General features: G+C 40.5%; 1 pseudogene; it reads right to left on the reverse strand.

The window, feature by feature from the left end:
- Positions 1-32,622: 32,622 nt before the first annotated feature.
- On the reverse strand, positions 32,623-54,657 carry LOC133225145 (kinesin-like protein KIF2A; annotated as a pseudogene).
- Between the last annotated feature and the right edge of the window lie 11,356 nt (positions 54,658-66,013).

Genomic DNA, 66,013 nt, shown 5'->3' on the forward strand with positions numbered 1-66,013 from the left:
CTATTTTGGCTGCAGCAATCCCCGTTCCCCCCTTTCATTTACTGAGATCCTTTTTAAAAGAAAATGGTTCAAAAAGGACAAACAAGGTGTAAACCAACAGATCCAGGCACGGGTACAGTAATGTTAACCTAGCCTTTACGCATAGCCTATTAGTGTGATCTCAGAGGGGTCTGGGTTAAGGTATCCTGTTCCACCTCTGACAAGGGAAGTTACTTGCATGCTATTCATCTTGGCATCATAGCCTGCAAGAAAGTTCTGTGCAAAGCACACTTGGCTCTTTCTCAGGAAAAGCCATTTGGGTGTGGGAGGGAATGGAAGCCCAGCCTGGGAGTCCATTAAACAGCCCAGAGAAGAGTCTGTCAAGCCACAGAATATCCACAGGACATCAGATCATAAGACCCACTGGGGTATCCTCCAGAAGACTGGCTTTCTCAGACACAGCTAAAAAATGAGAAGAGAGGGAGAGAAATGAGGGAAAGAAGAAAAACAGTGTTATTATTTCAATTTATATTCTTTGAAAAGCACCCCTCCTTCACCACCACCATCCAGTAGCTAAATTTTCCATTAAAATTAAAGTGGAAGAAAGAGAATAGTGCGATTGGTGGGGTTTTATGGTCTAATGAATTTCTGCAAAACACAGTGCCCAAGCCCCTAGATGATAAATCACTTTTGACATATTCTGCCGTTGGAGTTTGTATTCTAACATCTGTGCAGCAGCTGCTTCAAGCCACTAAGTCTTGAAAAACTCATACCTGTAACAAGCGGTTTCATTCACGTAAAGCTCAAAGCCACGTAAGCGCTCAAACTCATTCCTCCTTGCTCAGAAGCTCAGGCAAAGAAGCAGCGATGTCCAACACTGCCTTAGGCTGCACAACAGTCTCTTAGTTTTAAATTAAACCCTTTGGTGGGAGAATAAGAGCTGCAGCTCTGTCAAACAGATCCAGTGAATGCTACGGTTATTTTCAGGGTGAGGCTGATGGATCACGCACTGTGCCTGACCTCGAGAACAGAAGCAGTTCTGTAGTGACTGGTGAGTGGCTTTTGGATACAATACTGAGCAGAACTCCTCCAAGAACAGAATATTCAGTTCCATCAAAAGTAAAAGCCCAGTTTGTAAAAATTACCTAGATTTTTCTTTTAGCAAGAGAAAGCACACAGAACATAAGGGCAAAGCCAAAACAGCTCATGTTTTCAAATGGAAAATTTCAATTGCTTTGTATTTTTTTGAGTTACACAAAATGCAAATGAAAATCAAACTAAAAAGCAAACAAATGTTTGTTTCTGCCAGTAAGAAACAGAACCACTGCCTTAAAAAATGTGTTTCAGGCTTTTCCTTCATGGAAATGCCTGGAATTTGAAGGGAAAAGAGGATTCAAAGGAAGATAAGGTTTTGTAGGTAGAAGTACTCATTCTCCACACAGTGAGTGGTTAGAGCAATCCTCATTAGATCAATCAGAAATACAAAGAATTCATACGCAGAACAGATCAGGAAAAAAGCACTAGATGATATATTCCTGGTTTTCACTTCAAAGCTCCCCTGCACTTCAGAATGAGATAGTATATCGTAACATGTAGGTTTCCATGGCAAACGTGTAATTTCACTATAAACAGCGTATGCTAAAAATGTATCTTTCTGGTGGCAGCTAACACCCAAGGGCTGTAAGAGATCACCTTCCTCTTTTCAAACTACATTCACAGTTGTTTATTATAAACAGATATTAGAATGGATGCAGGATTGTAAACTTCTTAAACGAATATCTCATCTACATTCATTGGTTCACAAAAGCTGAGAAATTTGCTGCATTATGCAAAGATACATGTTTATTCCAGATGTATTCCACCTTCTGAATAATTCCCAAGAATGTTTGCTTAATGTGGCAAACCACATGAGCACGACCAACTTTGTTGTATTATTTTGTACTAATCTTCAACTTTTTAACTCCTGCATTTGCCTTGTTGCCATCACACTATCATCAGTGGAACTGAGCAACATGAAAAATGTGGAGTGCTCCATGGGAGGCGGACAGTCGAGATGGAGCAAGAACGTTCTCTTAACACAGGTTCCTTGATTGAAAGGGAGGAGAAAAACAAAGGGTCACAAGGAAGAGGCACACAGTGCCTTGTCTTCAACTTATTTCAGAAAATACACATGAAGAATCATATGATAAATTCAGCTTCATATAGACCCAAGAAGATTAATTACAGTTCTCATTCCCTATTGTTTTGTATGAGGAAACTACAGTTTAGCCAAACTAACACAGTAGGTTGATTGCAGACCTTCCTACTTTTAGGTCAGCATTCTACCTATTAAATCATGTCCATCCCACAGATAATAATATTGAGTTTGAGCTTTGGTGGATACTAGAGAAATTAGGAGTTGCTCAACTCAAATCTCACAATTGATCTCAAATAGTTTTCCACGTAGAGCTTCAGAAATGCCAGAGATCACTTTTAATTTGCACATTTACACAACAAAAACCCAGCTGATGGAGTGATCAGATGTAGATTAAAAAACAACAAAAAAAGCTTCCCGAACTCTCCTAGACATAGGCTGCAGCTAACTCTACTTAGCTTCATGGATGAATGACTAAATTGGTTTGGGAAGTCAGCAGTTCGAATCCAAATTGAGAAGAGTTTCTAAGCTACTCTTGAAAACTCGTCTCCCTTTTTATTCATCACTACCCTCAAAGACTTATTTTTCCTTGCCATTTTCCTTCACCAACCTAGAAAGTTTTGCCCATTGATAAAAAGCCACATTCTACTTCTCTTCAGGTAAAATACTGACATTTCTGCACAGAGCAGCATCATCACAGAGAGATGAACAAGGAATATTCAAGACAGCACAGGCTAAAAAGATGATTCTTGCTCCACTTCCAGTCCTAGAGCATCACTGCATTCACTGCTGGAAAGAATGGACACCTGTGGAGGAAAACGGCTTAAGGAATCAAGCAGAATATTTAGCAGAGGACCCATTTTCAAGCAACTAATTTATTCCAGCACTCAAGTCTGCAGCATGGAAATAAAATAATGAAGGAAGAAAACACCAGAAGAGATAAGATAGCAAAATTGGTCTGAGAAAAACGGTCTAACCAATGAGATGTGTTGTTATATTGGTGTATTTCATCATCAAAGACAAAAGTAGTTGAATTAGGCTCATTATCACTGTTGGCCTTTATACACAGGAAGATTTAACAAGTATGTAAATGTATCACTGATTACTTTCTTTTCCATCTACTCTAAGTCCTGTCAACGTTTCAGCTCATTTGTGCTCCTGTTTGACAGCAGTACCTAGAGCTGGTCAAATACTGCAAAGCAGTGTTTACCAAACGGTTGTATGAATTCCGAGCAGCTGCTTGGTTCAGCAGTGCTTGTGCCCCTTGTTGTTCATGAATATTCAAAGAAACATGGTTTTGTTTGCACAAATGGTTGGGGAGTGGCTGTTCTTGTATGAATACATTCTCATGCAAACAGGGATATTCCTGTGGGATCAAGAGTGTTCCCTAATTCACTGCTAACTCCTTGTTATTCCCTTGTTAAAAAAGTTTGGGGCATTTACTCAGAAATCAGAAACAATATCACCTGACTCAATTAACCGGCTGGATGCTACCACACACGAGTAGTCAGCAGCAAACAAGAGCCCAAAACTCAGGTATGCCAAGGATGGATTTGAGCAAAACGATTCATGGCTTTTTAGGAACATAATAAAAGAGTTAAACAGTGACTACTAGTCAAAATGAATAACTAGCCAGGTGCTCATAATGCATCTCGCTTTGAAATCAGGATGCTGTTGTTAGCATATTCGGGGGGGTGTGGGGGGGTGGGCAATAACCACCCTGACCAAGCTAGTCTAGCAGATGTTCTCTTTCAGATTGCCTGCATTCACTAAGGCTTCAACTTATCTTTCTCCGGATTAGATATTGTACAATATTCCTTTAATGCCTTTTTCAGCAGAAAAAAAAATCAGATAAATGATGTATCAATGGATCTTGCTTAAAGAAGCATCAGCAGCAACAGTTTTGGGTGGAAATGCCAAATGCAGAGCAGACAGTAAGGGGATTTCTGCAGTGAGGCTCAGATGTTGAGCCTTGCCTATTCTGTATTCACGAACAGCTTTTGACAGTTGTGAGTTAAGCCATTCAAAGATGAACATACTGGGAGCTTATCTGGGGAGGTTCCTGCTCATCTCCAGACAAGATCCTTAGAAATTTGAAAGCAAAGGTTATACAAGTGCCTAAATTTGTATGACTCATCACAAGGGTTTACTATGGGGGGAGCTGAACTTGAGAAAGAGCGAGACAAAACACACATTGAGTCTATTAATTATGTAGATGCATTTCTCATTTGCAAATAAGGAAGCAACATATTTCTGTAAGTACAAAGAAACTGGCACAGCATTATAATGCCAAGTTAAACACCAGTCAGCAGCAGCATCTTTATAGCCAGTGCTGGCTTGGGGGAAGGGATGGCATAGATTACCTCCCCTTTTATTTCCTATGATTTCAGGAACCGCTCATAAACCTGATTTTAGCATGTTACTCTGTTGCTAAGCAGCAAATGAGTGGACAGAGTCATGTCCACAGCTCACTCTGCTTTTTCCACAGTACACAAAGTTCCTGGATTCAGGGTAACAATAAAGAAAGAAGCAAAACTCTCTATTGCATCCCTTTTAGAATAGAATGTGATTATCATAACAGAAAGGTTGTTCCATCAGTGTTGCTCAACCTGAAATGACTTTGAAAGATACTATTTATAAAATACTAATTAAAATACTAATCGAGTTGGTAGGGAGGTAGAATTAACTATATAAAACATAACTGCAATGGTATATTACCGTGAAGCTGTTTCAGCCACACAAAGCCTGTTTCTATTTTCCTTCTCCACGCGAGCAGTGGTACATTGTGATATCTTCCTGGCCAGAGGGAAACTTCAAAGAGCATTTCCCAGCTCCGCAGAAAACCCTCCTGCTAGCACATATCTGACTCTTAATACACCCAATTTGAAGATTATCTGAGAGAATTCAATGAATATTCTAGCTTCTGCAACTAAATATTGTTATTCACTCCTAAGAACTCCAGAGTGCATACATGTTGAGCTGAAGTTAATATTTATGATTATAAGTATAATTATTCTGAATCATGAAAAATAAATTATTTGATTACCAATCCAACAAGATGCAATTCAAACCCTAACTACTTTATGTATTTCAGAGTACGGACTTAATTTGTGAGGAAGATGGGATTTACCAGCTCATATTACAAACCAGACAATTTAGCTCAAGCGTTGTTCAAGATGCCCCAGTCTTTAAAGCACAGACATCATTTCAGCCTCAAAATTGGTAAGTGTTCTTCCTGAGGGTAGACACTGGTATTACTTTATTCTTTCCTAGGCGCTCATCTCAGAAAATTTTACCCATTTATAACAGACTTATTTCCTTTTGGCTCAAGGAATAACTGGACAATGTTTTCCAGCCTTTTTTCCGTCTCTGGCTGGAGGGCTTCAGCCCCTGCAACTTCCATGTGCTTGAGACAAGGGCAAGGCTGTTCAGGGCTTGCTAATCCTCTGCTCCTGCAACAGGCAGCACAGCAGCAGAGACAGAGCACTTTGCTTTTCCTCTTCCCAAGGCTGCCAAGAGCACAATCCTGCCAGGAAGCCCTGAGCAACCCGAAATTCAACCTTGGCTGACCAAAAGCACCCAGGGCTCTAGGTCAGCTGGGATACAACACAGGTCCGGGGGCTCTGTGATACCCCTCCCAGCTCAGAAATACCCTTGACACATTTGCTGCTGTGGCAATTGCTGGCAAACGAACATTAGACTATTGTGAAGAGCTGAGGAAGCCATCTGCAAGCCACAGGAAGCAATCCCTCAGTGTCTCCTCTTTCACACAGCCAAGCCAGCCTCCATCTATCCCACTGTCACAGCCGGATGCTTCATCTGTGACAACATCCTCACTGACAATCCTGCTTTGAATTTCTGTTAGCAACCTGCACAAAACAAGGCTGACAGAAAGGGACAGCAAGAAGCCTTGCTGCAAAACTGTGCAAAACCAAAGTACTTACACATCTATAGCTGCAGAACAAACAGGCTGCTCTGCAAGCAGCAGAAGAGAGGGTGGGAGTGCTCTGGACATGCATCTTGTCAATGGCTGTCCTGAGGTCTGATAAGGCGCCAGATCCAATTGTAGGTTCTCCCTGCATTTGAAGTCTTCCTAACATCTCTGTGCTGATTATTATATATTAGAAAGGGGCCTGAGCTCTCCATATAGCCTTCTCCTCAAAAGAGCACTTGCAGCAAAACTTCCACCCAGTCACCTACTCCTGCAAAATCCATAACAATTAATTGCCTCTGAGCCAGCTCTACCCTTCTGCCAGCCGGGCTGAACTCAGTCAATGGACTCAGATCACTGAGGAGAGAAGTGAGGGATAAAGGAAGAGATGAATATACCTTCAGTATTGGTTCTTTAGGAAACAAGGGTATAAATAGAAACCTTGCCATAACAGGAAAAAAAATAGATCCTCTGCTCTTGTAGTAAATAAAGTCTCGCAGGATGAAGAATAGCAGTATCAATTCCTATTTTAACAAACTCAGCTCCAGGAGATTTTAATTTTTATCCAAAGACACATCAGAGAAAATTAAAAGTCATTGATCTTGTTTATCTACCTCCCTTTCTTCTCCTCCTCCCTCTTCCAGATCTCAAGCACTTACAAAGCAAATTAAACACAGTCCTTAAGGAAGCACTAGAAATCACTGCCTCTTAGCATCTTATTTCCTAAAAGGAAGCCCATCAAAGAAGTCTTGGAAAAACAACAAAACATTCACCTCCCAGTCCCCAAAGCTTTCATTGTTTTGGGAAAGTTGTGGCCAGCTGCATCCTTCAGTGCCCTCTTTAAATACATTATTCACAAGTGTGCTGACCCTAATTGATTCCCCAGGGCCTCCTGTGCCTCACTGTTTAATTTTATCTTGCTACTCACTTATGGCAGACAAGAGGTTTGAGGGTTTCTTCTTAACCTTTCTCACTCAAGTGACTCAGTCCTAAGAAAAACAATGGCTCTGACCCATTTTTTAGGAGCTGATGCTAGGGAGGATGTTTTTCAGTGTTTATAAAGTTAGAAAGTAACAGAAAACAGGAAGAACGCTCCCCTTCTCCAAGCAAAGAATCAAAGACAGATTTAAACACTAATGTAAATTTAAAGAAGTCCAACCCAAACCAGAACTATTTGCAGCTCTATCTCCTGAACTGCAGGAGAATGCAGGTTTAATAGTTTCTCTCTAAAATTAGTTTATCAAAAAGAAATGTCGCTGTCACAGAGTATCTGCTCATTTAGATAACTGCTGTGGGTATGCTTCTTTTTATCCTCTTCCTAACAAAAACCTCAATTATAGCACTGAACATTTGGGGTAGAGCTCAAATTAAATGGAATACATATCCTTAGAGAAATCAGCTGTGCATTATGAAGTCCTTGACAACACTAAAAATCCACTGTCCAGCTGAGGATGCTTTTGCTTTTTGAGGGTGGTTTTCTTCCCTTACTTGTTCATATTAGCATGTCAAGAGCAGTGCCTTTATCAAATAAGGGGGAAAAATAGGCCAGGTTCCTGAGAAACACCTTACACAGCAAGTTGGTAATAAAAATGGAACAAGAGAAGTCTGAGATCAGATTTTCTCTTGGAAATTGAGCTGGATCATATTGGACCCAGATGACTGCATATGAACTGAGAAACTTCTGTAATGCCATGAAATCAAGTTATTCCAGCTTTGGGCAACGACAACTGGGGGAGCCTTCTGTACAATTAAAGTGAAGAAGGGGAAGATGCACAGCTTCTGTTCTGCTTTTTACAGGCAGACTTATTTTGAGGACAGTATACTGGGAGATCTTGTGATACAAAGCAGCAGCATCGTTTTGAACTCTAAGGTAAAAGAGAAGAAATCCAGTTGCACATTTGCCCTAGAAAGCTTTAGGTGTCTTTATAAGCAGCCTAAAATAATTTTATTCTTAGTTACTCTGAATATATTTGACTGCTAAGGTAAAATGTTTCTTTAGTGCACGTGCATTTGGCAGCAGATACTATCAAAGAGTATCATACAATAGTTAGGGTTGGAAAGGATCTTAAGATCATCAAGTTCCAACCCCCCTGCCATGGGCAGGGACACCTCACACTAAACCATCTCACCCAAAGCCTCATCCAACCTGGCCTTGAACACTGCCAGGGACGGAACATTCACAACCTCCTTGGGCAACCTATTCCAGTGCCTCAGCACCCTAACAGGAAAGAATTTCCTCCTTACATCCAATCTAAACTTCCCCTGTTTAAGTTTTAACCCATTACCCCTTGTCCTATCACTACAGTCCCTAATGAAGAGTCTCTCTCCAGCATCCCTACAGGCCCATTTCAATTCATTGTGAAAAATGAAGATAAAATTGTGTTTGGGATTAAAAATGACTTTTTTTCCCTACTAAATTACATTGCTAGACTATGCCTGGAAATGGCTTGCATATTCGGTAGAATTCAATGTAAGATCACAGCTACTCACTGAAACAGCAAAAATACCAGATGAAAATCCACAGAACATGTTAAAAACTTTCAAACTAGTACCAGTTAGCGTGACAATCACTAGTTTGTAACTGAACAGATGATTGAGGTAAAGCAACTTCATTCTTTTGTCTCATTAGCAATGCTGACAAGTGCTTGAAGTCTTTCAGAGGTAGAAATTCCTAACGCTGGGGAAATATCAAGAGCTGTTGCAATCAAAAGAAAGAGGGGAAGTTGTAGCATTTTTTCATCCAAGTTACAAATGCCTACAGCTGATCTGCAAAGGGAAATTAGGGCTCAACTTCTATTAAGCTAAAAATATAAAGGCAGACTATAGTACAGCATCACATAAATCCAGGATGAACGGCCAGGTACAATTAAAGGTCAAACATCAGCAATATGCCCTCGAGGAGATTCAGCAAGAATGAAGGATGTTAACCAGGAAAATTCTCTGTTGTTACAGGGTCACCACGTTTAGAATTAATTAATCACAATATTAAAAGAATAATTTTCGTTTCTAATTAACCACATTACAAGGCAGCATCCTCAGTCTTTTATCTCAGGGACACAGTGTGGTGCAGATGAAGACTCCAAGGATCTTTCAGATACTGAGATTACATTGACTTCAGCAGGAGTTTGGTTCTTAAATTCAGCTGTATCCAGGCTTGACTCACTAAGGACTTCACATACTTTAGGCAGAAGCATGTGCTGGCTTGTTTCACAGAGCAGCCCAGAGTTTACAATCAGGTGAAGTTAAAACTGCTGTTTTGCATGCAGGAACCATCCAGCAGAACCTGGAGAGAAATCCTGTGAAAAATTTATCAAAAGTGTTGAAAAATCACTATCTCAAGTGAGGCTGGGCTGCTGCCTTTCTTTCTTCTTTCCAAGGCTGAACTGGCAGAGAAATGAACAACTATTATCTGTTTTATCTCCAGGTTTGTTTTCCCCCTCCCCCAGAAGTGCAGTGTCTTACTAACAAAAAAGAAACCCCAAAATCAAAGGGAAACGAGTCATCAACACAGCCCTAGCTTGCAGCTAGTTTTGATGGCCCTCAAAGGGATAACAGTCCGTGTGTTTTCTACCAATGAACCCAAGGACAAGTATTCTAAAATCATAGAAAAGTTACATTTTTGCAGCAAAGTTTCTGTTGGGGGCACGACCTCCACCTCTGCTCATCCTTGGTCCCTGCCCCTTGGTCCAGATGCAGGCTGACCCTGGGGCACAGTCAGGACCCTGAACATGGAGAAACCTCCTGAAGCCGGATAGTCCTGCAAACTGCACTGTCAACCCTAATCCAAGGCCTTGATCAGGCTAGAACTGATGGCCAGATGTGTTTCATCTAAAGGAGACTTTTCAGGTTCACTCAGCTGGTTCAGGGTTATCTGCCTAAGGCACCGGTGGGAAGAAGCATTTGACCTACAAGCTCTGCCACTTGCCTTGGCCAAGGACCAGCCCTCAAAAGCCTCCCCAAACCTTTCTGCTGATTCTCTTTGGCAGTGGAAGGAAATGAGAATAGCCCGTATGATGTCTAGTGAGAGCTCCTGTGTGAGCCCTCATACCACCTACCCCAGTTTACATACATGCTGCTCTCAACCATGGCATTAGGAGCATGGACAGCTCAGGCCACACATGGCAACAAGAAGATGCTGCCACCCCAGCAGCTTTCACACAGTTTGTGGATGTGTTACTCAGCACAGCTGCAAGTGCACAGTCCTCACTGTAAAATCCACTCAAGAAACAGCAAAAATACATGTAGAAAAAAATCCACATCTTAATCCCTGCTGCTCTATACACGCAAGTGCAGTGTGGAAAACAATCAGCAAAGCACTGCTGTTCAACAGTGGTTTGTATTCACTTCTAAAATTAGCCCCAATTCCCTTCACTGGGTAACAGAGAATGAGCATGGGAGCAGTACGGTTTTGTTATAATACCTGTATTTTAATAGTACATGTATTCAGAACTATTCCTTTGGAGTAAAAGGGATTCTAACTGTAACTGTTCCGCTGTATTAGAGAACAATTATGTATTAAAACACACTGAAATTGCATTGAAATTTTAACAAACTACAAGGTAATTACAGTCTTTGTAAAGAGTGACTGTAACAGAGTAACAAAGATGAGAAATAAGCATACAGACCAGACATCTCTATAATATTCTGCATGTGGATCCGCCTAACTTTCCTTCACACCTATTGGACTCAGACTGCCACATCTGGGAACCACCAGCGTGCAAACACGCAGCAGAATAAGACTGGTGTTTTGTGCAGCCAAACACGCAGTGTCTGTCCTATTGCTGAGTTTCCCAAGCAGACCTAACAGGTGGAATTGCTCCCTGCTAGGCACTTCCCCCTTGGAAACAGCTTCCTGGATAATTTGTGGCTGGCAGTCTTCCCCACCACAGTGCAAGCATGAATGGAAACTGCTGGTGTAAATTTACTGCTTGTTAGGAAAAAGGTGGCACATTTTACTTTGTAAGTGGAAGAGAGATTATAAAAAAACTTTGGGATTTTTTTCCCCATTTGATACAAATATTCCCGTGTATCCCAGATAATTCTTCAGCTACAAATCCAAACCAAATTACTTTCCCCAAAGTTTTAACTGATTGCGCAAATCTTTACCATCTGTTGCGCTAACTGCAGAGAAAAAAACAGCATAATTTGCCATTGTATCATAATAACATTAGATTGGTGATCTATGGGGCCTCGAATGTTCTTTACTCAGAGCTGTGAGCTTTTGTTGGCCTTTGCACCTATTCTGAATACAAACCCAAACACAAGACTGCTCCCTCCCTCCACTGTGCATGCAACCCCCAGCTTCACTGTACCAAATCCAGGGAAAGGATGCTATTAAACTCTTCCATCTTGGAACACATAAATAATTCACACCTTTCCTATAAATATTTATCCCTTTAACCTCAACTGTCATTACAATAAAGGTTACAGTCTTCATCCATGTCCATTTTTCGGATATGAATCAAATAGTCTGAATTTAGTCTGAATTTGCCAACTACTTTCTCTACTTAATTTATATTTTTCTTAAAATTCAGATGTACAACATGTTTCTCACAGCAGTTAAACAAAATGTCTTGATTTTCTTTGTCTTTTTCTTTTCAACCAGTGCTCGTCCATTGGCTTCAACAGAACTACTGTGGGCTTACAGGAAAATGAGAACCAAGCCTGCAATTACATCTTTTTATTAGTGTCTTATGGTTTTAAATAAAAACATAATGATATTATAGTCATATCTGTATGGTACAAACACATCTGAACTGCAACCCAGGGGATGGAAAGCATCCATGAACTTCCTATACCTCCCTTAAATGCTAAACTGACACAAACTTCTTTTTTCCCCTACATGCAGTCTCCTCTATTATCTCTTGAAAAAGAGAACGTCCCAACAAAATCATCCTGAAATTTGGCAGCTTTATAAGCCCAAATGAGACATTTCTGTCCTATCATCACCTCAGGAGGAAGAGAAGGGAAACAGGGAAGAGAAGCAATAAAAGTTATGAACGCTCATAAGCAGGAACAGAGCAGTCAATCAGTCACAAAATGACTCCCTCCAGGCTGCAGCAGTTTGGTTTTGCCAAAAATTCATCACCAAAAAAAGCATCCTGGGATAAGAAAACTCCTCCGAGTGGCCAGCTTTTTGCTGACAAGAGTATTATGAACCATAAAAATTATGTGCTGCTTCTGTTTCATGAACATTACATAATTACCAGACTAAATAGCCAGAATAAACAGAAAACAGGAATTTTTACTAGGCTTCAAAAGAGTAAAGCCATAAAGAAAATAACTCCATGAAATTTACAGGAGAGACCCATTTCAGACCATATGTTGGGCAGGATCTTCATCCAAATGTATGAGCCAATGTGTTAGCTAAGTGTTGCATGCAGAGTTTGTGAGTTTGAGGTCTGGGTTTCTCAAAGCTTTGATGCTGGCCTGGTTTTATCCTCCAGAACACTACACATCTACTTGACTTCCTTCACCATGAATATTTCCCCACTCTGCACTGTGAATCTAAGCAGAAAAGAGGAAATAGAACACTTGAATTGCTTAAGGTATGGACACTTCAGCACACATATAATTATTTTGACGCTCCAGAGCCTTAATTGCTTGGTTTTGTGATCATGTAAAGACATAGAACAATTATGGCCAGGACACACTTTAACACGAGTCTAGCATGGTACTCTAATATGGATCTCTAGCTTTAATTCCCTTTTGTCTTCTGATTAGGTGCTTGCCTCTATTTATTTTGATGGTGTGATTTTTATACCTTACAATATTATCATTTCAAACCTGCCTGTAAGCAACAGCTGTATGACACATAATTGCCACTACAAGATGGCAATGCTAGAAGATGATCCTCTCATACAAAAAAACCCCACCCTCATCTGGCATAATCACTCATTTATTTGTTTAATAGATGAAATCAGTGAGAGAACAGAACATGGACAATAATGAGGGTGTTACAAGATGAGCTCTGCCAAGTGCTACCCCCAGCTCAGCATCCCTCGACTTGAACAGAAACTGCCAAGTACAGCTGGACCAAAAATGACTGTTCTATTTTACAAAAATCTTCCTAAAGCTTTAAAATTTGTTTTTCTTCCATACCGAATAGTGGAGCTTTCCAACTTTTTTTTTTGTGACACAAACTACGCAGGAATCTTCATTAGGTATGGAAAAAAAGAAATAAAATAACCATCAGGGGGCTGATTTGCGAAATGATTCTTTAAGCACTCACAAGATGTGGCATAGTCCTCAAACCCTCATCATTAATTTAGGAGAGGGAACATGACGTATGAGTTCACTTGGGTTATTTGAGGGTCACGTCTCCATCACTGCCTTGTCACAGAGCCAGACAAGTGTGTATGTGTTTTATAGCTTACGTGAATAAATGCTATGGGTAACAAATATAAGGAGAGTGCCCATCTTGTCTAATTTGGGCATTAGGCCTTTTATCTCAAAACCAAGTATCAAGAGCAAGAAAAAATATTCAGCATAGTTTTCTAAAGGGAAGTAGTTTCACTGACAAGCAATTCCAGCTTTCTCTGCATCTGTGTTTGTTTCAACTCCTTCAAATCCTGACTTCAATCTGGATTTACAGAATTTCATTGCAAAGCTACAAATGCTACTTAAAACAGCCTGAAATATTTCCATCCACATTTAAATGCAGAAAGTATAGTAAAACCTTTCTTACAGTTGACCAAAAGCTTCCCAAAGCCTTTGCATATGAGGTGACCTTGATAACTAACCAATATGGGCTTTTCCAAGTGATTTTAGCTGTTGCAAATATTTGTAGCATCAATGACAAAAACACCCCAAAGTGTTACTTGGAAGCCAAGTTTTTACTGACAGGGTAGAGCCCAGGATCTGGCAAATATGCTTAGGGAAAAAAAAGACATCTGAATCACGTTTCCCTCCTATGTGGTTCCAGGCCTGGCACCCTCCTCGCTCCATCAGTGAGCATCAGCCGGAGTTGTGCTCCAGCCTGTTAATTCCTTCTCTGATTAAGAAGACAGGCACTGAGCTGGAAGAGACAGCATCAGCTCCCAGCACCTGAATTAGAAGTGTTTACCTGTCTGAAACTTATCCAGATAGATATGAAGAAAATTTTTCAGGACTGACACTACATGGAGGCTGGGAGGCTGTCGGGGTATCATCTGCGAAGGGGATGATGGTAAGGGCTGACCAGAGCTGTCCAGACCTTTGGCAAAGCATTCCTGGTCCTGTGAGTTAACTGACAAGTTGCCAGCACTGGATGATATGGAGATTTTTTAATTCTACTATAAGAATAAGGGATTCACTTAAGAAAAAGACCAGTGAGCACAGGAATGGATGATGCACAGGAGTGACAGGAGAAGCAGGTGGTATAAGGCAGGAGGGCCCATGCGAGACATGGAAAATAATGCAGTATCCAAAAGATCAAAAGGTGTAAGAAAGGTGTAAGATGTTGGTCTGAAGATAAGGACAGTTGAAGAAGGAAAGGAAAAGCTGACCTAATGATGAAGAAGGAACATGTAAATGTCCCTTCAGTACCCCACTGGATCTGTGTCTTTCCACAGTGTATTTAATGTGAGCTCCAAACACCAGGAGACCAACCTCAATTTGCAAGCAATAAACTGCACTTCAGTTTGTCTTTAGGTGAGCTTAAAGAACATGAGACCTGGAGTCAGCAGCTGGGCTACAGGATGCTCTTTCATAGCCCAATGGCCTGTACACCAGCACCTATGGGAACCTGTTCTGCCTGGTCTGATGACCACTGTGCAACAGATAGTTGAGGAAGAAACAATAAGTGTAAACATGTGCAGGGTTAAGGACAGCAGTGAGGAATAGAAAAGAAGGGTTTTCTTTCTGGAGGCTGTAAGAGTTTTTTCTGAGATGAAATGAAAACAGGGTGTTTGGATAAACCTGATGTATCCTACCCTGAGTTAGAATATTAGCAACAGATATGAAATACTAAATGCAAGACAAGCATGTGATTCACCAATCTGTAAAGGTAATCATAAAATTCACATAGCACGCAATCTCCAAAAAGTCCAGGGTCTCTTGACTTGTTGAAAAAGCAATTCCCATAAAAAATTAAAGGATAACCAATATTCCTCCTCCACTTTCTCCCATATGCAACCTAAGGACATGCTCAGGAACATTCACTTCCTGTTATCTGCTGATACTCTCCAGAGAAGGACCCTGGGAGGGAAATAGCCTGTAGAACTTGCTTCTTGCTCCATGGTGTGAAACAATCACAGTCTGTTTATGTGCATCAGTTGGAAGGAAAGGTGCAGCAGGTTTCATGCAAACATTGCATATGCTTACTCATAGCAGCAAAGAGAAGGATGGGTATAGATCTGTCATTTAGGCTGCTACAGCTTCAAACCACCTTTTAAAACTGCTCAGAACTGATTAGTTAGCAACCAATACACATCAAATGGCCCATACATCTTACATGTCCAAACGCTATCTTCTCCAAGTGGGATATTGCTTACTGTGGTTTCCAACATGGTCCCACTTACTCTACCCCTTTCAAAAAGCAAAACAAAGAGAACAAAACCAAATTCACCCAGACCCGAACCTCAGCTCTTTCTCCATGCCAGGCACCAGTGTTACTGCTTACAAAGATCAGTTCTTGCAACCATGACTTCTACATTGCCCAAATTTGACCCATGCCAGCTGGGGTTGCATCAGTGGGACCGGCGTTCTCTTATTTCCCCCTAACAAAATGTTCTTAATGGCAACTCATTCCAACCAAGGTAAAATCTCATGTCTAGAAGGCTGTCAGATCAGTCATTACTGCAATACACCTAGAAAACACAGTGCACCCTGTCAGACCAAGTGCCCTTTCCTAAAAGTTTGTGTTCAGAAATAACAAGGAGCTTTGCTCTTTAAACTCATATTTCAGAATTTGCCAAAATTCAGGAATATTTTCTCTTTGAAAAGGTATTGCTTCTCTTGGTTTTAAGATCTTGCTTCAGTAGGCTTCAGGGCAAAAAAAAAGCTCCCCTTCCCCCCAAAAGTAGTGGAAACAGTACTGCAGGAAAACAATAAACATGAATAAAACACTAGCCCTTCAAAGGAGAACATGTGGGGTTTATCTAACCAGAATACTGAGTGAGTCTGGAGCCTAGGAGCTGAAAGAAAATATAAGCAGAAAAAGGGAAAATCCAGGAGGAGAAATAAGAAGTATATTTTAGGTACTTAGTCCCTGATGTCAAATGTGTGATGCGGTTGTGGTTTATTCCAAGTAAAATTCAGTATTATGAAGTTATTGGAATGACAGAAAGGTTTGAAAGGCAGAGGAAATGCAATTTCTTCTTGCCATCATGTCCTCACTGCCGTACAGCTGGCTGAGGCCAACACTTTGATCTCTGCTAAGACAGAAAACAAAGGAGTGTTTCCTAGATACCCACCAAAGCCAGGGCCCTGGCTGGTAAAGCTACAAGGACCAGTCAAGTCTACACCTGCCAACACAACCTCTTTACCGTGTCACACAGCAATGATACCCCCTTCCTTCCTAAAGCAAACACATGAAATTAGGAACCAGCCCTGGGATCTGTGAACAGGAGTCACTGCAGGCACCTCCCATGACAGAATCTGTGGAAGCAAAGGCACACGTGTGTTTGTCTGCTTTGACAAATGAAGTTCCTGAACTACAAGACAGGGTCTGGGTCAGTTGTCCTGCGTGTTGCGATCTGACTGATGACTGGCATCACATGAACCTTCCTGCCCTGGTGGCCTGATCTGGAGGGACCCTGTCCTTGAACAAGTGCCAGGTCTCACACATTCTTACTGACATGAACAGGTCGCTCTCTTTATACAGCATGCATAATGCCACATGGGCTGCGTTTTGTCATTTCTGTTCACTTTCAGGTCTTTTTTTTAACTTACAAACAATTACACAGGCACAGTGTGTGTCCGCATGGTGACATGCCACTTTGCTCATATAGCACTATTGGAGGTAAAAAGATCTCTTTTTTCTAGCTTGCCTTAATCCTATTTATGGGCAATCATCAGCAGTACATGTCCGGTTAAATACATCCTCATCAGGCAAAAGCTGAACTTAAGAACATGATAAAATGAAAGCAATTTCTAAATATACTGTACTGGAGATTTATTCAGCCTAAATCAGATCAGCTCTAAGTGGCAGTTTATGCAGGACATTATTTAGTGTTTCTAATTCTACCCTAATTATTTTGATTCAGAAGATTTATACCAATAACTGTTACAGATCATCATGGTTTTGTCTACCCTCTCTGTTGTGATCTCAGCCTTCAAGGAAACAGATATGCACTATAAATAACCTCTTCTTCTGCCATACCTCACAAAAGCGTATTGTGCAGCTGTACGTTATGGTATGTTTTTGTTTAAGCAAACTAGCACAATCTCTATAGCAGCTGATATATGTCTACAGATTGTGGAATTTTTCTTCCTTTTTTAAGGATGGAGGAAGCTCACATTTCTGTTCCTGAATGGTTTGAAATGCCTCAGTGATTTCAGAATCTCTGCATCCCCCAGGTACCACAGGTAGATCAAAGGATCACAGCCTATCCTGACTCCATGGGAGAACGCATGGGGCAGAGGTTCCTCCAGTCACACGCAGACCCCTTTTGCATCAGGCTTGGTTTGGGTAGTGGGTTCAGAGTCTGCCCTTTGGCTCTGGTCATAGGGTCAAAACAGGGATGTTTGCATAGGCAGTGCCTATGGCAGGAATGACAAGTCAGAATGGAAAATTTTCCTTCCTTTTCAACTACTTTCAGACAAAAAAAGAAATCTTCAAGCTTTTTATGCTGTTTCCTATTGATACTGCATAACACTGAGAAACCTTCTTGCAGAAAGACAGGGTATGCACCAGCATTCAATTAACTCAGTGCATGATTGAGAGAGGAGTATCTTGACAATACCTTGACAATACTGACCAAAGAAAACAAATTAAGTAGTGACAACAAACGTAGTAAATGATTAGAGAGACAGAAAACCTCTCCTTCCTCCCCAGGTGTGAATTAAGACTCCGTGGAAAACATTGCAACTAGACAAATTGCCTGTTTTCAAGGCATCTACCAGGCTTGGCCCACAGTCCAGTTTAAGAAAACCCAAAGGCAGCAGACAAGCAGTTTTCCCTGCAATCCTGACACACAGTCTATCCATCATCTGTAATGCCATGCTTCCCAAGAAAGGCTACTGATGGAGAAACCCACCTTTAAGTAAGGAGAAAGGGCAGAATTAATTGCTGCTGCTGTAAAATGTACTGTAGAGATTACAGTGTCATGTTCCTGCAGCTGTGGGGCCTGGGTACCTATCAAAGACAGTACCCTGTCTTTGGAGATTTAAACTGTGGGGCCAGGCTATGTATCCACGGAACAATTTCTACATCATTCTCACCAGCCAGTTACTGTTCTACATAGGATTTAGTCATGGTTTCACAGGAGACAACAGCAAGAATTTCAGTGCTATCAGAAAAGCCAGGATTCTTACAAAAATCAGAGATGCCATTTACAGTCTGTCTATTATTTCGGTAAATAGACTATTTATTGTATGGAAATGGATCAGGTTTTTCTTTGAATCTGTAATTAGGAGTTAAGAGGTTTCAGTCTGTTTGGTTTATTTTCTTTCCTCTTCCCTCACCCCAATCAACTGTCCTCTGAGCTTACTGGACAACTGAGAGAAAAGGCCTTCTTCAGGAGAGAGGAATGGATTTTGGATGTGGTGTTTCATGGCAGATAGTATAAAGGACTACCAGAAAGGAACACTCCTCACTTAGAGGTCAGAGGACTTCTTTCCATCCCTTTAAATGGCTTAACAGCTTTGTAAGAATAACAAATCTGCTTAAAAGAGGAAATCAGAAAGAAATAAAGCTGTGTCAGGCAACATTAACACTCCCATGTGCAATTCGACCTTGGACAGCTCGTCAGATCTCTTGTTCAGCTCATTCATCATTATTCTGAGCTGTCATCATGAATACCATTGTTCATTAATTATACATTAACCTCGTTCATGACTTTTAATCTGTAATGGGTCAGGATGTTTAAAAATAATTAAATAAGAATGTGCAATGGCAATAAGGATAATACCTGTAGCTGGAGTTGAAGACTTTTGCCTGCAAATCAAAATTGGTGATTACTGAGCAATTAAATGGGAAATAAAGCAAAAACAAGAAAGGAGAGGTCTCCAAATCTCCAACCTTGCATTTGGAACAGTATTAGCTTTAAAAGATTCCCAACACATGCAGCTGGTTTGCTTCTGAGCATGGGTTTTCAAAGCAAGGAAAAATGCCTGTAAGCAGGCTAGTGGATTCAAATGTTAGGCACTAAGATAAAATAGGGATGGGTTCTTGACAACATTCAGACTCTTCTGCTGGTGGAACTGGCAGTGGTCCCATTTGCTGGGTGGAGGTCACTGACTGTAGATGACAACACTGTTTTCAGAGCACACCATGTTCCCACAGCTTGGGGTATCCATCTCTGGAGGTCAGAACCTGTGCATCGGCTTGGTTTCCAAGCAATCTGGGATGAGAAGGGTCCTCTGAACCTGTCAGTCAATTCTCTATGCTGAACACTGGGTTCTACCTCCGTGTTTCCAGCACGGATATTTTAATTCTGAAATGATCATCTTTGTTCTTCCTATAATTAAATGAGTTTTCACATCACACAGCACTGAGGCACCTTGCTTTCCAATATCATAAAGGACTTTTCATACTGTGGCAGCTGTCTGCAGTAAGCTGCAAGTGCCAAGATTTCCAAAACAGGCTTGAAGCAGAAATAAAACTTTATACCCAAGGAAGAATTACTACATGCCACATAACATTGCAAGCTAAAATAATGTTTCATCAAAGATTTAGGGAACAAGGATTAGGGTTTTTTTTAAAGCCTAGCTAAGTCAATGAATCTTATATTCCATATACTGCTATACATTATGTTCTGAGATACATTTCACTATGCTAACTCAAGGCTGTTCTAGTGAGGTTGCCTCAAAGAAAAAAGCCTCAACTGAGAGGACATTTCACTGACCTAGTTTAAAAGAACTTGTGAAACCCGCCAGCACAGGGATGCCCAGGAAGGTGGTCGAAGAATATTACATTGCCTGTGAAGTACTTCATGAATTTTAAACTGATAAATTATGGAGTTTGATAACCATAAATTCTAAAGCCTCAAATATATACAGAAGGATTTCCTTTAAAGAGAAAAAACAGAAAAATTTGTCCCAGCTGTAAGCAGATGCCGTTTAAAGTATCCAAACTATGCTGTTATTCCCAGAGAAGCTAAAAAACCTTCAATAAATAATTTCTTACCACATCCAGGATTTTCAAAGGACTGCAGGAAAGTCAGGGCTGGTATCTGGTGAACTTCAACAGAGGCTGGGTACCTAACTACCTTGGAGCGCTTGGAAAATCCCTGTCTCTTTGAACACCTGGATTCTGCTCAGCTCTAGCAAAATCCATGTATTTCATAGCTCTGAAATAGTCTGTAGGATTTTAACCTTAAAAACATCCACATGCAAGGCGAGGTGTTTAATCTGATTGCCTCCTGGCATTAAATAACCATACCTTCGTGTAACCCACTGGCCACAGATCCCTGTTGCATGGCATCCACAGAGATGGCTAGTGTTAAAAGCTAAAGCCCTGCTCTTCTGCCTCCACTGCTCTGAATTCCATCCATCTGCAGGGCAGGCTAGCCAAGGCAGTCATCATCACGTATTTACTCTTACAAACTACCTTTTATCTATGATCTCAAAGCACTTCACATCCATTAATTAAACTCTAAGGACTTGGTAATAGGTTGAGATGAATATTATCTGCTGTCCCTCAGGTAAAATAGCAGTTTCACTTAAACATGAGCAGCAATTGGCTTTAAACCTAGACAATCTGTTTTTACGAGCAATCACAGATCTGTATGTAGTACAAAGTATGATTATGTGGGATGGACTCGGTTTGTGCTGAAATGGGAAAGGAGATTACTTTTTCATTCAGAATACCTTTACAGCTGAATGTATTTCTTTCTTAAACTGAAGAGAGCACATTGGGCTATTTATTCCCAAATGGAATTCCAGCAATTGGGGTTACTGAGGATTTAGTCCTTGAAATGTATTTTTTTCCTTAAATCTGTTTCAGAAAATGCTGTTCCACATGTGATGAGAATCATAATTAAAGGTTTTTTCTGTATATGTAATGCTTCCAAGCTGACACATCCAACTATGTATTTGGGCAATGTAAAATCAATGCAGTATCAGTAAAGCAACAGGAGTAATCTATTATTGCTCTTTAAAGGGATTTTAGTTCACACCTTATAAACCAGCTCTAATCCTCATTGTTGGGAAATATTGTCTTTTACTCAGAATTCTGACTTGAGGTGCAGGACCAATGAACAGAAACTTACAAAGGCAGACTTTTCCCTCTATGGGAGGCAACAGCATTTTAGAAAAGAAAGAAGATGCATCTCTAGAGAGAAGTATTTTCAAACTTCGTCTGCATGAACAATAACAGAAATCATACCTTGAATACAGACAGCCATATTTGAAAGCATAATTAAAGGGATAAAATGTTCCAAGCCCTGGAATTTCATCCCTCCTCTTGCCTCAGTACACACATCGTGATAGCAGCCTGTTTGGTGTAACATTGCTACACCCTCTGGTGAAAAGCATCCTCCAGATGCTTACCTACTGTTATGAAAGGGAGCATGAGTGTTTCGGATAAAATGACAGACTTCCACAGAATCAGTGCATCCTTCCAGTCTGGATATTCCACCACCAAAAAGATATTCCCTTCCCATCCCAAGACCACGGTCAGACCAGCTGTGACCCGTTACGCATGACCGGTGGGGCAGTGAGTCACTTCAGCTGATCTACATCTCTCTCTTCTCTTCGAATGCATAGCATCGTTCTTAATTATTTCTGACTTCACATCCAGTATGCTATAAGCTTCTTGTGAAGAAAATAAATAATTCAACTTCCACTTATTCCAGGAGGAGACTGGCTGCTCTAATCTATCCTTAGAGAACAAACAAGCTAGCTGTTCACATACAGCTTATTAGAGTACGACAAATAAACATGTGCACAATACTGCAATAGCAATAAGGATGGGGAATACCAGAACTGTATTTTGGGCTGGCATCTGAGGTTGGGACCATTTCCAATTCCCTCCCAAGGGCTTGAAAGTTTGGTTACACTTTTGCCTATAGCTACAAGCCAGAGACTGGTAACAAATGTCAGTGTAATAAGGAGTGAAGGAAGAAGGACAGAGCCTGTGTGTCAGAGCGTGGATTAATGCCCCAACACGAGAGTGCTCTGGGCTGCTTTGTGCACTGTGTTTGGACAGAGCTCTCAAATGTGCTAAAACTCTAATCAAGAAATATGGCTCCTTAGCCACCCAGAAGCAAGGCTGGCTGTTCAGGGTTTGGGGTAGCCTGCTGCAAATACTAATGTGCTAGGGCAGCATGCTGGGAAAGCTTCTGTACCTGCTTTAGAGAAACCTTTCAAAACACATACTACTTGCTGCCTCCAGAAGTGTTTCTGGCTTGCTTGAGCAAGTGTGGGATGAAACATTTGAAGCTGTTTTGGACCAAAAATCTAAATTTCCCCATTTCCCAAGGATGGGGCCTATGAATCTCTCATGCTTTGTCTGGCTTAATGAATCCTGAATTTCAGCTCTTATTGAAGGATGATCAGGGTCTTGCCCTTCAGGAGCCCATAGACTGATGGATCAGGTGAATGACAAGAAACAAGAAATGAATCCTAGGTAAGAGGTCTTACATCTAGGCCCTGGCACACTGACTACAATGGAGAAACAGAAGAGAATAATTTACCTGCCAAAACCTCCCTGCAGCTTCACTGCATCAGCATCTGCCGCCCACCTTGGGAGCCCCGCAGAGCATCAGCCTCGCGGAGAGGCTGGGTTTGGCACTAAAGGCTGCACCTCATTTCAAACACCACTGAAGCAACAGGGGTTGTTATCCTTACTGGAATTTGTTTCAGTAAAACATAAGAACTTCTGATTCTTTCCTCTGAAACAGTAAAACATGCAGCTGGGTTGGGGCTAACTTCATCCACATGAGACAGCTGACAATCTTGCTTGGTGAGAGGGAGCTGCATGTGTCACCAGAAAGATAGTGTCTGTAGAAGAGGATACCATCCATCTTGCCACCCTGACCTTTCTGACAGCCGGCCAGTATGGGCCGAGCTCCACCGATCACTTCAAAGTTTATTGCTCTGTTAGTCCTCTTTGATTGACAGATCATCTAATGGATAATAAATTGCTGCCCTCCATTTAGATTGGGGGCTGCCTGCATGTCGCTAACGCTGATTTTTCAGAACCTACTATCACTCACTCTCTGCTATTGCAATCTAAAGGGATGCAAGTTCAGAGGCAATAAATACACAGGACTGGGATTTCAAGGGTACATGTGGAGAATTCACTGCATGATGCCCTCTGAACGTCAGTGTGGCACAGGCTCCTACATCCCTCGGGTCTTTTTAAAGTCTTGCAGCTTTACTCGTGTGCCTGCTGCAAACCCTATTGCCTCTCCCCAAGCATCTGAAGCAGGGGAGTGAGGCTGCAAAGGGGCCACAGCAGCATGGTGATGGTGGGGTTTAGTGGGATGCTTGCCTTGGATGCCTGACTGAACCAGAGGGGAAAATGTGCTCTGCAGTGAGATGAATCTGAAGAAACTCCACCCAAAATCAATGGTGCCTCTGCCAGGATGGGGCCTGACTCTCAGCGTTGACTTAATTCCAGTCACAGTGACATGCTCTGGCACACAAGTGCAGAAGAGAGACTGAATAAAGACCTCAGGGTTTTGCCCATAAAAAGAAAACGGAGAGGAAATGCTTCTCCTGAGATTGGTGAGGCCAGGATGTGTTATGGCTGCTCTGGGTCACTGGAGCACCGCAAGTCAGCGGTGCTTTCCTCAAGAGCCCTGGCACTTCCATTAGTTCTGCCACGTGTCAGGACACAACTAAAAAACCCCTCCCTCTTTCACATATACCTTCAGGATGAGTGGGCTCATGGCCAGTGCTGGGGATGAAGTTCTCCAGTTACTGGTCCCACTGGTACCCGTGATGTGAATACCAGGATGTCTAAGCCAGAAAAAGCCACAGGAAAGCTGAGTTCTTACATAGGCTAGATTCTCCAAAGAGCTATGGGCACATGGAGCAGGACATGTTTAAATATATTAGCAAACTGTATACTCTTATTTTAGGGCATTGTTTTCCTGAAAGATCGGGGTACGGAAGAGCTCTGCTGTTAAACACTGCAATTTTGCATGTAATTTTGCACAGATCTGCTAAAGGCAAAGGACCTTCCTCCTGTGGCAGGGAGCACCATGGTCAAGGTGCTGTTGCTTCAGTGCCTGTGATAGCTCTAAATACAATTATGGAGAAGGGAGCACTTGCATAACCTTGCATAAAGAATTTGGGAGACAAAAGAAAAGAAGTTCCTCCCCAGGAAGAAGTGACACACTCAGCAGGATCCAAACTGGTGCTGCTGGAGTTACACCATTATCCCTGTGCACACCCAGCTACTCTAAATCTCCCTACCCCTTCGTTTCCTAGGGTGCACCAACTGTTCTGAGCCTTTCATTTTAATTAGCAAATTAGAAACACTGACCACAGAGGCTCCATCAGCACGGCTGGTAGGTCCCACAGGTTGGCTCTGTGTTTGCTGGCAGGAGCTTTAGTCCCAGGGTTGTGCCTTATCCCTACACTCTGAGTTTCCTCTCTCACTCCCCCCAGCTCCAGCCCCAGTCTGATACCAGCTGCCATCAACACTGCACATGCTTTCACACACAATCCCTGGGAAGTGAGCTTCAGATAGAGGTGCTGACCTCTCATCTTGCTGCCCCACAGCATCCCACTTGCTTCTTACGGCCACCACCAGATCTCTTAATTCTTCACCCATGAAACTGTACATTTTTGAAACAGACAACTTCCTTCATTGCTTCTGTGAACATTTCATCTCAGGAAATACAGCCCAGTGGGGTTTGGTGTATGCCTGCATCTCCAGCTCCTACGACACTGCACATGCTCAGAGCTTTCATTATATGTGCTCCTTTTCCCTCTTGACTGAAGGAACAGTGAGACCTTCAGAACGTGTTTATTTATGAAATCTGTGTTACTTGTTCCTGTAACATTTATTCTTCTCTCTCTTTGGAAAGCACAGAAGTTCAGTATGGGCCCTTAGAAACACAGCTGCTGTTATTTTGCAGCTGGGTGCTACTATGTGGAAAGCATCTGAAAAGGGAGGCTTAAACATAGGAAATTAGACGCAAGTTTATACCACTATGGAGAACAATAAATGAGAAAAAAATGAGATGTAGATTTTAATCCAAGATTTTTAATATTAATATTTCATCCTGCAAGCTTTGAAGTTGAATGAAGGCTTGGAAAAGTCTGTCTATGTACTGATCCATGGAGGACAAGTCAGTACTTACTCCTGTTTCTTTCTCAAATGGTGTTAAGCCTGGCGGGTTAAGCAACACAGCCCATCTTTATATCCTCAGTTTAGGAATGTGCTATGGCTTTTCAAGAGAGCATTTATGTACACCAGTGAACTCTAAGTGTAAGCTGAACGTTTAGCACATATTTCAGCGTTATCTTCACAGCATGGTCCATAGGCAATGTATTTGCTTTACCTACACTTCCTACATTTCTGCATCCTTATATTAAAGCTTATGGCTTAAAAAAAGGGAACTATGTTGCTTCATTTACCCGTACCGAATACTTTTAGTGAGAGCAATGACTTATCCAGAGTTCGCTTATATAAGAATTAAACACGGTATTCCATTAAAATTATTAAACATATCTTTCTATAGCTCTGCTCCCTCCACTTCTGCTCTAATGTTCAGAATCACATAAAATAGTAATGAGCATACATAGCCTTCTGCTGTTTTCATAGACAAGGCAATAAAAGAGACAGTTGCTGTTCCCTTGAGTGCTAGCCCAAGAATCAGAAAGTCTAATCAGCCACAGTGTCTGACACACTAGATAGCCCCTGTATTTCATTACTGCTATATTAAAATCTCCCCTATATGAATTCTGTATCTTCTATTAAAAGGAGAGAGAGATAGAAAGAGATAATCAAAAGAAGACAAGAAGAAAGGACTAAAGAAAAGCAACACTTTCAACTCCCCCAGCCTGATGCTTTGGAATTCTGTTTTCAGTGCAAGAACAGGTCTGAAAATACCCAGATCCAGTACCTGGCATGCTCCATCCCTTGTGCACCCCTGGGGCTGTTTTTGAGTTCAGCTTTGGTGGCCAGGGCAGACCCAGCACTGGCTGGTGGTTCTGCCTTGCAGCAGGTGCTCAGTGAAAAGTAAATGAGCAATGGTGTTTGTCACTGCTTGCCCACACCACTTGCCTGCTGTGCCTCTGCCTGCAACTGAATACTCAGCGTTCCCTTGCTTAGGTTTGAGGACTTCAGAGGGGCAGATGTTCTGAAGCTGCGCTGCTGGTCAATGCAAAGGCAGCTTCCATGGGCTGCATTGATTCTGGGCTTTGCACTTGCCTCCCAGGAAAGTGAATCAGTTGGAGGCTGGCTCTCTTTCCTGGGAGAATCAGCCTCTGACTGTGCACAGTGTGAAGATTCAGCATCGCTGCATTGCTCGTATATGGGTTTCATAAAAGCAACATCTTCTGACACTTAGAATCAGAAGCATCTCCCTTTGTGCATCAGTCCAGGCTGGTTGGTAAATTAGGCTGTGACAAAATGAATTAGATTTCATTTCATAGCTGTCCAGTGGCATTACTACACGTGTTAGTACATAATTCTGTGAATCAATAATTTGACTTTGCATGCTTGCATCTTGTGAAATTGAGAATGATCAGTTCAATACCTGTAGGCAGTTGCTAAGAGTGGCACAGATGTATATAATATCGAACAATAGATGTCACTGTTATGCCAATAAAAATGGGTTGTATTTACAGTTATTGGTAGTTTCAACCTCCATTACACAAAGCTGCTAAGTCAAAAGTGAAAAGCCAGGGCACTCACTGACTCATGATACATTTTAAACAGGAATCCTGCACCTCCCTGCGGTTTTTCATCTATCAAATTACACACAAAAGTTCTAAAAGGTTTTAAAAGCGAGTTTAAACAAATATACTTTCCTATGGCTTTATGCAAATCGGTCACACAGGAATAGCACCACTACTCAAAAGTTACCATGAGTGGGAGATAAAGGAAAAGGGATGTGGGAAACTTAACTGAAGAAGTATCAGAAGTTTCAGAATAAGTTTCTGCCTAAACTTCTTTCTTTCAAAGGGGAGGTGATGTATCTCCTCTCCTTGAAACAACTCCATGGAGGATGGTAGATACGAACTTGCCAAAAGGGAAGGACCAGGTTATAAGCAGTGGTTTGTTGAGACAAGAAATGAGGGAGAAGCATCACAGACAACATCCCACAGGAGCAGAAGAGTCTGCAGAAGGAGAGAATAAGTATCCAAGCAAAGTCTGAGCATTGATGTCCTATTTCAAGAGGTTCTTAACACTGCTTGAAATTGGTATAAAATCACAAAAATGAGACTGCAAGCAACAGAAGAAAGCACAGACCAGCACAGTACACTTCTGCTCAGCTGTAAGCAAGACCTGTGCAGTCAGCTCTCAGGTGACGAGCAAAACCAGTGAAGTCTAACAGATAGGAATGAGTTTAAACATCAATTTCAGGACAGGATGTCGAGGCAGCACAGAGGCAGATTATTACACAGCAGCTGTTCAGCAGCTACCGCTCTGTTCCTCAAAATCGAGAGCTCACTGAGAGAAAATGTCTGTGCTCAGTGGTTGTAGGAGCCTGTTTGTGGCCATAACACAAGGAACAAAATGCTTCTTTGTGACCAACTGATTCAGTCAGATAAAGGGGACAAGTGTTTGATGCATGATGCTGTCATCAGCCTGGCCCCAGCCAGTCCCGAGGAAGAGAAGGCTCCTCATATTCTTACTTCCTAGCATGAGGTAAGAAAGAAATAAATTCAACCAAAACCTATGTCTACAAAATAGACACAGCTACATGGTGGATTTTCATCAAGCCTCTTTCATCCAGAATGTGAAGGGGATCTGTCATCATTTCTGGACAGAGGACATCTGAACTGCACACACTAATAGGTATGCTTTAAAAGAAGCCTGACAATGTTAACACACATAAATGCCAAACCATTACCACTCAGATTTGATCCCACCTACTCAGTAATAAACAGTATTACAATGAGGAGGGCAGCTCCCTCCATCCAGTCACACACCTGAGGTAATTGCCAGGAATTTTCTTCCTAGTTTGCAGGCAAGACTGTGCCTTGCTGTTTGGACAACATTGTGATGCAAATTTAAACATTTCTGTGCTTTTTACCCAAATCCTGAAACTTTTCCATATAAACATGACCCTTACGTCTCAGCTTCCTGCTTCTCTGATGTATTTTTATCTCTTCACCTAAAATCATCTCCACGCATGTCACATCCCAGTCTCTTGCCCAGGAAATGGTTAGGAGGTCACAATATAGAAGTAGAAACACAAGAAAACTTCAAGGAACCCTCTAAAGAATAACAACATTGTTTCATCATATACCCCTTCCAGTGTTAAAGAAGCGAGTGAGGCAGAATACCAGGTGAATTGCTTCAAAACATAATGGCATTCAACATACCCTATGAGATATTACCCACTTCTGTAAAAAAATAAAAGGAAAATGATACAAAGACCTTGGAAATCATAGCTGAGATGCATATTTCAAAGATTCATGGTATAAAGTAGGAAATGGCATGGCTTGCAATGTAACATGTCCTGACAGCACAGAGGAATGTCAGCCACAGGCTTTCCACTTGGGAAATGTAGGTATAAAAATTGATTATTTGACAAGTATTTTTATATGGAGATAAAACATTCTCCTGGACACAACAACACTGAAAATGCAAAATCTTAGCATCTGTGAAAGTACAAATACTGATGTGCATCACTAAACGCATGTTGCTGACTAAAGCTATTATTAGTGACAACAGTCATTCTCCACTCCGGAAAATCCCAGTTGCCTTGGGCTTTGTCTGAGCAGGAAGCCAGAGAAAAATCTGAACAAAACCTTGTGAGTTAGCCTCATGCTAGCAGGCTGAGCTGTAATACTCAGATAATAATAAAGCCCAAAATACAGGGCTAAATTCAGCCATGCTTGCCTGATGCTAAATTGAGCAAACTGCACACCGCCTGCTGCAGGGGCAGTACCAGAAGGTGGCTTGTTCTCCCAGATTGTCTCTGCAGGGTATGGATTATTTTGACCCATTCATTCCAGCTCCCATTTTGACTGACACTTCAGAACTGAACTGGAAACTCCAAATGCTGCAATTAAGGGGTCTCCTGCTAAGGTTGAACCTCACTTGCTCCCTATCACACAATGCACAAAGCTAGCTTTCCCATCCTCCTACAGCAGAATGAGGCCACCTCCTGTCCTAAGGCCTGTGTGCCCCAAGTGGGCTCTCCCAAAATCACATCACATTGTGGGTTTTCTGGGCCCTGAGCTCAGCCCTCTATATCCTTCTCCTGAACTTCCATAGCCAAATAATGATGTCTTCAAATGGTCAACGAACCACCTGGTTATCAGAGGTTTTGAGGAAAGGGGTTACCTTTGCACAGGCTTCATCACAAGTGCCTAAGCCAGGTTTAAACAGAGTTGTACTGCCAAAGTCAAGCTCTTAAGCATCCCATTTCAAACCTTTGAGGACGTGCAAGAGTTGGAACAAGTGATGAGGAAACATAGCAAGGAGTTAAGCAGAGAACAAATCAAGCTATGGAGGCACTGCAGTGCTGCTCTGACAGAATTAAATGGCAAACACTAGAGAACTGTGGAAAATAAGAATATATTTTGCAGCCAAAGTTGTTCCAAGCTCAGAATTAGGAAGGTGGCAGCTGGAAAATTAGACCAATGTGCACATATGTCAGTCTATCTATACAGAGTTCCAACAAGAACTACTACCACTTGTTAACAGTGGAGGTTCTGAGTATATATGAGTGTATATATATATACATATATATATATAAGCAGAGGCATATGAAGTATTGGGGTGAGGGGTATGTGGGTGTAAACCTCCTAAGTATAATGTCTAACTAGGAATGAAATCTCCCTTAGAAACGACACAGGTAGGAAAATAAGAGATTTAAATCCTCACAACATAACAGAATAGCAATATTTATGGTTAATTATCTGTCATTAAATGATTAGATTAGCCATGTTCCATTATACAACAGCTGCTTTTCTTGTTCATTCAGCTACAATCAGTTATAAACAAAAAATGCATCCCGTAAAAGTGTTTCAGTTGTTTAACAGGTTAAGTGAATGGCTGACCTCGCTATAATTAATTAGGGGTCTTTATTTAATTGAACAGTCATGGTCACCAGAGCAGTGCAAACCTAAACCCCAGCACGCTTATCTGGTTTCATTACAAAGGCATGTCTTGACCAGTAAAAATCAAACTGCATTTTCATTAAAACTGTGAACCTTCATGGATTGGGCTCTATGGACACACGTAAACATGCTTAAACTACACCTCCAAACCCAGAGTAAAAAGGGCTATTTTGTGGCTACAGAATCATGGAAAGCAGGCAGTAAGCATGCTTAAAGACCAGGTAATAGGAAGATACGGTTCTGCACTGTCTACATACACACCAGATTGATGCTTAGAAAGCAAAAGAAAACATGTAAATGAAGATCATCCAAGAAGGAAAAGAGGTTAATCAACACTTCACGTAACCACAAAAATGGAAGAAAAGGCTAATTTAGTTAATTCGTTTTGCATCTGCCTTAGAAAGCAGTAGGGTGTGCTCATGAGTCACCTTCTGAGCTCAGCTGCAAACAGCCTCTGAACGTGCGAGTATAAACACAGAGAGAATAAAATTCATTTTCCTACTCACTACAAACCATCCCGCCCTGGTACGACTTCGTTCCAGCTCATTAAAGCTGTGTTTCTAGAACTGTGCCCAATTCAATTAATTCATAGCTCTTTTTGCCAGAACGTCTCATGCTCGCGATTTATAACTAACACATGGCCACAGCATGTGAACAGCAGGAACTCTGACCTGGAGTAAGGACCACAGGCAGCCAAAATACTTAATCTATCACATCCCTCGTGTGGAAAACACTTCCTACACCCAGCTAAAATAGGAGCATGCAAGATATTGCCAGGCAAGTGACCATGAAGCCAGTGTGCTTTCACACGCTGTACTCCATGGTGGGGTACCTGGGCTTTTTACAGCCCTGCTATGTCCAGCACCTCAAACACAAGAATCCAAGGAGGAAATCCCAAGCTTATTTTCAGAAAGGAGAAACCCCACTGGAAACAACACACTTTTACCTTAATGTGGCAAGTAGTAACTAATGTACTCTCATTGCACCTCTGAAACCTATGAGCTGCTGAAACCGGGAATATCAAAACAAATAATTACTAATTAAATGCTTCTGAAGTGCACTGAAGATGAAAAGCATGGCACGTTATTACTAGCAGATAACCAGCATTTAAACAATGTTTGGTGTCTGATAATTTCATCACTGAAAACAAATTTCTGTCTTGCTAAAGGCTGCCAAAGTTGTTCTTCAGAGTTGAGATCAGATGTTTAAAATGAAGGGAGATTATAATCCATTAATTATTTATACAGTTTAATTTCTTTCAGTTATTTGTTATCCTTTCACTATTTTATACTAATTAATTTTCAAATTGAATAATAAACAAAGTTATTTGCCTGATGCATAAATCTCTCTGCCAAGAGCAGTTTTTGCCCTGTTTCCCATCCAGGATGCGGCAGTCTGGGATGTGCTGCTACCTCACTGATACACACCATCAGATGGTGCTTTGTTGACCCTTTGATCTGGGAAGTCTCCTTTCATTAGGCACCTGATACAGGGCATTAACTCTTCCCTCTTGCAGGTATATCTTCTCCTCACTGGTCAGGCAATTGCCATGATCTTTAGTCTATTTTTTATGAAGGCATGTTCTAGCACCTTTTCCTTTTAATGTCTCATTAGAACATAGTTAAGGAAGAGACAAGGAGAAGGGGGAAAACGTGAGCTGATGTTATAAAAAAAGATACTGCTTACGCCATGACAAAATAACCCTCATTTCCCAAATGCATCATGCTCAGAAATTACAGTGCTTTGCACTCTTAATGCCTTTTAAAATCATTCAAAATACCTCCTACCCTGACTTTCATTTTGGTGCAGTCTGACACAACCCTGAGGCAAGCCCCATCTAGGGAGGTATATATATATATATATATATATACACATGTGCTTGTGTACACATATGCATGTGTATATTTTACAGGGATGAAGAGGAAACCTGCTCAGATGAAGCGAGATAAATTCTCCGTAAATTCTTACCTTTTCCTACAGATAAGATCCTCACAACTGCACAATTTTACTTTCCACAGTGAAAAATACCTGGCAACAACACTGTGCTATTTTTCTACATGTCTGACCTACTATCTTCCAGGAAAAAAATCCAACCAGAATATCCCTGCACACACTATTTAAGACTTTTTAAAGCATTTGAGTTGTTGGGCAGTTGACAAAGAGGCACCATAACAGCTCTCGTTCTGCAGTATTTTCATGGTCCAGGGGTCTCTGACACAGCTTACAGCACACGGGATCAATTCATGCAGCTCTGGGTACTGCCCTGTTCTTCATTGCAAAGAGGTGACCAGAATGATCTCAGTTTTTCTTGGAAGCTGGTCAGGATGACAACTGTTTGACCCAGGACTGATGCAAACTGTACAGTATTAAAATCTACATTGTAGTCTCTTTTCCAAGCCATTTCTAAGAATACTTTCAACCACTGCAGAGATTCCCGATGCTTCTCAATCAGTATTTTCTCATCCACATCTCTCTTCTGTGATTCCCCAGTCCCAGCACTGAAAGTAAATAACCAGGGGGAGAATTCCTTATTTGCCTGAAATAGCTGTAACTCAGCTGTCTTGGGAGAGGTCTGAATAGTCCTTAGATTCCGCACATTTTTCCAGTGATTTGGGAAGCCAAATACGTCCTGACAGGGATGTCCAAGGGAATTTTAATTCACCATCAGCTCCTTCACATGGTTGGCATATCATAGGGTGTTAAGGGTGCGCTTGCAGGATCATATTCCTAGAGAGTGACAATTTTTCCCTGTAAATGAGTCCACCAGGACCTGGGTGAATTTGCTAGCCCTTAACAGTGTGTGGGCTCTGTTATGTCCCAGTACCCTGCTACACTCCTTAAGTGCCAAGAGGCTTTTATTATCAGCCCCCTCCAGCTTTTTTGCCTGTCTGCAGTGGAGATGTCAGCTCCTTACTCATTCCCAGCCAAATCAATCAGGGAAAACTTGGCATACAAATGCCCTCTCTTGTTGAGCATGAAGATGGCATGGCTCCATGAGGACTGAGTGTTGGCAGAGATCCTGCCAACATGTGACACTAGCTACCTGTTTCAATTAGCTAGATGATACCTTCCACACTGGTGACTCCTTCCTCGCACAGCTCCACCACTTGGATATGCTGTTTGCCATCTTGAGCACTCTCAGCTGCTTTTTCCAGTGCAGAAGGTCAAACACCTTACTCCCATAAATCTCAAAGGCAGCCCCATAGACTCAAAGCTCCAGTTTCTAGCATCTGGGATCCTGCAGCATGGAGAAGACATCCTCGGTAACCAGGACGCAGATCCCTTTGGAGGACTCAGAGTTCTTAATTGAGAAACTTCCCTTCATGGTGTGAGTCTTGCTGCTGTTGCCTGTCCCTAGAAAAAGGTCTTCATGAGGGGCTGGGTCACTAGTGATTGGTGGATTTGCCCATTGCTGGTGGGTCTAATGGGGCTCAGCGCTGCCTGCACCCAGCACCATAACACAGTGTTCGGCATGGCCTCCCTGGGGAGCTGTGCAAGGGCTTCAGCTTCAAGGTTGAAAATACATGCGTTTTTAATCAGCTGCTGTGCATGGAAGGAACATATAAAGCTGCCATCACCTGAAAAGGCCTATTTGAGTTTCCAGACTGGCGTGCAGCTGCTGGGACACATCGTGTCTAATTAGATCAGTCATGTTGTGTTAAGCTAATGCCAGTGACACAAGTGCAGAGACTCAAGAGAGCCTTTCTGTCCTGCAGTGACCACGCAAAAATGCAGAAAACAACGCGTTGTTTTCAATTACCTTGAGCATGAATTCTGTATTCCTTTAAAAGGCTTTTCGTGCCTTGAAATCTTGCTTGAGAGAAAATGGGCTTAATGGAAAACGAATGAAAACCAGAGTTGCAGTGAGTGCAGTGGACACATCTGCATCCACAAGGAAGAATTTGGTATCATTTTGATAACTGGAATAGCCGATGATATTTTTAATCCATTTCTTCAGCCATGTGGATTCCTGAACAGAGAACTTCAAAGTTCTGGCTACAGAAAAATCTTTTTAACATCTTGGCTTACACAAGATTTTTGGTTCATTTTGACAGGTAGATTCAGACCTGCAGTGACAACAACTGTTATTTACGAGCATATTCAAATGCTGTAATAACCCTAAAAGAAGTATGCTTGCAGAAATAGTGGGAAGCTTACAAAAGCTTGAAGCAAATGAAACCAATTCAGAACGTTTACTTTAGAAGATGATCAATTATTTCCATTTGTTCTTACCTTTTAACTGGCATGTTAAAATGATGAGTTCAGGCAGCCTGAAATCACCAAACCTTAAGAATGAGAAGAATCTTAGATGTCTTTATTTACCAACCCTCTTGTGGAGCCAAAACAGCAATTAAGGTGTGTTATAATTTCTTGAAGGAGAGGAATTAGTAATCACATTTTTTGTCTGGAGATGTTGCCATCATGACTACTGTTGCTTTCACCTACTTATGCTTGACTAAATCCTCATGCCTTTGAACATGCTTTAAATGTAATTTAAAACCTTTTTATATGGGGAAATTAATGTCCCCGTTATAGAAATCTAGTTCTTGGGTCTCCATCAGAAAATGCCAGCCTGGTGAAGGATGAAGAGTAGTAAAATGGCAGCAACTTGTTGGATAGGTTTTGGAGATAAAAGCCTGCCATGTACACTCTTAGATGAGCCTGAAGAAATGCAGAGCGCCAGGGACACAGGGTAGAGCAAAGCTGTGATTTTAAAGGCTTATTCAGCTTCCCATGGCAACACTGTCTTCCTCAGTACGAGTTCTTGCTCAAATTCTTTTGTCAGATCCAGAGGTTAAAACCCTCCAGAGTAGGAGGCTGCAGCAGTATCCCTTGAATGGGCCAGAGGGATGTAATGAAATCAATCCTCATAGCACACTACTTTTTCTATTTAATGTTTGGAGACCTTTTTAGACTCTCAGATGGGCATCAGAGTTCAGTCAGGCTTTTGCTTGAGGAATTTGACATTCACTCTTGGATAGCTTCACAACCTCTATTCATCTGATGTTCCTAGAGGATGCATATGCTGTAACATGTGCTTGAGTAACTCTGCAATTGTACCCACCAAGCTGCTTAAGCAGTTGCTCGTCTTGCGTTTAATTAGTGGTATCGTTGTAAGAGATGACTCAATTTGGTAAACGTATTGAAATAGCCCCAAATAACCATAACAGAAATCTAATCTTGAGCGTGTTACTAAGCTTATTACAGCAGTAATAAGAGAAAGAGATATGAAATAAGTGCTCAGAGAAAGATGCCTTTTTAAAGGAGCCTAACTGATTGAGGGTTGCCACCAAATTTCAGCTAAACCAAGATTCATTTTCTGGTGCTCTCAGAATACAGATTTTTAGCCCAAATAAACACTGACTAAAAGCAGGGGACTTACAAAGACTTTAAGTTGTACATTCCTGATACAGAATAGTACATTCCCTACATAGAATATGTAATATAACCTCAGTTAAGGACCACGATCATTTTGGATCTATGATAACATACTTGGTAAATAAAACAACACACTTCAAACTCTCTGACCCCAAAAGAAGCCATAGATGCCAGTATTTCTCATAGTTGGACCATATGCTAAGTAAATTAAAAGATTAAAATGTTACATATTGGTTTACTTACAGACCCTGCAAATTGCCAAATAAAACCCCAAACTCAGAAATGATGCTACTGTTCAGTCACATTTGTTTGACCTTTTTTAGAGAAACATTCTGGAGAACATAAATATCCAAATATGTGTTTTAAATATAAATCTCCCGTGAGGGAAAACATCAAATCAGCTTTTCTTATAGCACTGTTGCAGACTGACACCTACCAGCTGTTGAGCTCATTAGATCGCACCAGGCTTCTCTGCTTGCTTGGCACTGCTGCACAACCTGCAAGTTGATTTAGCTCTTCCTGAGCCCAGTCTCCATCCCAGCCCCTCTTTCACAGTAAGCTCTCAGCAATTGTCCTTTCTTAAACAAACCACTAACTACTCTTTACTGAGAGCCCATCTGTTGGGATTCGGTGGTTTTATAACAATAAGAATATGCTTGGATCTATCAGCATGTGCAGGTTTAGAAGGGATGGCTTCAATTTTTCAGGTCATTTATGTAATGGCAATGGCTGGCCTCTCATCAGCCCACAGGTTTAACATTTTAATGGGAAATGGAGCAGTCTAATTTTTGGAGGCTAAGGATAAACGAAGACCCCAGTGAATTCTGCATCAGATACAAGTATAAATTCACCACAGTGAGTATTAAAGCTATGTAGTCAAAACTGGAGCATCCCTTTCAAAATGGCAATACTGTGCCTCTGCTTAGTTATTTATATAATGGTTTAATCCTTGTGAAAAAGCTCCTAAAACATGGATGATCAAACCCTGTTTTTATAGGGACTTCAGCTGCTGCTGCACTGGAATGAGATGCCACTAGGAGAAGAATGAATAGGAAAGTTCTGCAGAAATTGTGACAGGCAAATACAGTGTCTGACAAAGAAACCAGAAGTAAACATTTCAGTGAACTCATATTTGATTTGAATCAACATAAAATAGCCCTTTTATGTTTTCTTCTTTTCTGATGCGATACCGCACTGCTGTTTAAGACTTTGTGATCCTTAGCTGAACTGTGCCCCATTTTTGTCTGATTATTTGCCCTTGCATCTTTAAACAATATTTGCAAGGGGCTATTTGTAATTCTAATAGGACACCCAAGCCTGCAAATTATAGTGCAGTAGTTCACACCTGCTGCATTTAACAGTTCTCAGCCTTCATCCTTATTCTAACAGCCCCATCTTGTGAAGCACTGCACTCTAAGTCTCTCCCAGGAGTGCCTTGCCGCTCCCTCTTCATGTTGGCATCTAATTGCTAAAGTAATCATGTGTGATTTTGTACACAAGAGAACCAAAATTTATGCAAGGGCCTCTTTCATAAAGAATATGGCTTCTAAAAAGTAAAAAAAAGACCATACTTGGCTTGAGATCGCAAGTTTTAAAGTCTGACAAGTATTAATGGTTTGGATGGCTATGCATTCACAAGCACCTTTTAGCATCCAAAACAGATGGGGAAAATAAGTGATTAAACCAGCACTATGACCAATTAACTAGTAATTTTAAAAAGAAGGGTAAAATCTTCTACATAAGCACAAGGGTGCCTGCGTGTGTGTTACCTTGAGAGGTGCTTAAGTCCTTGACTAATGCAGAATGTCACAGCCACGACCCTAATCTAAGTAAAGGGGAGCTGCTGGCTCCTACAGTCACCCTGTGAAACCACAGCAGTTTCCTGTGCCAAGCCAAACACATGTAGAGACCAAAGCCCCCTTCCAGCTCTCCTAGCCAAGCGTTGTCTTAAATCAGAACCCAAAGGAAGAGGATATTTGATGTTACTTTCATCTGATTTTTTTTTTCAGGTCCCAAGTAGTAAATTAACATGAAATTACTGCCTCAGCACTCCAACTTCCCTGCAGTGTCCTGGAAGAGAGAAGCACATTTCTGGACAGAAAAGGCTGAATTGTTTTCATGGTAGGAGGTAGTTATTCTGTAATAGATCAAGAAGTTTATGCTGGACTAGAACTGAATAGCTTTAATTAAGAAGCAAATTTTGCCACAGACCGAGATGCTGGTATATAATCAAGATTCATGTCCAAAGGTATTTTCAGGGATGGTTATTTATTGACTGGCATTAAGGTAGCATCTGAAGACCTTATGTTAAGATCAGGACTCTATTGTGTTGAATAGCATGTAAATATTTCCAGAAAGAGACAAATTCTCTTCAGTGAGTTTTCTGCAGAGGTTATAGGCAGCAATTACAGAGTGGAGAGGGAAGAAGGAAAAGGGAAGAGGGAAGACAGAAGAGGACAGTGTCTGCAGAGAAGGGGTTCAGTCTGTCTCCTGAATCTTTAGAGCTTTTGTTTATCTACAAAGAATCTCTGCAACAAACTCTAACACATTGTGCAACAGCTTAAAACCTTGGAACTCATTCAAACATCCTTCAAATAATTTTCAAACACACACAAGATTTTTTGTTTGTACTTTTTTAAATACTAAGGAAGAAAGAAAAGGATTTGCAATCTTGCTATAAGGCATCAGAGAGCAAATGCAATGTGCAGCAGCGAAGATGCAACGCACGGTCTGTTAAAATAAGAGCTTTACTCTCACAGGATATAAAACAAAAAAACCCACATTTCTCCTGTTGCTTTTACACTGCTTCCAAGCTAACCATTAGCTCACCCTAAATGCAGAAAGCTGTGGTCACAACATACAGACACAACCAGTCCGCTCTGCTCAAGCCCACAGCATTCCGACGACATGTGGCAAATACCGGTTTGTATTTCACACTTCATGGGAGCTGGATGGATGCACAGATCTGCCTGCACACAGACTCCTTGCAAGACCGAGATCCCGATCACAATTTCTAAAAAAAACGCAACAAATGAAATAAACACAACACAAAAATACCCCAAACCAACCCCGAGCCTCGATAAGAGAAACAACTGTTGTTCTACAAGTAGGAAAGCAAGGATGGGGTTGACCACACTGAGGGGCAGAGAGGACTTGCATGCTGTTGTGTAGATATGTGGGACCATTGCCAACTGTATAGATTTCTATCAGAACTAACTGTGCTTCTCTGAGCAATAGAAACATCTTTCATTCATATTATGAAGTAATAAAAACCAGAACAAAATAATTATTAGTGTGGTTGTAAAAGAGGATAAATCCCAGCAAACTCAATGAAAGTTGTGGATTACAATGAGTTACCAAAACCAAATAAAACTAATGAAAGCAGTATATTCTTTGCTCAATGTTTTCATGAGGCACAATTTTTAATATTATGTATTTACTAGTCTTTTCCTGGCAGAAAGCAGTATTTAAAATTAATGTAACTAATCTGAAAATCAGAGAGTTAATAGTGCTAATTCATACAACAGTTTAGCTAGGTCTAATTCATTTCATAGTTAAAAACATTCTATTAATGTTTAATACATGGAGGAGCTTTTAGTAACAAACTCTTTCTAATTACAGAATCTTTCTGACTATCCTCATCTGGCTGAATGTGTAAACCGAGTTGTTCTTAAATGCTCCAAGATCCCCTTTACAAGACTTGCATTAAAAAAAATGATGGAGCTGTGCAGTCATATAATTATTTTAAGCCTTAACATTTCAAAGGAGTTAAGAAATGTTAATTAAAACCTGATCCTACTCTTAGATCCATGCAGACACAGATAGTCTTTACCACTTAGCAGGATGTACAGCTCTGAACCACTCTTCTCACAGTTCGGTACCAAGAAATCATCATCAAACTCCAGCACCCTACATTCCTAGGTCTTTCCACCTGAAGTGATGGATAACCTTCAGGCTTTTTGAAGTTGTGGGGAATGGAAGGTTTTCTCCATTCTGAAAGTCATGCTGCCTATCTAAGTGCTCACACATTGATTGTCAGTGACTCACCTTAGATTTTGAAGTTTAAAAACTGAGACAGAGAATCATTTCTGCAAAAACCCGTTAAAGGCTGTTATCCCCTCTTGGTTGGCACAAGTAGGAGCTTGCTTCCCAATTACCTGTCTGCCACTATAATGATTAATTTCAGTGCTTTATGAACAGCATATGCAGCTCTTCTATGTTTAGATAAGAGATTACAAGGACTATCAATCCTTATGCTCTTGTGTACAATATTAACACTGCCTAGAAGTAATCTATCTCTATGATGGACTAGTATTTCTAAAATATATTAGTAGTAATTCCATTCCTGCAAGGAATCTAACCTACCAGGTATAGTTTAGAAATGTTTTGGGCTGGTTATTTCTTCTGCCAAGTTAAGGACATAATATTTGAGGATAAATAGTCGCAGGGCCTATAGAGATCTGAATTGGAGCTTGCACATGAGGCTGTTGAGTTCTCTCTTTGCCCTTTTGTTAGGAGGATCAGCATGGTCTGGAAATGTGAACTTTCTAAGAGGCATAGGAAAGGATTAATACCCTGAGTTCTAAGCTTAACCCTGCCAAAGGGAATCAGTGAGTTCAGAAAAGGTATTTCATGACTCTACCCATCTTACACAAATCATAGAAAAACATTTTGGCATCTGTCATGGCATTCACAGACATAATTGTTATAAAGGTCCATATATGTGCTCAGTATTTAAATGGTCTTAGCGAAGCAGCGGACTTTAAGTGAATCAAATAATAATACAGTATGCTGGGTGATAAAACAGTCTCTAAAAATATTATAGATATTTAGGATACATCATGTGCTATGAGGGAAGTATCTTTGGATAAGCAGCTTTGGAGTCTTTCATTACAATGGCTGTCAGGTCCCTTTCGATCTCCTATAAAAAGCTTCTCTGACTCCTGTACCAAGTCAGTGCTCGTTAGTTAGCTTGTTCCAGAACTATACCCAGACAACATGTCCATGTTCAGACCATCTCCTCATAAAATCACAGATTCTGACATTTCATTTCATATTCAGACAAAACGTGTCTAACTATTAGCTCTGGTTTGAGATGTGCTGTATCTCCTTTTACTCTCATGACAGCTCATCCAGGAAACCCACAATCAGCTTCAGTTCAGCACAGCACTTGGGAGGTTTAAAGAAATAGGAATACACCCTTCCAAGGCAGATGATACTCTCAAAGCCAAGGAGCTGTACTGACAAGATGCCAACGTCTTGTGGTCAGCACAGTGGTGAGTCCCAGCTACGCAGATGCCAAGTTCCAAGTCAGTAATGATACCAGTGATAAAGAGCCAAATCCTGACATCCTTCCTCACTTGAAGTGATAATTTATTCTGATTAGTCTTATTGCAGCGCCAGACTGAGCTCTGTGGACTCCCATGGGTGAGCAGCAACTCTCATCAGCCGTTACACATAGGTTTGACTTTACTAAGGGAATGAGGTGGCTTGAATGAGGCCCCTCTGGACCAGCTAAGTGCTACTCAGTAAGAAACATATAGTCAGCCTAGGAGAATCCAGCTCTGTGAGGTGTTAAACATCTCCTGCTAGTGCTCACAGAAGAACAGCACAGTTACTTGACTACTTAGAGGGTAGCTTAGTAGGATTTACTGATAAATCCCTAAGCAGAGCATACCCTAATGCCTGTTGAAAATCAGTGGTGATTTTCAGCCATTTGGCATTTCGTACTAGCTACACACCTACATCTTAACAGTTTGAACAGCAGGTTTACAAATGGACTTAGCACCTAAAATCCCCTTAAAGCAATGAGAAATGAAAAAGCATAGCTCTTTTTAGGATGTGACTCTTTCAATAAAAGCTGTTGGGATTGTCAGTGTCATGTAACAGCAGTGCAGTAGCTATAAACTAATTCCAACAGGAGGAGGAGTTGCTTCATGTTAAAGCTACCGTGTTCTCTGCTAAACACGCAGTAAATAACTCATTTCAGAGCTGCAGTTCCAAACATTTGCACACGAGTGTTTTAAAGTTTTCTAAATTATTCCTAACACTTGCATATTGGACAATACACGAATCTGCTTTCTTCTGGGTTTTTCCTCCCTCCTCCCTTTTGTGTTTATGTATCTGCTTGCAAAAACACCTCATACATAATGCAGCGCAATAAACTGCAGCACGGAATGGCTGTGTAGCCTTGCCCATGTGTAAATAGCACGAGAATCCATTACTCACAATGTATCCTTCAAGCGCAATTCAAGTTTGACAAACACTAAACAATTTGAACCGATGGCAGAAAACAGCGCTTCCTTTGAGTGCCTTTTAGGAAGCTCATCATCAAGCTATTCTTCAGAAATGCTGGGCAGAATTAATGATTTCCGTTAGGTAAACGACTGTGTGCTGAAACAATGCTGAGGTACGCCATTAAGCATTGTCTTTGGTAAGAGGGAATGTCGCTTCCCATTTCCAACATTTGTCTTGTTGGCTTGTTCTAAAGATCTGCCTCAATCGCAGCTGCTTTGTGATGTGTGTGTGTGTGTCTGGCTGTGTATGTTATCTAGCATAATATTACTGTATGATTAGAATTTAAATCACAGCTTTTCCTTCTGTGAGGTAGCACAGACTCATTTGTGCTTCATTTACGTAACTGAAGATCAAGTCCATTTGCTGTTAAAACATATGTCTTAGTTCTGAACACTTAAAACAATCGGCACCAGACCACCATAGGTTTAATGCATGGCATTTTTCTCTTCTACTACCATAGATCACAAGTTACTCTATTAAAACCAGGCTCTATCCAGACAACGCTAATTTAGAAACAGGATCACTATATTTAAATCTTTCTTCCATTTCCATACTAAAGAGTAAACACTGCATAGAAACAGTGATTCATATTCTAGACTACCAGAATTTAAGTACTTTGCAAGAATAAGACATGAATTACACTAGTTTGAGACACTGCATGATGATCACTGAGTATTTTTCTCTTTAGCTGTGATTAGCGCCATCCATGATAGCCTACAGTTACACCAGTGCAAACTGAACTTTATCAGTTTGTTGGGAACTTCAGTGACTTCTTTCAGGAGACTCATAGTGGCAGAAATTCCAGCAAGAAATTGGCTTTCCTTTTTACATTTTGAACTACGACAATTTTCCCCAAATGTGGAAATGTAAATACCTCAGCCAGTTCTGACCAGATTACTGATCAGATCTAAGCGATCAAAGTGTGTTTCTTACAACTGCTGACAGCAACAAGCTGCAAGGATACATCCTCTGACAAACACACATCACTGCTCCTGATGTGGCTGACAGCATTTCAAAGAGTTTCTCATAGTTTCTACCTAACAAGCTGCAAAACCTCCCCATGGCCAGATGATAAGTTCTTTAGAAGGAACCAGAGAAGGACTGTTTCACATTGTGACAAGTATCAATCTATAGATAGGCAGGTAAATCTGTGCATGGTGGGAATATCTATCAGGTAGCAAGGAGGAGTTGAGAAACCATGTGCCATACTCAGTATAAAGCCCAGCCTTCTAGCAAAAGGATCTCTAGTAAATGACAAATAAAGGATTAACTGCCTGGAACACTACACTCTCTATCCCAGTATTTATAGCTTTTCAAATTACTAGCTTTTTAATTAACATTGAAAGATCTGAAATCACCTAACTATTGTACAATAATTATATTAACAAATTAGAGAAATGAAAATTAAAATTCAGCTGCTCTAATAGTCTGTTTAGAAATGTGCAAATAGAGTTGATGCTTTCTAATAAATGCTTCTCAGATGTTATGTTTCTAAATGAAAAGAGAAAATGTACCTTTATAGTATTCCTTTAAGAGCTTTGGCCCTCATTTGGAACTAATCAGCAAATACAAACAGCACTCACAGCTTTGGAAATACCTGTTCCTTAACCTCACTCCAGTTATAACAGTTTCCTAAATTACAAATTGTATACTGGGAGAGCAATTTTACACCAGAGTTCTGGATATAGTCAGCTTCGATTTCTCTCCTGTTTTCTCCCTGTCTGTATACCTATGTGCTAGTATACGTACATATGCACAAGGAAGGACTATGTAATGCTAACTATGCATCAGTTATGTACACATTCAGAAATGCAGCTCTTCCCTTTCTAGCCAGCCAAATACACACATTTTCCCACAAAAAAATAACCAAAAGATATCCACGGCAAGCAGGCATTTACACAATCCCTGCAAATAAGATGCCAAAGCAAATGGGTAGTGTTTGTGGGAAGGACCTATCAAGCTTGCTGATTTTGCAAACAGGACAGTTCAGAATGTAAGAAGGGGAACAAGAACAGCCTGTGCTGGCTGAAGGATCAGTTGGAAACCAAACCTCCAAGCCTCCAGGTGTGATGCTGGAGAAGAAGTGGCAAGAGAGCTCTATATTTGGAGCTGCCTGCTTTAATCTAAGTTGATATTTTATGATAAATGCATGGGCAACGTATGGTGTCCAACCACTTCATGGGCATAAACATTAACCATTTTGCAGGGGCCCAGAAAAGGTTTATGTATCACTTACATTTAACAAAAGGCTAATACTGCTGATTAATGGGGTGCTGTTCAAACAGTTTACAAGACCAATATTCTCCCTGAAGTAATCACAAAGAGCTAAGTATTAGCTTTTATTTAATTTCACTGTCTGTGTGATGATACATAGCTATGTGAGAAGATTCCTGCCTTAAGGAGATTACATATATAGTCTCATAACTTCAGAAAAGTTATTCCTAGGTTACTCCAGTGTAACAGCGAAAGCAGACATAAAAACGTATTTTGCCATATAATCCAATCTTCCATACTGAAGTGACTGAAGAACCCAAAACATGGTTTCAGGGGTCCCAAAAACATCTGTTTGTTTTAGCTCACACATAGTGGAAGGAAGTCTGTAGATCATGCTGTAATCAGATTACTACAAGATTTATTATTAATTGTTCCTGCATAAAAAGGCAGCAGTATGTGTGGTGCTGAATTAAGTACAGCAGGGAAAGGTAATCCCTGCCTGACGTATTTTACTGTATAAATACATAAGCACTATAACTGGCATAGGGACCCAGCAAAGAAAGCCTCTGGTTTTTTGAGATTACATTTATCTGCATCTTGGGAGACAGACTTCATTTTAGCTGATGTGACTTGACACTGGTGCCTTCCTTGGAATTAGTGAGCCATTATTTATGATCTACACACTCCCCCAACTGTTGCCATTGCAAATCTCAAGGTACCTGAACAGGGAAAGGGGCTGTGGCTTTGTTACCCAGTCTGTGGATCAGCAATTTGTCTGCAGGAGATGCACAAAAGCAAGCCTGAAACACACTGGAAAAGCTGGCAAAGAACATTCTGAGTCCACTGCCTGCTGTAGAGCAGTAAAAGGGATTGCTTGTGCAAAGAAACAGCATCCCTCTGCAGCTGTGATAAAGGAAAGTACTTGCCTTATCAGGCAGGGAGGTCCTGAGATCTGCTGCTGCTCCTGTATCTGACCTGATACCTTCTCTGGACAAGTAGCTCAGGACTGAGCCATAAACAAGCCTGGAGGCAAAGCCATGGCCAAGCTGATCCATAAACACTGCTGAGTTTTTTGCTCTGCGCATCAGCAAACTCAGTGCTCTACCATTCAGCTCCTGAAAACCCCAGGGGGAAAAAATCCACATGTGGAACCTTTTGAGGAACAGGTGAGGGAACAGTTGGAAGGAAGTGGAAGGAAACCAATTAAAGGGGCTTGTCTGCGTCTACCGGAACATTAATAGCCTGACCAAATTCATTTGGATGTTAAAGTTGCAAAGCTCAAGCCTTTGCAGGAGCTGCTCAAGTTGGGTGAGAGGGCTGTGTTTTTTCCTAGTGATGAATGTGATAAGGTGCAAACTGAAGGTCCAACAAAGACACAGACTTAGTAGTGCTCTAGTGCTAGCAACGTACACAAGACACAGTACCTGAGAAACACTGAACCTCATGATTCAGGGGCTGATGTAGGTAAGAACCTACAGAACTGCCTTGTCTCGATTGCTATTCATCAGATTTGTGTTGTGTGCACTGGTGGGAAAGCTCAGTACACAGTATTTAAATTGCAGTTTTACTGCTGCAGGATAAGACTGAAGAGAGCAACTAAAAAGCAGTGCACTGCCACGCATTCACAGAGAAGCTGCTCCTGAAGCCTGCTCAGTAGCGCAGCCTTCTCCAAGTAACTTGTTGGTTTCTATGTTTTCATTTTTGGGGAAAGAGTTCCCTGTATATTTTATAAATGTGAGCAATTGTGTACAGCTCACTTTCTAATAGTATGACACAGCAACCTTAACAGTTCTCTACTGTCTCAACTCATACCTGCAGCAAGGATCAGGAGAAGAAATCAAACCACTCCTCTTGACTACAACCTCATCCTATTTCTAGGTGATTTATAGGAATAGAATAAACTGTGAATATGCTGGCCCCTACTCCCTGTTCCTAAACCCCATGGCTGGTCCTACTTATAACTCCTACTCTAGCTCTATGACATATTCTAGTGACCATTGCCCAGAAATATTTCACACTCTTCTTGTTTCTTCATGTCTAAGATGATACAGGAATAAACCGAGCCCTTAAGATACTACTACATCAAGATTTCAGCTTAACCAGAAGCTTGACCAGTGATCTCCATCTATCATGGAAGAAACTGAAGACATTCACCTGTAATAGTTTCAATCAGTGTTCAAGATATTTCAACAATCCACTCTGAAAAGCATGTGAATGAATATGAATTATGTCGACTGAGATCTTGGTATTTAGAATATTGTATCAGCAGTTCCATTCCCTTACAGAATCAACTGATTCATATAGGGGTTTTATGTCCTTTTTAAATAACTGGAATTAGTCATTGATGTGGGCAGGATGCTATACTTCCTGGGTTTATATTCTCATTAGCAACAGTTAATCCTGAGCATCCCATTGGAATGGTGAACCACAGGGCAAGCAACGTGTGAAGTACAGTACCACTTTTTAAGGATCTAATCATGACAGATTCTATCCCTCTACTTTTCCCACATCCCCAGTTCCTTCTTCCAACATGCATCTTTCACTTCACTAGCAGAGTCATAAAACTGCATGCTCATATAAAGCTCATCCTGGTACTACTGAGAGTCATTAGTGCCATTTAGAATCCATAGGGTTGGTAAGTTACAGGCACTTGAAGAAGACCTTAAATCTTAATGAATGAAATTCAAGCACAGTGGAAAAAAAAAAAAATCAAAGTAAAAAGGCAGCTGTGAACTCTTCTCAAGATCCTATCCACCCACATACACATGACCAGCAATGGCTGAAATGATGGTGAAATGTTTCCCTTTGGACCTGAATCCTACCTTAGCTGCTTTTAATTATTACACTTAAATGCAGAAGAGTTTTAACTGTCAGCTTTAAACACCCTTTTAAAGATAACTGGAGGGAGTTGAGATCAGGAAAAGAAAGAATTAAATAAGCTTTCTGCCTTTTCCAATCTTTGTTGCTTTTCCACCCAGTGCCCTGGTCTTTCATCCTCCCCTGTGCCTTTTCAAGAAGGTTCATTAACAAGCATCTTCAGAAAGAATAAGAAAAGAGGATGGAGCATACGATTGCTGGCAGACTGAAATGCATGTCTACAGCATTTCAAGAAAAAAAGAATTCTGACAGGGTTGGGATCTGTATGTTGCTCATAAAAAATAACTATTTTGAAGGTGTTTTGTTTGTTTTTAATTCAAGAGTCAACTTGGAGACTCACTCAGGATATTCTCTTTGATAGGTATGTGAAAGGACTCTGCAAATCTGTGCTGGTACTTGGTTTCCTGATGAGAAGGTTCCCAAGCAACATACAGTTATATCGAGGAGTCAGTCCCTGGTTTCTACAAAATCCAGGAAAAGACACAGGTCTTGAGGAATTCAACCCACAGGCTGCACTGTAAGTCAGTCAGAATAAGTGGCCTAGCTACACCAAAAGATCTGTACAGGGTTATGAACAGAGTAAAGGAACTGAGCTTCAGCTTGCCATAGCCAGTGAATCAACCTTGTATTTTAATTTCCTTGTATCTTTCCTGAAGTTAAAGTTTAAAAAAGAAAAGAGAAAAGAAAAAGATCTGCAACTCTTTCTACTAAGTAGTGATATCTTGCTCTCAAAGCACTGCCTTAGTTCTATTGAGCATCCTTGGCCTTTTCCAGTATTTCATTCTGTGGATTCATTTTTACGTGGCAGGCTTTCTCAGTTGAACTTTATGGAAGGACATTATTTCCTCCTCTAACTTTTTAAGAGCATACACCAGGAGAAGCTAAAAGCAGCCTTACAATTTCCCAGACTAGAGCGTTCCATTGCTTTATCTCTCAGTCAACCTAATAAGCCAGGAGGGAAAAGCAGCAGTGTAATGGGCAGGAAAACCAAAATGAATCAGCACCCAAAAAAATATCAATAAGGACATATACCTGGCCACACATTAGGAAAGTTAGTATGTGATCAGGTCATTCAGGACCTGCAATTTTCATTCTTGTAACCAAAGGCATAGTCACGGGCCCAGAATGCCCACATCTGTCTTCAAAAGTTGCCATCAAGGATTTGTTAAAGGATAGTCAGCATAAAATCATAGAATCACAGAATGGTTTGGGTTGGAAACGACCTTAAGAGCATTGAGTTCCACCCCCCTGCCATAGGAATGGACACCTCAGACTAGTCCATGTTGCCCAAGGCTCTGTCCAACTTGGCCTTGAACACTGCCAGGGATGAAGCATTTACCACTTCTTTGGGCAGCCTGTTCCAGTGTCTCACAACCCTCACAGCAAAGAACTTCTTCCTTATATTTAACCTGAACTTAACTCTGTTTAGGTTTAAAATCATACATACTTAAACATACACCAGTGAGTTATGAAGGAGCAAGAATACAATAAAAGATTCAACCAAACTCATCAGAATTTTAACTGACATTTCTACTGCTAGCTGCAACTAGTTCCAAAACTATAGCATCCCCTGAGTACTGCAAAAAAGTCAGGCCTATTTATTGTTCTGGGAAAAGAAGTACATTGGCAGGCATGTCATTTAGTATTTGGATTACCATTGTGCCATCCATTAGTGAAATCATAAATATTTAGAAGAGTTAAGCTATTATATGTGCTGGGGACATAAACATCCTAAAGGTTCCAGCTTGCTCTGCTGTCATTAGGACAATAATACTTTTACCAAAACCAGCTATGTTTTCACCTAGTTAAGAAAGCAGCAGTATGATATTTGCTCACCCTTCCAATTAGGGAGGAAGTAGATATGATGTAGAAAAGCTTATTTGGATTATACTCTGCCTGACCTTTTAAGGTTGCTGCATTCTTATTCACTGCTTCTTGGACATCCACAAATTAATATGCTTATTTTTGCTAGAAAGATGAAACCAAATCCATAAACAGAGAGTTCTTTTCCCTGACTTTAACGTGAAACATTTACGGTTTCACTCATACCATTTAATGCCCGTCTATCAGATGTGTTTGCAGGAGGAAACACACATAAACAAACAAACTACAGCCCCTTGGGCACCAGTGTGGCTCCTGATCTGGGACAACAATTTATTGCGCTAAGTTAGGAGTCTGAGCACTGATAAAACCAGCTTGTGGTCCTCAAAAAATATAGCTACTTTAGCAAGATTACAAAAGGGTCATATAATCAGATTGAAGGAGTCCAACTTAAAATTCTCAATACAATGATTAACAATCGTTCATGACCTCTCTCATGGCATCAAATCCTGGTTTTCTTCCAGTATACTCTAGTCTTTTCACTTACCCCTGGACTTTTTAATTACTGAACCCTACTCTATGTAGTGACCCTCAGGAATTTCTAACGTATTATCTATTATGTTACCAGGATGCTGACTTCAGTGGGTCTTTTATATGTGACTGTCACAAAACTAAAGAAATAGGTGATTACCTGAACCTAGATTTTCTGGTAGCAGTAGTTACGTATTAGGAACCACTTACATTAGCCAAAACCAAGGCAAACACCACTTTCCTCATTCCAATGGAAACAGAATTTAAGCTGCCTCTTCTGCAAAATACATTTTCTTTTTCAAAAAAACCCTGATGTGAATTAGACCATATTTTCTAGGTCAGTGGGGGAAAGAGCACTCAAGATGACCCACAGAAGTGCATTCTCAGGTAGAGTTACACAGAGTTATGCCATCTAACTTTCATGCTTCTCCAAGTGCTTGTACCAAAATTGAGCCTGTTCTTTGCCATCCCATAACAGCCTTTCTTCTCAGAATTTATAAAGCAGGGAGAAAACAGTCTTGTCTGCCTCAGTTGGGTCCTGCATCATTGCCAGGGGCTCTTATGTGCCCAATAACGCACATTTAATAGGTATTAAACACTTGGAAAAGAGAGAGCAGAGAAGCTTAATTAACTTTGTTTAAACCAGTAGAATGCCTGCTGCGTTTTAGGGCTCCAAGGTGCTACTGAAATAATAACTATAAACATCCTCCAGAGGAAAGATGTTAGGTGGGCAAGAACAAAAGGAGATGCACAGACACAGAAAATGTCCTTAATAATGCAATCATATGGTGAAACAGCATCATTATCGTAGCAGATGCTGGACTGACACACACCTGATTCCTATCATTTGTCCAGTTGCCTAGTTTGCAATATACAATTGCTTCAAGGCACTACCTGAAGTATCTGTGATGGAGAGGTTCACACATCAGTCCAGAACTTCAGCTAAAACCCTAGTCTTGTTCCCACTGAGGAGCCAGGAAAGAGACCGGAAATCAGACTGAGCTACAAGGACACAGAAACATCAATGTCCATGTTTGAACATAAGAATGCAGTAAAGGTAAACAATGACTGTCACTGATGTGAAGAAGCAAGCCATGTAACTGAATGGCATGATCCTTGAAGAAACTTACATCCTTCTGGGTGTTTAAAGTGAACATACATTCCTGAGATGTACTACAGGCAGTTGAAAATCCCAGATGCTATTAGTTTCTACCACAGAAAGGCAGGCATCACCATGGTGCTTAAACCATAACTTAAGAAGATGGAGTAACTGAAAAGTCAAGTCTCAAGATTGTCATGAGAAAACTTAATCCATCTTTAAATCTTACTTTTTTTAAAAAACAAACAGAATTTAAATACTAAAGCTAAGTCTACAAATTCCTAAGCAGTTGGATTAGTATGGACAAAAGCTCAAGGTCTGATTCTCTCTATGGCAAATTAGAGAACAGCACTACAGGCTTACATTTTCATTGCAAATGTAAAGCATCTTCATGGATTGAAGAACTAGGACACCCAGAACCGACAACAAAGGCTGTTATCTATAACAATCCCAGTGCTATGCAGGTCTCAAAACACACATCCTTCCTCAGTACTTTCAGGAATAACACGTACTGGACCACATACTTGCTGCCTTAGTTGAACTTGGAACAAAAAATGACTAGTGTGTTTTGGTTTGGTTTTAATTCATTGTTTAAAAAAGAGGCATGAGAATTGTGAAATACATTTTCAGGTAGGAACATTTGGAAAGTTATCCATGCATAGAAAACAGGCACTAACTGGCTGTAGGCAAAGATTCAGATGCTCACTCCCAACATACAAACACTGCATAATGTGGCCAATTAGTTTCAGTTAGTTGTTTTGTAGCAAAGTACACTTACAGATGGGAGCATATATCTGGTCCCCTGGCAAGTGCGACTAGATCTGTGCTAGCATTTGTGTTTATAGACACAATTCTTTTCTGTGTATCTGCTTTCTTTTGGGCCTCTTTTTGATTAAAAGGACTGTAAGAAAATTTACTGCACCTTGTGTTTGTTTACTTTCATGCCACCGGAGAGGTACAGTCAGTAGGCAGGGAAGCCTGTTCTCTGATGTATCCACTGATAATTGATTTTAAATAGTGATCAGTAATTCATTTGATAAACAGTATTCCGACATTCAGAGCTGCAGTAGTAGCAAATGTAACCTTGAAAATTATTCAAAACCAGCTGTCCAAAGTCACAGCAGTTATTATACGTCAGGAATATATAGAAGGACAGTAATCCATTGAGGCTTCCAACACTGTCACATATTCAAAATACAAGACGTATTTTCCCCTAAACTGATAAGAAGTTGCTTTATGTATTACTGTGAATATGTAGGGAGAGCCACCGCTTCCCAGTAACAAATGCTTTAATGGAAAATATGATTAGTCAAAAAATCTATTAAAACTCACCAAAAGAATAGCATAAATAACTTCACTAAAGTTAAGCAAACCATGACCTCAGGTTTATGATTTGAAATCCAGAATAATCTGTCTGACTTCTATACATTTACACCTGGCTTTCACAGCATAAGTGATCAAAGTACTGTCCCTTCTTTTTTTCTCAGGGAGATGATAAAATCCTAAACCATCAAGATTATTACAGGCAACAATGAAAAAAAAAGACTCCAATTATTAGTTTTCTGGAGCAAAGGAGCTTTTTCCAAAATTGAAAACATTCTGCAGGATATATCAATTTTGACAAATTTCATTTCAAGACAAAGCAATAAGACTGAAACATTCTGATTGTAAGAGTAAAATAGGTCCTTTGTGTTTCTAAATGGGATTTCCATTTGGTTTTGTTTTGTTTCCTATTTATTGTATATAGAGAATCGTATATATTGTATACAGAAACTTGTACATATGGTACACTGTGATGATATAAATATCAACTTAAAGTTCAAAAAGAGTTCACACCCCTCTCCTAATACCTTAGCAATGTTACAGCACCAAAGTGGAAGGTTAGTTTCCAGAGAAATCCCTCACTATTTTCCTGTTGACTAGCTTTTGGCAAGAAGGATGTAGTGGGTCCTCATTGTGAGTTTCTTCGCTCACTCCTTGCATTGCATAGGAGACAGATTTTCTGGAAATGCTGGATTCTAGCCCAGACTCCAAAGGCCCAGGCAACTTTTAGTAGGAAAACCCATGCCTCTGCTGTACTATTATAATTTTGGATACTCTTTTCCATTCCATTTTACCCTATTCAATGGGATGTGTTAATAAATGTTATTTTTACGTATTCTCTGGAGTCACAGACTTGGAAGATGGCTTTTCTCCCCTCTTTTTTTCCTTGCTGTGGAATCCATTCTGCCAGAGCTGCACCACTAGGAGAGTATCTTAATGGGGTTTCAGAATGAACAGTGTCCACACGCATGAAGCAGATTTGCACAAAAGAGAGTATACGCCTCTTTCTTGTCAAACCCTTGAAGTTTGCTGCTTCAGGATCTGAAAGGACGAGAGAAAGAAAAAGAAAGCCACAACCACTGTGAACTTTGATGATGCACGTTTGGTACCACAGCTTCTCTCAACTTGGCTTGGCTTTAGAAGCTGCACATTTTTAGAGCAGTTTTTCATACAGAGAAGCACACATCTGCATAGAGTTTCACTGCAACTGTTAGAGAAAGTTTTAGATTGTCCTTATCAGATGTAATCCCAGATGAGAAAACAAAGTAGCACATCAAAAAGAATCTGATGAAACATTTCCCGTGTCATGAAGGTAACAGCAGTATGCGATTGCTGGCTTCTGGTTCAAAAGCATGCCATGAGCATGCTTGTCAAAACAACCTGTTTGAGGACTGAGGAAGATTAGTCTCTTAGCATTTCAGGTGGCCTGTTCCTGCAGTGTTAGAGGAATTACAGAAATTACAGCAAGTGTATTAAGAGATGCCCTGCAGAAGTGACAGTCTCCAAGGGAAAAACTACAGAGAGATGGTCTAATATCATTAGTTCTAAAATTACTTGAAATTTAATAAAATATGGCTCCAAATTCACTAGCAGAGGCAGGGCTGAAACCCCCAGCTGTTACTCTTTCATCACTGCCCAAACCTGTCTCACAAGCTCCTGTTTGCAGCCCTGGGAACACCCAGTTTCTTAGAAGCTTGCCAGAGTTAATAGCCTGGAAAACTCAAAAACCTAATTACGGACACAAGTTGGTCACAGACACTATCCATTCTCCACACACGGAATTAGAAAACGTTCCGTCGAATTCAGCTTTGTTGTGTGCACTAACTAAACACATCCATGTTTTAGTGTCATTTCCCCAGCGTGCATTCGATTTGTATGGATCTACAAGATAAGCTGCCCCTTCTAAAATCTTAGTAACAAACAGCATCTTTGGGATCAGAGCTCTGTGTGTGTGAACCAAGGCTGCATAGACTGACCTGAGAGAATCCGCCACCACTGACACAGGGAAAAACATCTGTGGTGGGGAAATGAAGTGTTTTCAGCCACCAGCAGTACCCAACGAGTACACAGCCAAGCTGGGCCCCCATCTGATTGATACTTTCCTAAACGCTGCAGTCACCTCTTGATAGTCTCGGTTCCTAGCAGACTCCATTTTGGGAAACTCAGTGAAAAAAGGGTGGCAGGATCACTCCATCAAACGCAACTACCACATTAACTGCTTTCTTTCCAAGGCTTCATTGTGCTCTTTACTTATTCATTTGATTAAAATAGTCATACTCATCAGCACGAAGCATTACCTGCTACTATTAACAGCAACAATTATCTGTTGAAAACATCACTGATGTTAGGGCTTTGCAGAACTGTCTGTCTGCCCTTGGTGTGTTTAACAAATGCTTATCCAGACTGATATTGACTGTATATTTCTGGTTTACTGCTGCTTTTGATTTGACAGTTGCTGGCAATTCTGCTGCTGATTTATTTATCTGTTGTACCCCTGCTGTTTGTTCAAAGCACTACTTCCACAGAGTTTCCAGGCAGTTCAATATAACCTGCCTCAATCAACTTTCCTATTTTCTTTTCTTTCTTTCAATAGTCCTAAAGTCCCAGGCACCCATTTTTCAACTAAGGACATTCTTTTCAAAGGGTAATATATACTATTTTTTAAGAACACTATACTGCTTTACCTGTAACAGGAGAGTCATCTGGGGATAGCTTCAGAGACTCCTGCATGGCGATTACCCTCTTTCAGACGGGGAGTCAGAAGCAAACTCAGTAGTGCAAGGACATTTGTTACTCTCTTACAGACTCCTGTGTCTCTGCAGCCATCAATGTTCAGAGAAGGGAATACCAAAAAGGCTGCAATTTAGAAACCCAAGCTCACAAACAAAAGCCAACCCAATCAGCTATTTATAGCCTGCCTGTAGCGTGACAATATCTAATCTGTGCAGTGCTTGCTTTCTCTCCAGCAAATCTCAATGCTATTCAAAACCAACATGGAATAATGAATGACAGCATGGCTGCTCACAAGTCTCCACCAAAACAATTCAAGAAACTGAATTAGATTTTCAACAACACAAAGATCCTGCAATCCATCAAAGTGATGTAGGCATTATAAGAATTAAAAATTGTACCCTTTAGCTTGCATGAACATAACTTACAGACTATCAGGGACTATTTATCCCACAACAATATCCATTCTTCCTAGACAAGTTTCTTTTTCCTGCTGTTTTTTAACAAGACCAGTTTCTTTTCTTCAGCGAATGAGTAACAGTCAAACAGACAGTAACTTCTGAACTTGTAAGCTTTGACTTAATCCTTACTAAGTTTGTAAGATTTAAGAACAAGTTTAGGCCAAAGACCAAAACAGGCATCCGTGTAAAACAAGTTCCTGTCAGAATGCTATTCCCAGCCTATATATAAAGGATAACTGAATAAGGACAAAATTCTTCTTCACAGTTGCATGCAATCTCATTTTCTTTCTGTCTTGACTTTCCCTACTTTTGTTGCTTGGGCTAGATAAAATCATGGCTTTTGCCTCAGGGGATAAATGAATACTTCAAAAGTTTTAGTTTATTAAACATTAGTCTGAGATAGAAATGGCATATGGAAAACAAACAGTCCTGCAAACACAGGGTGTCCTTCCTCAGCTGTGATTTGTTTTTGATGCCAAAACCTGAATCTCTTTGTCTCCTGTCAAGGCAGCAGGACATACAGCAATGGGTCCAGCCGTCTCCAGACCATCAGCTGAAACAGCACGTGGGGCTGCATTTTTAATGCTTACCCAATTCTTCCTGTTCCCTATAGCCAGGTCTTGAAAGCTACAGCTTTATCATCCTTAATGGCTGCTGACAGTTCCATTAGTTGAACCTTAAAACCATGTACTTCATATGCACTGTGAATGTTTGCCACAAAATCCTATAACTGATTATGTCCCATTTATCTGATTTACACACATTTGCTCTAATTATATAATTAAACTTAAACACAGCTATTGCCCAAAGGATAAACTGTCCTAAGCTATTACAGGAAAAACAAAGACCATCATAAAACTGATACATTCTGACTTGTGCCATTGGAGAAATTAGGGACTAAAGTCTGCTTTGACAGAAACTTGAAAGAAGCAAGAATGAGACTTTTCTCTTGTATCCTGTCAGGCTTTAGTTCCAGAGTTTTTACCTCGCTCTTGTCTTTTCACTGTATATGTCTGTAGGCACATGATATCGACAGCCATGGGACAATTGCAGAACGTCCAGCTCTGGCAGTTCGGGGCAATAAGGCAAAAATGCCAATTTCCCCAGGACCATTCTCACATCCAGGCTGATTAAAATGACCCAGTTTCCACATTCCCAGATTTTGACCCTACAGTTCAAAAGTCCCATTTTTACTACTATTGGCAATTTCTACTTAACATAGGAAAAATCCATTCAACTCTCCCACTATTAAGAGGTAAGTGTTGTTTGGTTGGGTTTGTTTTTTTTCCTTTCTAATGTAGAAAGTAGCAGTAAATTACCAAAACCCAACTTTTAAATACTGATAGGGTAGAAGACTGCTCCCCCTCCCACCCTTTCCACAGCTCTCCAATGTACATGTGAACAGGGGTAGAATCTTGCACAGTGTTTGTGTAGTTTCCATGGAAAGGTGCTTTCCATCGCAGTCAGATGGCATTTAAAGCTTCTTTCAAGCTGCACATCTTACCCACCTTCACCTTTGCATGACATTTACACCCACAGGAACCAACCCACCTTGTCAGAGGAGTCATGGCCCCATCTCGCGTGATGAGCAGGGAGGGAATCAGGTTGCCAACAAGCCATTTCGGGGCAGCGGAGGTGTGCTAGAAGGCAGCAGTCACAACCACCATGGTGCTGCTTCATCACCAAACCTGTGTGCTCCTCATGCTCATTGCTGAAAACCAGCTTCAGCTGCTTGCCTTTTAGGACATGCATCTCAACCCACCTGATGCCAGTTGTTCGGCAAGAAGTAGTGATGTTAAAAGAGCTGCTACTCAACCCTAGTATTCTACAGTGCTTAATAAAAAATCACTGAAATCAAGAAGAAAAAAGCCATAAACTTTCTTGGTCTTTGGATCCATCCCTTACATGAGGGACAATCAAACCTGATGAAAATAAATGAACATTTTTATTATGTGGTTGGTTTTTTTCTTTCTCCTCCTCTCTTGATCCCACACACATCTGACATTTCTATTAGGCTGCTGAATATTTGTGAAGTCAAAAGCATCCATTTTTCAGGCTTGACAGCTCAGTATATGATATTTTTCAGTGTAAACAAATAGAAAAATATTTTTATTGCCTCTTTATCCAAGCACCTCAAACACCACTCTAGTCCCAATAATTTATCAGATGCAGACTCTGGAAAGTGCATTTGCCTGAGATCCAGAGTTTGACAATGAAAACAGGATGCACGCTTCCTCATTGCATGCTTACCAGGACTTGTGTGCAAAGACAATTTGGTAAAACTCAGAATGCGGTCACTTTTCTCTTCAATCGATCATGATTTGAGAAACACCTTCATTGTAATAATTTATCATTTACTTCTAATTTGTCTGTTCACAAGGCCACATGATATAGCAAAAATGCAGAAACTGGGAGTTCAGGGTAATTCATGCACACAAGCAAAGTTTTGTTTGTGTGTTTTTGTAATGAGCTCACCAAAACTAAGCTGCAGTTGAGTTTAATTAAAGCCAATGGAGTAAAGAGATTAAGCACTTCAGTGTGCTATCTTTCTGGCTTATAAAACTTGAACGAGTCAAATCATTAAACATTAATTTGCCTGAGATTATATAACATTGGCTATGGAAACACTTGGGCCTCACCTCCTCATCCCATCTTTCCATCAGAATTGTTTATAGCACCTCCCACTGCAGGAAAAACCTGCACAAAACAAAGCCCAAACTTCCAGGGCAAATGTGGAAGCAGTCAGGGCCCTTCTGCTACAGGTCAGCACTCAGGAACCACCCTCCCTGTGTCTTCACTGTCCCCTGTGGAGCATGAGTATGGAAATGCCAGTAACATTTCATTTGTGACTCACATATTATACCAGAGCCTTGATTTTAGATGCTATTTCAGTCATTTTCAGATAATTTGAAAATAAGAGTGTTACATGTGCTTATGTGTTAATGTGTTACATTGGTTCTTAATCTTACCTCCACACCAACCTCCACACCAAGCAGGGTGATCAGAGCCTGAGCCAGGGGCAGTTTACCCCCTGCAAAGGCTGGAGGTTATTTTACCTGCCCACACACAGATGCACATCATTGTGCAGAGTCTCTTCTTCCACTGCTGCAAGTAATGCTGGAGCATTTGGTCCTTGACCTCACCAGTGCTGGCTCCTGTAGTGCCTCATGATGACTTTTTCAGGGCAGATACAGACAGACCCCACCTTTTGGTTGGGCTCCAGTGTGAGAAGGGAGCTTCTGCCTTCCTAAAATATCAAAATCCCACCACATCAGCTCTGTCTGGGAACCGCAGGTCACTGGGGAGGCTGCAGGACTCCCCATGAGCTATGGGCTTCCCAGAAGGAAAGACAGTTTGCTTTTAGACAGGTAGCTATGTGCAAGAATCGCAATGACAGCCTGCTTCTGCTACAAAACCATGTCATGCTCTAGCATTTCCATAATATCAGTTCCTTCCAAACCAACTGGATTCCAAACTACTGGATTTCAACCTTGGACATTGTGCCAGACACTGAGCATTGTAAATACAATACAAACCAAGATACCCCCCAGTGAACCAGCCATTCAAGACATACGATACCTACGTGCTGCCAATGTCTTGTGCCACCCATCCTTGAAAAGCGATTATGATTTTGTCACATTCGGCGTTAAAACTCGGTCACCTCACTCTGAGCTGGCTTAGTTCTCTCTAGGTTCTGCTTGTGTGAAGGCACTCTTCCCCCATTTCCTCTTGCTGTTATTCTTTTATGTTTCTGAAGTGAGAGAAAGGAGCAGCCAATTTCATCCTGCCTCATTTCTAACCTTTTAAAATGTTACCGTTCAAAGTACTTATAGATTTTTATAGTTGCCAGCAACCTTCAGAGTGAGACTAAGAAGTGTTATTTCTTCTGCTGAGAAAGTTACTGAGCCTGGGAGCCCCCAGATTCATTTCATTACAGAGCGTGTTGACAAAATTATCTCAAAATTTCCCTTGGGGCGGTGAGCAAAATTAACTGTATTTTATATGACAAAACCATATTGTGTTTGCAAACCTCATACACAAAATATCACTCACTAATGAGATAAAAATTCTGCACTGTCATATCCTATCAACAGACTCTCTAGAAGATTGGTTACTTTACATCACAACTTGGAAGTTAATACTTCTACATTTAGGTCTCAAAATCATATTTGTTTAAGACAGTTGTTTTCCTCCGTGCAGCTTGGAGAGACCAACGCAAACGCTACTGATCTCTGCATTTTTGTCAAGTTCTGACCTGTGTGTGAAGTCACATATTTATGGTCATAAAAAGCCTAAAATCATTGTGCTTTAACTGATTTCAAGCGCTGTTCTAATACTTGAATTCTCTCATCTACTTCCCTGAAAACTACATTAAGACTTTAGGGAAAACCTGTTCTTAATACAGAGCCTCGATTTAAGCCATTCTTATATCTGTGCGTTCAGTACATCTACAGACATGGATAAATGCACTGAGTCATTTTCTCCCCATTTCTAGACTGCAAATAACTCAATACTATGGGGTTTTGTCACATCAACCCCACCCAGATAAACCACCTTTTGCTGTGTCCAGTGACCTGTCTTGTCAAGTCTCCCCTGTCCCAGGGCAGCAAGTCCAGCTTATCAAGAGACTTCTTCAGCTCTTGCATGGTTTGCACTCACTGCTTTCTGTAGGGTGAATTAATACTTGTGAATAAGGATTAATAGTAACTTGTCAAGTAAGTGACAACCAGCGCTCACAGACAAGGTTGTTGGCTGTAGCTACTTTCAGTAAAGGCTCCTTGCTAAACTCCCAAAGTAATTATTTTTCCCTGTGCCTTGAAATCAGACCACAAATAGAGACGCATGTCCTCTGTCACACTTCACTTCCAATCCTCCCCTTCTTTCTTTTATATATTAAAATCATCCTCTCCAATCATGGTGCTTTTCAGCATGCTCTCCCACCATATGCACAACATGCTGCCTTACAGCCCCACTACACCGGCTATACATGATGGCTCATTCATCTAGGAACAAAACATTAACATCATCAGTTCCTGCACCTTAAAGCATTCAGAAGAGTAAATTACTGCTCAGTGGAAAATTCAGAAAAACCTTTAAACAGAATGTTTTGAGCTTAAAGTTTAGTCTGGAATGAGCTTTTAGCATTCCTTTGCTGTATATGTTTAACTTCTCCATTTCCATTCCTCTTATGCACCTTCGGTTTTGGCTCAGTAATTAATCAGTAAAGTTAATCACTCTCCTCTGTAAGGGATGCACAGAATAGATAAAAAGTCACAGGTTCTTTCTATTCTGTTTCAAATACAAAAAAATGGCTTCTTAGTGTGATCTAGAAACCCCATGTTTATGCAGTGAGCTCTATACAGCCCAGAACTCCTAGTCCTAGCTTTGTAAGGGATTTTAAATACAGATTTTAGTGGGAGACAGGGAGATGCCACTCAAAGCCACCACTATCACTTGGCTTGCCATGAGCCCAGAGACCTTTGTTAATCTTTAAGATTTACAGCTGAAAGCCCATCAACTACCAATGATCTGAGTGCTGGTCAAAATGCAGAAATGCATTTCCCTAGCACAGGTTATTTTTAGCTACAACAAGCAATGATTTCCCTCATAGATAACAAAAGACATCCTTACTGTTATTTCCATCCCATAGTATAAGTAATTCCAGCAAAAGGAATGGGATTAAAGCAAAATATTAAAATGCTTTATATTTGTGCAGGGTCTTTCATCCCAGAACTTTAAAAGCTTTTTTGTAGATACGAGCTAATTCTCACAATACTCTTGTGAGACAAAAATTATTATTAGTTGCTTCAACCAATATCCTGGATATGACTTCAGAGATACTTTTTCTATTTTTTCCTTCTTTTTCTGTGCTTTTTCACTTAATTGGAAAATAAGCATTGGGGATACTCCAATCACACAGAGAACATATTATGCTGTTTTCCTTTTTTAAGCAATGTAATATTCACTGTGCATACTCTGTGTTTATTTGCTGTACAGAACTTGTTTCCTTAAATTAATAAATATGTAAAAACGCCAATATAAGGATCTTAATTCTTAGCTGCATGTTTGAGCTTTGCTGCATGGAGAGTCTAAGAAATTCCTTATTTCATGCGACAGGGTCATTTGTGTAATGAGTATTTGGGAACCTCCTGAGATGGGTGGAGCTTTCTCCCCTCTTTTCATCTAAATTGAAATTGTAGCAGTAGGCACTTCACAGGAGCCTCAAATTACTGCAACTTTAACATGTAAAGAAGTGCTTTGTTAAAGAGAGCTGGATCCAAATCTGTGCTTCAAACTCAGAGTATGCACATTTACTTATCATAGGGAAAAGGCAATTAGCCCAGAGCTGACAACATTCCCATTGATTTAAGTCATGCAACACAAGACTTCTAGGGCTAGGCTTTCTTGCAGTGAACACTACTTCCTGGGGAATCCCTTCTCCCTTCTTGCCATTTTATTACTTTGCATTCTGCTAGAGCCAGCTGAATTTTCTATTTGGTACCTCTCTGCTTAGTCTCAATTCAGGAACAAACCCCAAACCTACAAAAAGGAATTGCACCCGCAAGGTTGTCATTCTCTGGAGATGAGGCTGAGACTATCTGTACTGATTCTGGCTGCACCATTGTGCTTCCTGTCTCTCTATAGTTGAAAGACCAGTGGTTGAGGATGCAGTCTCTGCCAGCACAAACATCTTATCTGGCTTGGTGGGCCCAATTCTGTGCTGCGGGATACCCCACCTTTTGCAAACAAGAATAGGACTCCTTAATCTCAATGATTTACCTGAACCAAAACCATGAGGGACAGAATTCAACCCCAGACTATGTAAACACATTGGAAGGGTCTTGAAAACAGTTGCAAAGTGAGCGTAGAAGTCTTTCCAGAGCCCAGCACAGAGACAGTTCAAAAAGTAATTTACAAGCTTTTCATCTACATTCCCATGCACACCAAAAATCATTAACAGTGACCTCTTTACATGACTAACAAGCTTCACAGAATCCCAAAACTCCTAGAGATAAGGTCAGACTATTTTCAATGTGAAGAAGCAGCTTTACCAACTTAATGCTGTGCCTTATCTGCTCTCTCTCCCAGGAGAACTTGGGTTCCTAGAAGCAGGGCTCCCGCTTATCACCAATATGCTTCTACAGGTAGCCTCAGCAAAACAACCCCATCGACCTGAGAGATCAGAAGCATTTTCCTTACTAGTGATAAAACTGCAGTTGAGTTATGCCTGAGTGTACCCTGCATTGAAAATATAGGAGACTCTGCCCAAAATACAAAACATTACTTTGGTTCTTTACAGAATGAAGCCAGTACACTGACATGATAGCTTCTACAAAATGGATGGGGAAGAGAAGCAAACCCATCCAGTAAACAGAAAGGAAACACAAGAAAACTCATGGTCCTAATTCTGATGTGGTTTACTCTGCTTTTCCATCATCATTACTCCACTGAACCTCTGTCATCTCTGCTTTCTATCACTGCAAACAGGAGGCATATGTAGTTACAAGGATATGGAAGAACACTGCTTAGTCCTGGCCTCCCATATTCAGTTTTCCATTATTGTGTGATTTGCCAAGCATTAGGACTTCCATACTGATGCTCTTGCTGGTCTCATGCTCAGTGATTGCTATCGATGAGAAAGCAAATCTTCTCCATGATATTTTTTTTTCTCTGTGTTCAAAGATTAAATGAGAAGTTATTTCTATGAGTACTATTGCCTAACATCTCTGATTATCAAAAAATGAGTGTACTTTCACAGCAGATACTTCTCTAAAAGCAGAACCGCAATTTAATTAACTACTCCACTAACAAATTCCGAGCAGGAATTACAAGTGGTTCAGATTAATGAATTTGTATTCACCACTCTGGGAATTTCTTATGCCCTGCTGGTTTTAACTTCAAGTTTTTTATTTAAAAACCTTAATCAGGAATTTTTATGACACCTGATTAAGACTTCATTTAAAAGGTCCTGCGATAATTTCATCCGAAAAGGACACTGTCCCACTGCTTATGCACTTAGCCCAAGTTTTTGAATCAAGTAAGAGCTACAGCATCGACAACGGCAGCTGAAATCAGAATCAAACCCATACTGAGTCAAATTTTCACGCTTCCACTTACAATATTTAAATCTGGACTAATTCTTTTGAACTCACTCCAAATCAAAAGCTGTGCAAGTGAGTCGAGTTTAATCTTTTGGTCATAAAGTGTGATGAACATTCTGTTCACTGCTGTGAAAATAAGTATAGAAATTAAAACTCCTATCTCTCTCTCTAAAATTTAGGTCACTTGTGGTGATGGTATGAAGAAATGCCCTGGCATGAAGCCCTGAAAACCCCATCACAAAAGTGTCTGAATTACTTTTGCTCAACTCAAAACTCAAGTTTGAGATTATACATATGCATTATATAAAGGCTTTCAGACACTCCTCTACATCAGAATACTTGAAAAACAGGTGGATTTCCTAATGAGTCCAAATGCTGCTGCTGCTGCTAAGAGATGCAAAAGATGCATTTTTGATAAGAGATCTTTCCAAATGACCTAAACCCTCTTATTTTTTTTCTAATTATTCTACCTCAAAGTATCTTATAAATTGATTATAGATCAATGGGGGGGAAGTCAATACAGCATATACTTGTCCACATATTTACAATTTGATTAGTTCTTTTTTAAGATATTAAAAATGAGTACTGTTCACTTTCCAACTTGACTTAAATCTTATTCACCAGTGACTTCTAACAATAACCTAAATAATCTGTGCATCAGTGACAGAGAACCCAGATCTTTCGAGTAGCTGATAATAGCTGGAAGCAGTCTTCGGTCAAACCTTTGTGCAAAGAAGTCAGAACAGACAAAATACCTAGGGTTATTTCAAGCTTAATAATAAACTACCTAAATTTGTCTATTGCAAGGGCCAATTAATTACTTAGAAGGTAATTGTAAATTGTACGAACCCAGTAATTTGTATCTAACATTGAAGACAACTGTGTCACACTGGTGAAAGGATACAGGAGAAAAATGTTAATTTATTGAACTAGATTTCATTGGTGTTTGTGAGAGTCTGAAGCAACTCTGAAGTATGTACAGTAACTTAGTCATGCTATTTTGGCTGCAGTTTTGTCCGAAAATGCAATCTAACTTATTTATTCCAGGTAAACACAAGAACTGGCTGAAAGCTTTCCTACAGATCTTGGTTCCACTGAATAACATTGACTTACAAAACCTAAAACATATGATAACACATATGATTCCTCAATCTTCTGTATAGGAAATTATCCAAGCATTTCATTTCCATTGTCTCAACAGCGTTATACTATCCAATGGAAACACTGCAGGAACTGAAACAAAATCTGAGACTCTGAAATCAAAATGTGTCATTAAATTTAAACTCTGCTTCCCTCAATATTTTTACATTTGGTAAGGCTTCTAAATTAAAAGGATGTGCCCCTGGGATGAAAACTCCATTTCAACCTGGTTCTAGTAATTACTTCAGATTTACATGGTGCAAAACAGGGCAGTATTTCACCTGCTTGCTCTTTATTTTTACCCTACTTGAACTCAATGAGCTAAAGTCTGGTCTGCTGTGTAAGAGGAAAGGAAAACGAAACTACAAAAAAGAAGAGAAACAGTTAAGTTTGAAAACACATGGACATGTCACAGAAAACCGGAGCAAGAAGATAAAATAACTAGATGAATTACAGACCTTTAGCAATTCATTAGATTAATCTAATTCTCCCCACATTAATGTCCAGTGATAAGATTAGTGCTCAATTTTTACTAGTCAACTAAACTGCTACCTGGCTCAGTACTCTGTGCAGTGTTTCAATAGCCCAACCTTATGAATCATGCAGATGACCCCACTGCAGAAAGAGCTGGAGAAGCTAATATTAAGGCTCATTTGATTTGAAAATTAATGATATTATTTCTCTGCTTATTCCTTAGTAAGACATATAAACAAAGAGACCTTGGTATAGGTCTGTGATGAAGATCTACACTAACTTTCTATTCGTACTGTAGGGTTTCTCAGATATAGTTGTTATCTTTCTCTCTGCTTGTGTTCTGTAGGATGAAGTTCACTTTGAGTTTTCACATCTCTCAGACAACACAGTCTGAAATGAAGCAGGCGCATACAGACTGTCCATTAACACAATGTCCTTCACCTGGAAACATAATTTATAAAGCTAAGGAAAAGACCATGACAGGTCTGTATCAGCATTTTTCAAGTTAGCCAATTTATGCAGCTGAAGATGATGACTGGGGCATAAACCACAGAGGAACATATACAGGTAGATTGCTTACTAACTGCAGTAAAGTAGGAGATCAATTAAACTACTAGCAACAGAGGAGAAAAAAATATGAAATAACAACCTATCAATGGTATCTCTTTTCCCCTGACTGTACCAATAGTTTTAGGCAAGTCAAGGAAAACTACCACGATTGTATGAAATAACAACACATATTCACTTCTTCTTTCAGATTCTGACTGAATCTGGCTCTCCAGACTGGATACGAGACCCCCACTGAGCTTTCTCTTCCATGAGTAAAAAGCAGACAAAACCAGTGCTTATTTCAGTATTGTAACAGGTACTCATCCAAAGAAAGGAACTAACAGAAAGCCCAAGAGATCAATGACCTGTCCCCACACAGCAGATAAGTGTCACAGAGCTCCAGTATTACCAGTGTGTTGTCCAATAATTAGCAAGAAAGTCTCTAACAAATGCTGGGCTGAAGCAAAACTGCTCAGCACGAGATTTCTGCCAGTTTCTATGGTGTTTGGCAAATCTCTACTAAAAGGAAAGTAACTTGGAGGGGTTGTTGACCCCCTTCTTTCTTTTTAAATTCTAGTCTTAAGCCAACTGCTTGTACCTTCTTACTCTTATCTTGGCCTGGGTTTGACT

Source organism: Neopsephotus bourkii, unplaced genomic scaffold (genome assembly GCF_033783945.1).
Source record: "Neopsephotus bourkii isolate Nb327-2 ecotype Australia unplaced genomic scaffold, CSIRO-AGI_Nbou_v1 NB_1749, whole genome shotgun sequence".
NCBI lineage: Eukaryota > Metazoa > Chordata > Aves > Psittaciformes > Psittacidae > Neopsephotus > Neopsephotus bourkii.